Source organism: Mytilus galloprovincialis, chromosome 4, assembly GCF_965363235.1.
Source record: "Mytilus galloprovincialis chromosome 4, xbMytGall1.hap1.1, whole genome shotgun sequence".
NCBI lineage: Eukaryota > Metazoa > Mollusca > Bivalvia > Mytilida > Mytilidae > Mytilus > Mytilus galloprovincialis.
Genome location: NC_134841.1, coordinates 65174186 through 65246274, shown reverse-complemented (window position 1 = coordinate 65246274; position 72089 = coordinate 65174186). Strand labels below are relative to the sequence as shown.

General features: G+C 30.4%; 1 protein-coding gene across 4 annotated transcripts; it reads left to right on the top strand.

The window, feature by feature from the left end:
* Window positions 1-18207: 18207 nt before the first annotated feature.
* LOC143072709 (unconventional myosin-Ie-like) lies at window positions 18208-68416 on the top strand. 4 transcript variants are annotated; one of them, XM_076247790.1, is made up of 31 exons: window positions 18208-18366; window positions 23276-23401; window positions 30961-31050; window positions 32481-32575; window positions 37496-37583; window positions 40125-40214; window positions 40939-41016; window positions 42860-42944; window positions 43540-43643; window positions 44900-45032; window positions 46434-46630; window positions 47468-47635; window positions 48206-48379; window positions 49048-49128; window positions 49533-49618; window positions 50394-50475; window positions 51229-51335; window positions 53127-53225; window positions 53692-53836; window positions 54392-54506; window positions 55050-55219; window positions 55519-55578; window positions 55857-55942; window positions 56314-56463; window positions 56996-57150; window positions 57788-57928; window positions 58446-58460; window positions 60374-60512; window positions 62801-62833; window positions 64360-64529; window positions 65612-68416. In XM_076247790.1, the coding sequence occupies exons 1-31, from the start codon at window positions 18364-18366 to the stop codon at window positions 65686-65688; spliced, it is 3342 nt and encodes a 1113-aa protein (XP_076103905.1). In that variant the 5' UTR covers window positions 18208-18363; the 3' UTR covers window positions 65689-68416. The 4 variants fall into 4 exon arrangements, with proteins under 4 accessions (XP_076103905.1, XP_076103906.1, XP_076103907.1 ...); XM_076247791.1 differs by lacking the exon at window positions 58446-58460 and having other exon boundaries at window positions 18209-18366; XM_076247792.1 differs by lacking the exon at window positions 62801-62833 and having other exon boundaries at window positions 18209-18366.
* Window positions 68417-72089: the final 3673 nt, after the last annotated feature.

Here is a 72089-nt window from a genome sequence, read left to right as displayed (position 1 = left end):
CCGACATCAAATCAGTACATATAGCTTTGGATCCATACTATCATTTTATGATAGAATATCAATAGGGAAAAACAGCATAAAAATGTCCAACACTAACACTTTACAGCAACTATAGAATATACATGCCCCACGCCAGGAACCATTTTAAATGTGCATTTTCCAATTATTTTATGTTTTTACAGCCAAAAAAGGTCCCAAAAAAAAAAAATTCGCCTCCCTCCGTTTGGCAATCTTTAAAAACTTCGCCCCCCTTTCCAAATTCCTGGATCCGCCCCTGATTAATGTCGCTTCCATGATAATCTTGAAAATAAACTTAATATAGAATAAACAATACTGCTAATCCTATAGTGTTTGGCTCAGATTAGCTGTCAAGCAACACAGTTTACTACAGAACCCAATGGGAAAAAGACAGAGGTCCTTATGTCAGAAAACGTTGTCAAACATTCAACTATACTATCCACACTGATCTGTGTCCACACTTGTATTGAAGACAACAAACAATCGTATATTTTCTCGAGGCAGAATTTCAGCAAAAGGAAAATGTTTAATAAAGATATAGAAATTGTCAAAGACTACAAGTATCTTGGTGTATCTTTTGCTAGGAGTGGATCATTTTAAGAAGAAAATATTTACGACACCAGGTATAAGCAATGTATAGTTTATTAAAACAAATGTCGAAGACATCATTTATTAATTGAACATCAATTAGATATGTTTGACAAAGCAATTTTTCCAGTGTAACTATACAATTCATGGGTCTGGTGTTTTAAAAATTTAGATGTTTTAGAAAAAGTACACTTGCGGTTTTGCAAGATGGTATTAAATCTAAAGCAAACAACCCCAAATAGCCTTATTTATAGAGTACTGGGACGATTTCCGATCTCGCTCACAATTAAAATGCGAATGATTTTGGTATAATTAGTAAATGGCGAAATGGACAAAATCTCTTCAATCCTTTCAACAGATCGCTGTTTGTATATTTGGAGAATTATGGCTTTGAAAACAAATGGTTGAAAATTGTTAGAAGCATTTTTGATAATTGTGGTCATATGTATGGAGATTCCAATCTCATTTTTTCACAGAATGTATAGAAAACTGTGTAGAACTTAGACTTAAAGACTAATTTGAGCAATAATGGTCGTCTGACATTTTTAATTCAAGTAAAACAATTTGTTATAGAATATTTAAGAATGAATTCTGTTTTGAGCGTTATTTGTTGTTACTACCCTCATATATTGTGATTTTTAATGTAAATTTAGATGTGGCTAATATAGCCAGTAAATGCCGTTCCGGCTATATGTAAAAACCACAAACTCCAAACTAAATGTAATGTCACATACAAACAATAACAATATACAAGCACAAACAATTAAAGGATTAAGCAGATTAACAGATGCCAAATAGAAATAACAATAGATTAAAAGAGTAATTAGTGTCCGGCACGTATCTGTAAATTATAATAGTATAAACTGTCACAGAGAATAAATAATGAGATAAATAGAGTAAATGTAGTTAAGACCTTTGTCCAAGAATAGGACACAAAATCTGTGTAAAACACTTATGCCTACATTTTTGACAAAGTCATGAAAGTTCTATAAAATAAATGCAAAACCTAAATATACAGTAAAGCAATAGAATTACTAAAATGTTGTTTAAAAACAATAAAGGGGGGTTCCAACTATATGCCCCTATTCAAATGCATCAATCGGCCAAAAAAAGGGGGGTTCCTACCCCTGGAACCCCCCTTCCCTCTGGATCCGCCAGTGGTATAACTTTGTTTATGGAAATAAAGTATTCGTATTCGCTTTCTATGAATACCACTCTTTTCAAAGTTTAAACAAAAATGAGAATAGTTATTAATGATTATACAAGGCGGAAACCTAGTTGAAATAAAACAAAAGAAATTGCTTACATCAGTTTTAATGGACTTTAAAAGTTTTAACATTTTTTTTTATTTATGCATCTTACATAATGTTTTACTCGAGTATAATATGGAGCTTGAGATTTTTGTAAAGTTTTCATTATAGACCCCCCCCCCCCATTATAGACAAATTTTCACAAAACAGTCTATTTTGCCAAGTTCGAAAAGATCTTTTATTTTTGTGACTTAAGCATACATTCCGTCGAAAAAAATCCACAGAAAGATAATAGATCGTTCTTTTGAAAGCATCAATTTGCTAAACTGACTCCGGCGATAGGTTTTTTTTGGGGAACAAATTACAAAATAGGTAATAATTAAAGAAAAGAGAAAAGTCGAGTGCACCTTTTCTATTTCAGGCGTGTTTGAATGAATCCGTCTTGAAAACTTATAAAGCAAAAATATTTGATCATCATCTCGTTTCAGAATCAATTATTTTCATTTATGTAGGTTACAGGATGTATTGATAATATAAAAAAATACAGTCCTAAAACATAAAATATATGGTTCAAGTGAAAATACCTTTCTTATGGGTCATAAAAACAGTGTACATATGCATGTTCGAATAACAAATTTTCACGTAATGTACTACACGACGAACTTTTCAGATATTGAGTCTGCCCTTCAACGAAATACATAACTATAATATTTTTTGAACTTTGACTTTCGAAAACTCCACCTGACGACCGGTTAGACAATCGTTTTAAGATGACTGAATGCAGAAAAGGACATTAAATGGTCACATATCTTGAAATACAACTGGCACATACAGATAGTTATAGTGCTATTTGGATAAATTTATCAATTCCGAAACCTCGATTAAATACAATAAATGCGAGCAACAACCATGCCCGTGACGTCATACGGATTTACGATGCATCAAATAAAGATCTACTTGTTTCTTATATTTAGTGTAAAAATAGCTAAGAAAAAACAAACAGAAATGAAAAAAATGCATTAGACCTTTTCTAAATTAAGATATGTCAACATAACATTAATACATATCAGGGGCGAATCCAGCCTTGGACAAAAAAGGGGGCGTCCAACTATACTGTCCTCATTCAAATGCATTAATCCTCCAAAAAAGGGAATCCAACCCCGGTTCCCTCCCCCTGGATCCACTAGTCTACTGCATATACAAGTTACTTTTAAATTAGTTTTCGTGGGTTATAAACTCTCTTTATACTGAGCAATATATTGATTGTTTTGGCTACCGTCACCAGGTATTTTCCAAATATTTACCCAGTCATTCCCAAAAAATGGGTACAATTCGAATGTAGACACTGTTAAAAAATAAATTTCAACTGAGCAGAGAGAGAGTGTTGTTTTCTTCTGTGTCTATATCTAGTCTGTCATTTTTAAAATTTTTACTTACACCATTTTAGTTGTTTTCTAGTTTTAGCATTTTTTGTAAGACAAGGTAAGTATGAACGTATCGGAGGTTAGTGTTGTATAAAGTCGTCTTAAAAATTGCATTAGAGAAAAACACAAGATTTAAATCCAGGCTCATGTGAAATGGGTTACATTTACCACCATAGCAAACTGATTTATACGTATTATTCTGTATATATAGAAAGCAAATACCAATTTTAAGGTCTGAATTAATATAGTGTTTAAAAAATAATTCAAATAAGTAGTTTTTACAACTTATTTAGTAATAAATTTAAACTAATGAAATGTTATACTGTATAATATTTTAGTTTCATAATACAGCTTTCCAGGAAAAACCCTATTATTTATGTTTTGAATCACGTGTATGTATTTTTTATGCTTGTATTAATCCACACCCCATCTTTGTTACGGAGGTTGCTATCAAACCAGTATCTGAATGCTGATACATAGTAACACTTAACTCTTTAATGCTAGCTTTTCTAAACAATGTATTGACATTACAAACTTAATCAAAGAGCTGATAACTCTGAAGTGGAAGAAGGTGAATAAAAGGTAACTTGAATAACCATAAAAGCAGCCCCACTTACCCAGGCTGCTTTGTTCTATTATCTTTAAAATGTATTTTTTTTTCTTCAAACAAGAAAAGGTCATAAGTACATGGATTTCCCATCCGTACAATCATTTTCTATGTTCAGTTGACTATGAAAATTAGGTAAAATCTTTAATTTGGCAGTAATTAAGAAGGAACACATGTGTACTAAGTTTCAAGTTGATTGGATTTCAACTTCATCAAAAACTACCTCGACCATAAACTTTATAACCAGAAGCAGGACGGACGGACAGACTAGAAAACATAATGCCCATAAATGGAGCATTAAAATAGCAAGACTTGTTACATACCTGCCAACTTTTGAAAGTTCCCATATGGGTTTTTACTGCACAACAACAATTTTAAAGGTTACAATTTTTAGCGACGTATTTTGCAAGATCTGGATTGTCTAGAAAAAGTGTCATATTTGTATGATGAACTTACATGCCTTTTCCTTAAGTCTGGTTGCATGATTCTAGTTATATATTAAATCGGAAGAAAAAATATACATGAAGCTAGCAGACAAGGGTTTATTTTCCAAATTAAGAATATTAGATGCTTGTTGAAATTTCCAATTTTGAATTATGCAGATGGACCTTTAACAGGTTGGGAACAACACTCCAAATGAGGGTAACCTAACTGGAAGATCATCACAACCCACTGTAAAAAATGAGCCCAAAAAAAGTCATTTATATTCATATTATTTGATGAAACTTTTCCCCAAGAACTATGCATCTATTAAGTACTGAATGGTCAAAACATCATGTTTTTTTATTGACATAAATTTTGTCGTAAATGTAACCAAATGATGTAGAAATTGTGTTTTTTCTTCAAATTTCCATCAAATTGTAATGTTTATAGTTCCCTTATTGCCTCTCTATAAAATAATAAGAAGAATCTGTTTCTTGTTTTGTTTTGTTTTGTTTTTGACAAATGATTGTTCACTGCTTGCAAATGAATCATTATATTTATATATCTTATCTGTATATATTTTTGTTCATGTCTCCATCTCCTTATCATTTGTAAATGTATAGACAAATAAGAAGGAAATAAGCTCCACATGTATATTTGCAACATCGTAAATTAATTAAAAAAATAGCATACACTAACACTAGTACTGCATGGATTTTAAGCATTATGAAAGTCATATTTGTAGAAAGCTTATTAAAAAAAGACTTAAAAACAGTGTAAAATGTCTTGCTATTTCTTAGCTTACACAATAAAATCTAATATGTACTAACATTTACAAATTTAAATTTCAAGATTTTACTAGGAATTAATCTAACTACTAGACCTTTTATTAGTCTAGTTGCACATATTGTATGTTAACTTCTACTCAGTTGTCAACAAATTTATGATATAAACTTCAATTTAATCCTTGAAAGGAGGTCTAGATTGCTAAAAAAATTTATAAATTTTAATTTTTTTATTTGTCCAAAATCATTTAAATTCATTTAATCAACATCCTTTTATGATTATTTGATTAAAATATTAATCATTTATAGTCTTAATACAATTTACATTTTTAAAAGCAAAATAACTGAAAACAGGATAAAACAAAGGGAAGTAACAAAAAAGTATTTCAATATTCCCAATACACATCGTTTTGATAACACAACGGCAGTTAGCCGGAGGTAAACATCGTTGATTACCAGTATGTTTGACACCCAAGCTGTCAAGTGAAGCCATATAATTATACATCTTCTTTGATGTTCAGGTAAAATTTAACACAGGTGTCAATACACCCGTACAGTAGTAAGAAATGATCAAATATGGCGTCTGAAAAATTTCATACACGGGAGTTTTTTCTCCTTAACGGAAGGTTCACATGTATGTTACGAAGGGCATCTAATTCACATGACAAAGGAAAACCATGAATAATGACAACACTTTATATATCCTTTTATTTATATAAAAACAAAATCTTCTTGTATGCAGGATTGCAAATTCGTAACTTCAAGGGCGAACTTCTTAACAGGGCGAGTTGTCCCGATACCAAATTCACGCATGCGTAATACAAATATCTACAGTTAAAACATCCTGTTACAAGTAAACAAATAACGTTCATGTGGATGAGATGAAATCTAATAATTTACATAAATAAAAGGGTCATATTTACGATAGTGATTGTTTTACAATCATAATTTACAAATTAAATGATTCAGATGCCTAATCATGTGTAAAAATCGGTGTCAGGAATCTAAGTTGTTTTGAAATTGTAATACACGAAATGAATGCGGCATACGGAGACTCAATGCAAATGGTCGGCCCCTTAAGTCTTCAGAAGACTTGACGTCTTCTTCCACTAAAAACTGTTTTCTATCAAGTTATATGTTTCTTTTAGTCAAATTGACTTGTTCGTGTCAAAATCTCCGTAACGATTCATTAACTTTCACTCAAAAATATGTTTTACCTAAACCGAATACTGTTCAACTTAATTTTATTAGCTCTATACAGATAATGTCATCTTCCTTCACACCATAATGTATGTATTATACTCAACTATGAAGTTTTGGAGTCAAAATAGTTTCATTTCGAAAATTTCTATCCTCCGTAACGACATTTAAAACCTCCATAACGGACAATTCCAGTTCTTACCAACAGCAAACATATAAATGAATGTAAATATTGGAATTAAATGACAAACAAGACAACAGAATTAAACATTTTTCTTAGTAAATCGTTATCTAAAAAGAGAAAAGTCCTGTTAGAGAAAAAAAACTTTTTTTCCTTAAATTTCTATCCTCCGTAACGTAAATCAATGATGTCGTCTATGATTGACATCACCTTTTGATTTTTATTAGTGATAATTGATGAACTGATTTGGTATCTATAACAATGTACAAGAATTTCAATTGGTATGATCGTGTTTACATGTATCTTTAGATTTTTTTTATTTGCATAACCTCCGTTACATTGATGAGTCCTAAATAATCTTGAAATGTTTGCCATAAACCGCTGTTAAAGTTATGATTGTCGTCGTAATTATACAAGTTGTGTTGTAGACTATTTTAAATCTAAGAAAATGGCTGATATAACGTTTATTAAACGTTATAATGTTGCTCACATAATAGGAAAAAAACAAGTTAACCTACCTTTCTCAAAACAATATTTTTTTTCTCAAAATCTGTATTTTGTTTGTCTGTTTTCTTTATAATAAATGATATCTGCTACAAAAATGACTTTCGGCAGTGTCGGCAGCCACTGATACTGATAAAAATAGTCTGACCACTTAACTGTAAATAATTGCGTCACGGAGGTTATTTAAACGGAGGTTAGTTTTATTTACATTATACATGGAAATATGTAACAATATTGTTGAGGTGCTTTCTCAAAACTGATTATTGAGAAGCTTTATGGGTGCTTTCAATGAAATAATCATCATTTTGATTTGTTCTTGGTTAGTGCGTTCCAAAATACGCGTTACGTAGGTTGGATTCTTATATGCGACAATCGAAAAAAAGAGAAAGAGAATTTTTTTTTTTTATTTTTCGTTTCATTGCAATAAAAGTTGATGTATCAACTTTGCTTAAAGTCACTTTGGGCATGATTTCCAATCATATAAATATGTTTTGACTGTACCTAAACATACGTTACGGTAGGTTATACGTTTATCGGCGACATTGGTTTAATGGGTAAATCAAAGTGTATATTATAACTTTTGATTCTAACATATTTTTGTGGATAAAAATCAATATAGTGTCAAATAAAAAAAGCAAATCTAATCATGATTTAGATGAAATAAAGTATTTTAATTCACACCGATATTTGGAGTTTTTCTTGGCGACATTCGGAATTCGTGTGATTTCCGTATATTGAATAGAAAATCACACAAATATATTTACGATATACATCACAGAAGAATATAATTTTATTTTAGTATACATATTAATCACTTAGAACACGAAAAAGATTATCTGTGACATATGTTCAGCTTGCATTTTGTGGTTATTTGCCGGCGACACTGAAATTTTGTAATTGTACCCATTTTTTGGGAATGACTGTACCATATCATTGAGCAAGTGCTCTCTGATATTTATTCTGTAAACACATATACAAAAAAATCATTGCTACTTATAAATAGAATAAATAAATTATTATTTCCCTATTTCACTTTCATTTATGATTGAACCAACAAAAAAAACCCCACATTTTTCATTTTTTTTAGATATCTCTTAGCTAGTGTTCCTTTTACGAAACACCACAACCGAATATAAAAACTAAGAAATAGAAGAAAACATGTGAAATTTTGATTTTATAATGAACTTTGATGATGCCCAAGTTAATGTTAGCCAACACATTGCATCTAATATTTAAACGTAGGAAGATAAATCTGTAAATTTTTATCTTTATACTGATTGTATAAATATAGATTCTTACATTGATACCAGTGTATTATCGGATTTCTCCAATTGAGATAGTTAAATTATCAATTTTAAAGTCCGAGCCGAGATTGGATAATTTCGATTATCCACGAGCGAGTAACAAAGTAAGAATCTGTTTCTCTAATGATTAAAAAATAAATTCTTTGTTTAACGAAAGTCCCTTTCGAGTTCCTTTCACATGTACCATTTTTAATAGTCTCTCATAACTCTTTTTAGAGTGGCTCTTGTTTTATATTGGAAATTTTAATATTATGTAAATGTTTATAAGAGGTGAGACTCAAATAAAATATTGTCTTGTCTTCCACGAAGTTGTCAATTTCATTAACACCTGTTTGCATACTTTGATTCATCCAGCTAGCTAAAAAGGTTATGACCCTTAAACTCATCCAATGATCTTTTGAGATCACCGGCAACCACACAATTTTTTTTATACAATTGCTTCGAAAAGGGATACATTTCCATAGAATTAGAGAAATGCATTTTAAAGAGTTTTTAGTATCATGACAAGTTTATTATTTTAATATTCATTTTACATTATCATATTGCATATATGTAGGAATCTAAAGTCGCAAACAAAAATATGTAGTTATTTCAATTGAAATGAGATATGCCAATGATTATACAACTGCATACCAAATATCATTTACTGGTCACTAGAAGTTCCACATAAACAGACCTAATCAGAAACTAGTACATGAAAATTAAGCAAAACTTCCAATAGACGATGGCTGAGGGGGTGGGGCCAAATAATCTCCATAGTAATGTGATGTGCCAATACTTATACAACTGCATACCAAATATCTTAGACTTACCATTCGTGGTTCACCATAAACTAGACCTAATCACAAACTAATACATTGCTGACGCCATCGCCGACGCCGGAAACTGCATATCTATGTTTCGCTTTTCGACGTAAGCGAGACAAAAATGTTTTCGAGGACACAACTCGGATATGGGTCAAATTGATCAATCTGAAATTTTCGGCACAAGTCCATTTTGTCATGATGAACCTTCGACAGATATGTAACGGTTTTCGAGATATTGTAAAAAAAAAAACATATTGTGCACCCATTATATCATAGTTTTCAAGTTAGTATAAGCGGCTGTGCTTTTAAGGTGTCATAAATCGACGCACGCCTTTTGTAAAGGAAACATCAATTTGGAAATTCAACTAACTTTCAAAGAATTTTGCACAGTAGTTTCAAATGAGATTTAAAAAAACACTTACGACAGACGACAACGGACAACAAGCGATAGCAATGACTCGCATACTACTTCGGGTACCAGACACAACTTCCTTAGGTGATAGACGAAGGTCAGGGGATCCATTGTGCTCGAGTATTAGAGGTCCAAAGTTTAACTTAGGCTCCAATGGGGAAACAAATTGAAAATCTTCTCTATATAAGAACTATCAGGCCTCATTGAATGGATGATCCTTATAAAATGAGGATCAAATATTTATAAAAAAAAAAAAAAAAAAAAAGACGTTGTGATATGATTGCCAACTAGACAACTCTCCACAAGAAACCAAATGACAAAGAAATTAACGATTATAGGTCACCGTATGGCCTTCAACAAGGATCACAGTCCATACCGCATAGTCAGCTTTAAAAGGCCCGCAATAACAAATGTAATACAATTCAAACGAGAAAAACTAACGGCCTATTTTATGTACAAAAATAAAGAAAGCAAATATGTAACACATCAACAAACGACAACCACTGAATTAAAGACTTGGGACAGACACATATATACATACAGAATGTGGCGGGGTTATACATGTTAGCGGGATCCCAACCCTCCCCTTAGTTTGTAGAAATAATTGTCCAGGGGAACAGTGGTTAACAGAAATTGGGTTGCAATGTTTTACTAGGCTTCGATGAGGAGGACGCTGTAAGAATCTCATTAGAACCAACAGTAGCATCTGCAGTTATAATATTTGCATCAAGCCTCAATAAGGACATTAAGATTCAATTGTGTACAAGTGAAGGTACAGAGGTCAATCGATCTGAGCACTTGGAGTCAAAAGTTTAACAGTCTTTATTGGGAAAAGCTGAAATTCATCTTATTCAGAACCTGAAATGGAAATGCAGGACTTCATAATTTACACAAATATGCATGCCAAGCATAATTAGAGGCTCCAAGAAGCTTGAATTGTCCCCCTAGGCTATTCAACTGGTTCTCATTTGACTTGATTATAAAATAAAGTTCTAGTATGTGAAATTAAATAACTAAAATTGAGCTTAATTGCATATAGTGTGAAGATGAATTTGTTTACGCTAGAAACTTTGCCTTTACTGACGACCATTTTGAATTTTCTATCGACTCAAAAAGTGAAAAGTTAAACTCTAAGGCTGTCGTTATTATTACATAGCGGTCAGGAATCTGTAATTCAGTGGTTGTCGTATGTTACTGTGTTAAATGTTTGTTTTTCTTTCATTGTTTGTATACACAACCGTTTTCAGTTTTTTCGTTTGAATTAAATTGTTAAATACTATTATCTGGCATTTCGGAGTCTTTTATAGCCGACTATATGATGGAGACATAAGCTTTCAATCAGTTTAATTGAGGTCTGGAGCTGGCATGTAAGTTAACTGCTAGTAGTGACAGTAGTCTGTTCTTACTTATGTATTATTGTCATTTTATTTATTTTCTTTTGTTACATCTTCTGACATCGTACTCAGACTTTTCTTGAACGGAATTTCAATGTGCGTATTGTTATGCGTTTACTTTTCTACATTGGCTAGAGGTATAGGGGGAGGGTTTAGATCTCACAAACAAGTTTAACCCCGCCGCAATTTTGCGCCTGTCCCAAGTCAGGAGCCTCTGGCTTTTGTGTATAATTCGGAGTTAGTATATATGGCGTCCATTATCACTGTACTAGTATACATATTTTAAGGGGCCAGCTAAAGGACGCCTACAGGTGCGGGAGTTTCTAGCTACATTGAAGACCCATTGGTGGCCTTCGGCTGTTTTCTGCTCTATGGTCGAGTTGTTATCGCTTTGACACATTCCCCATTTCCATTCTCAATTTTATTAGTGAGGCATACCATCGCAATTTAGCCTGTTATCTGATCGCACTTAAAAAGCAAACAACCATCGCACTTTAGCGTCTCATCATCGCAAATTAGCACCAGCGTAGACTATAATGTTTTACTTAGCGTGACCATCGCACCTGAGAGTCCTGCATATATTTTTAATTTGAAAAGGATGAAAGTGTTTCATATGTCCTAAAGGCCTAGAGATTTAATATGGTTTTAAATATTTATACATTGTTTGGGTCATTATAAAAAAAAATGCAAAACTATGTTATTGGCGGCACGAGACGTTTGTGCTTTTTCATAGGACATTTGCGCTTTTATTTTTGGAAACTTGCGCTGCAAAATTGAATCATAGGACATTTACGCTTTTTAAAAAAGTACATTTGCGCTTTTGCAATATTTGATTTTTTTATTAATATCATATTTTATTTGGGCTTGGGACTGGCAGGTTTGACATGGCAGAGTTCAAAATTTAAAAATCATTGCATAGCACATTGATATATGTTTAAAAGTTTACATACAGCTAAAACTAGTAAAAGAAAACATTTTGTTTTCGCTTGATATCTGAAGCCCAAGTACTGAAACAAAAATAGCTCTTGTTATCTGTTCTTTATACTGGTATTTCGCCTTTATTTCAAATCAATAATCATGTTTCTCAATTCTGGGGTGCATGTTCATTAATATAATAAATGTTAATGTAATTCACTGACTGTTGTTAAAAGATAGCTGAATGAGTGAGTAAAACTGTTCATTGAAGTGGGCATGGAAGGATTCTGCAAAATTTGTCTTAATAATAACAAATTTAAGTTATTCATCTACGTACTATTACTTCTTTAAAACTACAGGTTTACATCAATAGGTAAAAAGCGCAGATGTCCGGTCAATTTAATACAGGTGAATCCAAATTTAAAGCGCAAATATCCATAGTATTTGAAGCGCAAAAGTCCTATCGTTTTACAGGTAAAAAAGCGCAAACGTCCTGCATGTGCCCGTTATTACGGTCTTTTTAAGTCACAGACATGAAAATATATCAAAATAACACTTGCATATGCAAGATATGAATGTTTTTTGAAACACACTATACAGTTTACAGTATGAAATGTTATAAAAACATCTTTAATGTTTTCTTAAACCTTTGGAGATAGCCAGAATTAATTGTTTTTTTTACTAGAAATCCTTTCACTTGCAATAGGACTATTATTGAAACCATTTGTTATTATGATTTATCACTTTTTATTGCATTTTGATGCATACAAACAATTCTTAATGATTTAGGAGGTGTATGTTGGTTTTATAATAAAAAATTTCCCCAAAAGGAAATGTTACGTTTTTTAAGTCAGTGATGTAACCAAAGGACAAATTAGTAGGATAAGTATTTTTCGCAAGATTTGGGCATTTATAACTTTCTCCCTTAGCAATGTTACCTGTAAGCCTTTTTTATATAGATTAGACCGTTGGTTTTCCCGTTTGAATGGTTTTACACTAGTAATTTTGGGGCCCTTTATAGCTTGTTCTGTGTGAGTCAAGGCTCCGTGTTGAAGGTCGTACATTGACCTATAATGGTTTAATTTTATGAATTGTTATTTGGATGGAGAGTTGTCTCGTTGGCACTCACACCACATCTTCATTTGTATGCAAAAGAAAACAAACAATTGTGTTGAAAATTTAGTGAAAAAATCGTAAAAGTAAGTAAAAGCTATATATCATAAATGAAAATAGTGTCCATGGTGTACCCTTGTAAAAATCATTTTTTGAAAACATTTCCTTAACTTTAAATTATGAAATATATTGATTATAGAAACATGCACCAGTAACAACATATAGCATAGGGAAATGGATCGAGCACTTATCTTAAAATACACCTTAAATGATTGGTGTTACTGTCAATGGTGAGACCATTTTGATAAAATAACACCATTGACCAGTTTAGTAACACCACTGAATATATCTGTATATCACTGACAATGAGCAATGTTTTGTGTTTCTTTCATGTTTAACAAGCGAATCATCATATTAGTTACGAAAAACATTAATTATTTAACAATGTTTTAACAATCAGTATCATGAATTACATATACAAAGTTTTCACAAACTGATGTATGCTGCAGTGGTGGATCCAAAAGGGGGGGGGGGGTTCCGGGGGTTGGAACCCCCCTTTTTTGGCCGATCAATGCATTTAAATGGGAGCATATAGTTAGAACCCCCCCCTTTTTTTACTCCGTGTTGGGACCCCCCCCTTTTTTTAAATGGCTGGATCCGCCACTGTGCTGGTAACACTATTGACACTATTTAGTAACCCTATTGACATGTTTAGTGATGGATGTTGAGATTGTTTAGCCTAAGAAGTATTTTTTCATCTTTTTCTTTTGCTCGGTGTTCTTGACTTTGTGTTCAGTACTTAAAAAAAGTAAAATTTGAAATGAGATGTCAATGGTGATACTTTTGTGTCATTGGAGTTACTGACGGGTCAGTGGTGTTACTATATAAAAATGCGACATTTTTAAAGTTTTATTCATAAATGAAAATGTTTTATGTTCGTATACGAAGGATTATATATATTATTATCATGTAATCTTGTACATATATTCAGTTTAAGTGTATTTTTTAGTATTTACAACGATCATAATTAGAACACTGCACAGCCAACTGTTTTACGACAATGTATTCTGAAGTTTACGTTTGAATAGAATGCACAGCTATATGAATAATGTCAATAATTCGTAATTTAAACCTGAACAACAAATTGGAACAGTTGTTTGATGTTTAACAATAATATTTAGTACCTAAATGTATGTTTTAAATTGGTAACACCATTGACACGATTATATCAAAGGATGACCTAAAATTGTTAAAAAATTGAAGGAACTCTTCATTTTCCCCATTGCATACTTCTGAATATCGTTGCTACCATACTACAGAATAGAGGGCCACATTCAAATACTTCTTCAAACAATGACATCATTTTTCAAAATATTACCTCGTCGAAATTTGCACTTTTTTTTATAATGGCCCGTATATGGTGATGTATATTAGATTGTGACACTATAATAAACTATCTATTTACTAACTTACCTTTCTGTAAATATATATAATATGGCGCAACACATCCAACGCCTGAATACAAATATACAGGTATGGAAATATATTACAGGTAAGCAGGGATTGTTTGGCGGTAACAAAAAAGCATGCACGTAAAAAGGTGTGCTTGATTTATAATTTGTCATGCGTCAAGCATCAGTGTGATATGATGATGAATATGACATATGAAATATGATATTATGAATACGTGTATTACATAGAAAAACATGAATAACATATATATGACCAATGTACTATTTTTATTATAACATCCAGAGAGACATTGTTCTCAAGAAGTGATTTTTTTTTTTATAAAGATCATTTGTTTCTGAAAAAAAAATTCAGATCCCTATTTTGATGAGAGAAAAAAAATCTGGCAAGCAGATAACAAAAACAAAATTCTGAATTCAAATTCCCCCATACATTATATAGTGCTAAATTCTGAAGAAGAAAAATCAGTAATCTGATTGATTGCATTGAAATACTAAATGAATTGGGGCGACACATATAGTAACAGTGGTTAAGCTTAAACCTTATCATTTCGAATTGCAGCACGTAACCGTTATAATAAATGAATTGGTAACATCATGTGCATCATTTAAGTACAGCTCTTTGACAGAACCAGACGGAGTGCGATATATGAGGGTTTCAGATTGTTTCTATAAATTGCCTGGTAGAAGCATTACTGTTCAAAAATTATTTTTTTTAAAACAATTTACACATTAGTGATCTAAGTTAGAACTAGACATTGGTTGGGGTAGAAAAATAAAGAAATTTGAACAAATATAGTCAAAATATATTGCAAAACGGACGTCTCAATCTGTTCAGTCTCTCTACTGAAGCTATCATATATATTATCAGATTATTACATGGCATTTTTCATATCGCATGTATTATCAGCCCTAGGTTCAATATCAGCCCAAGAGCCGCATGGCTCGAGGGCTGATATTGACCGAGGGCTGATAATTCATGCGATATGAAAAATGACATGTTATGATCTTTTTATCATATGCTTCAACAATGGAGAAAAATAACAAATTCATATATTGATCCTTTTACGTGGTTCTCAAATAGAATTTCAAAGATTGAAAAGTTCAAGGACGTCGGACCCAAATTTAGTACATTCGATATCAAATCTTTCTACCATATGCCTCAGCAGAGCAGAACACGTTTTTAATATGGACGACTCGACCAAAAAAAAACCCAACAATATACATAATGAACACTGTTTGGAAAAGTCAACCTTTTCAAAGTAACTTTCTAAATTATGTTTGAAACTTATAAAGAATGCATTTATTTAATAATTTGTTTGTTTTTTTATTATTTTTTTTTTAATTAATTTACACAATATACTTTTCAGTATCAGACTTAGTAAATAATTGTTTTGTACACTATTTCGTAATGTTTTTCACTGAAAACGTAGCATTTGGGTGTATTTTCCGGAATTTGCCGAGTATCACCGGAATGCCATGTGATAACGTTACGGAAAGGGATGTGATAACAATCGAAGCATGTGATAAACTTTTCATATCAGCCCGCTAAGCACCAATTCGAAAAATATGGAATTTACGTTAATTTAATGCTATTATCATACAGTAAAAATCATATGTTATTTAGTCTAAGTATATGATAAATATATATATATAGAGAGAGAGAGAGAGAGAGAGTGACTTTCAAACACGTTATCTCAGACTTTTAGCAACCATAATGAATCTCGGTTATGAACAAAAGAACGTGGGTGGTTCTTCAATGGCGACATTGGTACTGGCGAGTGGTGAAGAATGACTATGTATTCACTAACACTTCCCAAAATCTTCCGTATGAGGTTGTCTTGACCTCGGGAACCGACAACAACCAGACTGGCTCCGAGTTCTTCGATTTTGTTCATTATGGTGTGACCGGGATCTCCTCTTTCCAATTGCATCACCTTTTCGCCAACCTAAAGCAGTACGCTTAAATAATTCTTGGCTAAAAAAAAGAGCCCACGCCATATATATATACGAGAATGTTGATGGCAAAAATTATAAAGAATAGAGAATAATTGGAAAAAAGTAAAAAGAATAGACAAAACTGCCTCAACAATTTAAGAATCCAACCTCATACATGGGAATTTAGACTAGTCAACTATTTAACAGTAACTCCCTTTGAAAATGTATACACGTCATTGGGAGATTCAGGATTTCCAACTTGTGACAGGACAAAGACGGTTCAACTAAAAGAAATTAACTAAGGGGACATAGAGGTTTTTGGGTCTGCTGTTTGAGTTTTTTTTAAAGAAAGACTGTATGTTCAATTTGAACCTCTGTAATGCACAGATACAATATCCAAGTTAAAACTTTCAGTTTAATCCGGATGATCCAAATATGTATTTCTCCCAACCAGACCAGTTTGCTAGCCTATTGGCATTTGTGAATGGTTATTCTGAATTGGTAACAAATTTTTGAGCAAACAAATATCAACATTACTTTGAAGATTCTACACAAAAGCGCTTTGGAGAGTTATACAATTTACCACTATACGCTATCAGGTTTCTCAGTGTTGATTACCGTACGGTGACCTATAATTATAGATTATCGTTGATCATCTCAACGAGATTGATATTCTCGCTTGAGCCGGGACGGCGAAAGCGAGAAAGGCAATGGAGTTGAGATGATCAATGATGATCTGTTTATCGCTATTTTACCTATGACGACGTTGTCAATTTCATGTCAATTTCTTTAGCAACGCCACGTACCTGCTTAGTTTCTAGCGATAATTTTCCATCTCAAGCGAGTAGAATGATATGAAAAATTATCACAAAAAAAAAATCAAAGGAAAAATGAACAAAATAGCGATAATTGATCATATCAACTTATTTGAGCTCTGGTAGTTCTATATATACACAATAGAAGTACTGAACATCGGATGACCGCAGGTTCTCAGTTTCGAAATTTTGATAGTCACTGCATGTGGTCACTCAATGTGTTCTTTGATATGTATATGACCTTTGTCGACAGCACTCCAAGCTATTCTCCGGCATGCAATTTGATGGGTGCTTATAATTAATATACATGTACTAAATTGAAGCCATTTACATTTCAATTTTAGACTTCTCGTGTGACCATGATGTATTGTATTTAAGAAGTAATTCCTTCATGTCATGCTCTATGCTCATTTTAACATGGGTAGGCATTATATTTGGCGATATATTCATTATGGAACGCAGTTTTAAACACTGGATATGGATTGAGTTAACTTAAACAAATAAAGTGCACTTCTATTATTCTATATAATCAGTAAATATCCTAGAAAACGGCGTTTCGTTGGAAAGCTCTTGAGGAGAATATGCCCTTATCTACGAATGATTTGGCTATTAAAATATGCTTGACAAATGGAAATAATATCCACTGAAAAGGCCGAAAAAGACTTCTCCAAGGACGCAATCAAACATTTTTTTTGACAGCCATGTGTTGAATAAACAGAGACATATATACATGTGTATATATGTCTCTGGTATAAATTTATTTGATCAAATATCAAAATACACAATACCCATACATATCTATATAATGATAATATACATATACCTGTAAGTATACATATCCAGACCCTGTAATAAGTATTGGACCCAGCTGTTTCATATCTAGTAAAAAGCTTAAGGCAATTTTGTCCATATAATGAAATGTCTAAATGTATAAAGGCAAATACATTCAATGTTCATTCTTCATTTATATTACCCGCTATAGAACTTTTTGATTGATTAGCGAGAGAAGAGGTGTAACCCTAAGAATCCAGTCGAGTTAAAGAAGAGCAGGCGCAAGCACCTGTTGTCATAAACTTCCGGTTTACGAAAAGATGCACTGAGAGATCAAACATTTATATTTTAAGTCTTTTCAGTCTAATGTATCCCGAAAATATAATGTGACCTCCAACGAAAGAGTTGCCTGTAAAGTTTTCTGCGGTTGATAACAGATTTTTAAAATGGTAAGGACAGGAAAAATGAATATAACGTTCAATATTTACTAGTTTGTTTTCACAAAAGTCTCATTTCCGGGATAATTTTTCAATTTAATACACGAATAAATGACTATCGAAGTTTATGAGAGTCATGAACGTGTTAATACACATACTTAAAGTTTATGCAGTTTATGGGACACATATTTTAACATAGACTGAGACCACTCACACAAAAGTGGTGTACATGTATATATAGATCACCCTATTGAATCATAGTAAAAATATCTTTATATTAAATTTCATTTTTAATATATGAGATATTATGGAAATTTATGTGTACAGATAAAAACTAACAAGTTGTAATTGATGACTTTACTCAACGGATCAAAAGATCAAATCTATCGTGAACCACTAGGCAGTGTTCTCCCCATGCAGGCTCTTAAAGGGAAGCAAGTTAACTCGTACCAACGGAAACTCGTACCATGTTAACTCGTACCAACGGAAACTCGTACCATGTTAACTCGTACCAAAAAAGTTAACTCGTACCACTGGGAAGTCGTACCACTTCAAACTCGTACCATCAAAAAAATATTAAAAACTACGAATATTTTATGGTATTCTTTTGTAAACTTAATAAAACTAATGTTGAATTACTTGAATTTTATACTGGATTTTAATAGACAAAAAATACGAAAGTTTTTCAAAAAGCTTTATTTTTTAAGCTGAACTTTCAAAGCAATTATCTGATTATAATCCAGAAGAAAGTAAAAAAATTTGCTTAACTGTACCTTAAGTTGAATATCTATATCCAAATCAAATTAATTTAATGCTGGTAATCCATGATCACAAATCGAATGCTATGTTTACAATTGTTGAAAGCCATGTGCTTTTTGGCGGGAAAATTCGGGAACAGGAAACAGTTACATTTCATTGTAACTTGTTATTTATAAAAAGTAAGAATTTCATTTTGGAAATCATTTTGATTAACTGCTAGGATTTTATCATGAAAAATTGATTTGGAATGATTAAAAATTAAATTAAATAGTTATCAGTAAAAGTTTAAAAAGAGTCTATTCAAAGGAGACATCAAAGCAAATCTGCCACCGTATTTTTGATCGAATAGACAGGTAACATTAGCTACAAATTGGTCATCGTACTATAAATTATATACATTTTACAGGCTTGAGAGGTATTGAGGGAAAGTAAATTATATACATCATTAAACACCATTTAAATGCATTTAAATAAGTTGGTACGAGTTAGCAGTGGTACGAGTTTGCATTGGTACGAGTTTTTGTAAAGTGGTACGAGTTGACGTTGGTACGAGTTTACAATGGTACGGGATAACTATAATTCTCTTAAAGCACCACATACCTGCAGTCTTGCATGTATAAATACCAAAGCATGGTCCTATATTTTTGTTCTGTGATGCTATAATTTAAGAAATCGTTAATTTTTAATCAGAAAATCTTATCTGTGGTACAAAAACACAGGTGATACATGTATTTGATTTTCTGTGTTTTAAGTTTCATCCAAATAATATCTTCGTACATTTTGTAAATTGGTCCAGTTTGACAAATACACAATATATTAATTTCTTTAGTGAGCATTTCAATTGTTTGTTTTACTGTACTTAAGAATATTAAAATTGAAAAATGTTCCATAACTTATGATGTCTACAAGGTATACATACCTGTCAACTGTCACTATTTGCGGGGGATTTCCCCCATGGAGGCTCCCAAATTGATATTTTAAAAGAGCAATTTTGTCCACAATTTAAACAAACCAATTAATATTGCAATGACTTTAGGCTTATAAAAGTATGAAGAAGCCAAGAAACAACATTAAATTGATTTGAAGGCCCCCTTGAAGCTTTTTTAGGACTATGACAGCCATCTTGCATGCAAAACCCCCATGGGCATTTTGAAAAGTTGGCAGGTATGGACCGTATATGTCATCAAAAGAACAGACCAACAACCCCCAAAAATACATTTAAAATATAAATGCATACATGTATAATTCATCATGATAATGGGAAATATTGTATATTTAACATTTTATTTTTATTAGTCGAAGGTAAGTTTAAATTAATATTTGTAAGAGGCAGAATCAAGTATTGTTATCTTTGGTACAAATCTGGTATTTATCTAATAAGTAAATAGATAATGTTTACATTTGTCAATTTGAAAAGGAAATATTTTGTAAAGAAAGTTCAAACAATTCACTTCCTTCCACACCGTTTTGAAATTTTCGGAGATATTAATGATTTTTATCTTTTTTAATTAATTAAATGTGATAATATCATTGCTAACAATAAGGCCTGGTGTGCTTTATAAAAAAGATGGATTTTCAAGCATTATCTCAATATTAAAATGTTTTGGTATATTATAGAATTTGTAAATACCAAATAGATGACAGTACTTGAATGCATTGCAATACTTTTATCTCGCATTTCTGTTTCCATACGATCTTCCAAATTATATGTACATTTACTGGTAAACTATTCTATTTTAAAAACGATCTTCCAAATGATATATACAATTACTGGTAAACTATTCTGTTTCAAATAAGATCTTCCAATGAAATGTACATTTACTGGTAAACTATTCTGTTTCAAATAAGATCTTCCAATGATATGTACATTTACTGGTAAACTATTCTGTTTCAAATACGATCTTCCAAATGATATGTACATTTACTGGTAAACTATTCTGTTTCAAATAAGATCTTCCAAATGATATGTACATTTACTGGTAAACTATTCTGTTTCAAATACGATCTTCCAAATGATATATACATTTACTGGTAAACTATTCTGTTTCAAATAAGATCTTCCAATGATATGTACATTTACTGGTAAACTATTCTGTTTTAAATACGATCTTCCAAATGATATGTACATTTACTGGTAAACTATTCTGTTTCAAATAAGATCTTCCAAATGATATGTACATTTACTGATAAACTATTCAGTTTCAAATACGATCTTCCAAATGATATGTACATTTACTGGTAAACTATTCTGTTTTAAATACGATCTTCCAAATGATATGTACATTTACTGATAAACTATTCAGTTTCAAATACGATCTTCCAAATGATATGTATATTTACTGGTAAACTATTCTGTTTCAAATAAGATCTTCCAATGATATGTACATTTACTGGTAAACTATTCTGTTTCAAATATGATCTTCCAAATGATATGTACAATTACTGATGAACTATTCTGTTTCAAATAAGATCTTCCAAATGATATGTACATTTACTGATAAACTATTCAGTTTCAAATACGATCTTCCAAATGATATGTACATTTACTGGTAAACTATTCTGTTTCAAATAAGATCTTCCAATGATATGTACATTTACTGGTAAACTATTCAGTTTCAAATACGATCTTCCAAATGATATGTACATTTACTGGTAAACTATTCTGTTTCTAATAAGATCTTCCAAATGATATGTACATTTACTGGTAAACTATTCTGTTTCAAATACGATCTTCCAAATGATATGTACATTTACTGGTAAACTATTCTGTTTCAAATAAGATCTTCCAAATGATATGTACATTTACTGGTAAACTATTCTGTTTCAAATAAGATCTTCCAAATGATATGTACATTTACTGGTAAACTATTCTGTTTCAAATACGATCTTCCAAATGATATGTACATTTACTGGTAAACTATTCTGTTTCAAATAAGATCTTCCAAATGATAGGTACATTTACTGATAAACTATTCAGTTTCAAATACGATCTTCCAAATGATAGGTACATTTACTGATAAACTTTTCTGTTTCAAATACCATCTTCCAAATGATATGTACATTTACTGGTAAACTTTTCTGTTTCAAAAAAGATCTTCCAAATGATATGTACATTTACTGGTAAACTTTTCTGTTTCAAACAAGATCTTCCAAATTGTAGTATGATAGGAAAAATAGGTAAATTGAATAGATGTCAATTTGATCATTCTTGTTATGTTTAATTGTTCTAAAATCATTTATCAAATAAATCAAAATATAGGTACAAATGTATTTATAGCAATCTTTTAAAAAAAACACTGAAATTGGCACATCTGTACAGCTTACATGCAACTACTTATTTTGTGATTTGATCAATTATGGGCTATTCATGTTGAGTTTAATGAACTTAAATACAAGCATCAATTTGGAAATTTTAGTTAAAAAAATATAAAAAAAAAAATACTTTAATTTAGCCACATTTGGATTTATTTTTTACGCCTGTCCTTAAATGTTTCGCTCCTGTCATAAAACATTATAATGAATGCTACTGCATGAACTTCCAGATTATTGCAGGAGTCACATTCTTAAGTTATGCTCTTACATAATCTGTCTTCTTTTAAAACAAATTCCAGAAGGAATAAATTATACAATATTCTATATCATGTACATGTATGTTGTGTGCATAAATGTGTATTTTAGGTCAAGTTCACATAAGAACACTTTTTAACATGCCATAAGGTACCTGCATGTACATTTTGTAATGTTATCTTAGAAAATAGATAAATTTTATTTTCATCAGAGATTTTGATAAATTTTTTTATAATGAAAAAAAAACCTGGACATACATGTACCCTTCATTTAGCAAAACGCAACAAATTTTACCATATATGAATTTAAAAGATAGTAAATACTTTGAATTTTTAAAGTGGCAGCTAGGTTTAAATTTACAATACCAAATTACTTCAAAAATCAGGGCTCCAGCATTGACTTATGCCAAGTGATGTTCCTGAATATGAATAGATATCAAATTAAAGATACATGCATTTTACAATACGCTTTGAATTACATACATTTACATTTCTGTAATTATTTTAAAATCATGTTCACATTAAAATTTTTTAAATTTTTTGTTCAAACTAATTAAAACTGCTATTCCATCGGTTTGTTTATGTTTTGTTTTCAGCCATACCATTGGCAGAGTCACAATGTCAAGACCAGTGGTGTCGATGACATGGTTCTGCTACAGAAGATATCAGAACCAGCCATTGTGGAAAATCTCAAAAAGAGGTTTATGGAAGATGTCATTTATGTATCCTTTGAACAATAGAAAAAAAAAAAAAACTAATAAGGCTACATTTAAGAAATGATCAGTTAAGGTCAGATTTGTTTGCAATTTAATGATGTTCATAATCATATGGAATTTTCCAGTATAGAGGATCATAGGGTCATGAGATTATTAGCTTACATTTATATGGCTGACACCAAAATGTCTGAAAAGATTTAGGTATAACGGTGTGAATTTGAATAATAAAACATAAATAAAAGAACTAATCAATTGTGCAGCCAACAAGTTTGACTGGTAAATTAGCACATCTTTAAAAAAAGTAGAAAATACAAGAGTTAATTCCCTTCAACTCTTTATATCTTGGTTTGTGTTACTATCCTGTGAATGCAACTCCTTATGTCAAGTTGGTTTTCAGGGGGCGGATCCAGCCATTTTAAAAAGGGGGGGGGGGGTGTTCCAACCACATGTCCCCATTCAAATGCATTGATCGTCCAAAATAAAGGGGGTATTCTGGATCCGCCAATGGTTTTCATATGATTTGGCATAGGGAAATGATGTGCACTTGTTGCATTGGGTGTGTTGAATATATTTGTCTTTATAAAAAATTGCACAATAAATTGACATTAAAAAGAACTGCACATTTTCTTTTTCTTGGACATAAGATCTTCTGTCTAATGGTTATAATTTAATTGTTTTTCATCTTAACATTGACTATGTCAGAGGGTTCAACAATAAATACTGTAAATATTGAATGTCAAGCTACATTTTATTTCTTGTAAATACATGTACTTATTGTACTATTAAAGGGATAATTCGCGATTTTTCACTTTTCATCTTATTATGTTCATAATACCATAAAAAACATATTCACCAAGTTTTATTTTGATATGAAATCTAATAAAGAAGAAAATTGTGAATTATTAATTTTATTTCTTGAAGCTTCCTGACTTATGTGACGTAGTTTAAGTCTTTGATGCATGCCGGGAGTGAAAATATCTCATTTAAGTCTTGTTCGTTAACAATCTAATTACGCGATTTAAAGCGCATCGACGACTTTTGGTGTAGCTATTAACCAACGAAAAATAAGTGATAGCCATGCAACTTTTAAAATTAGATCGTGTGGATATTTTAAAACGAATTTTAATAATAAAATTAATTCATACATAGAACATTTTTATGATTTGTTTTGTACAAATACTTTAAACAAACATATGAAATTGACATGATCAATAGTGTATTAAAAATACATGTTTGTATTCTGACGTTTTTGCTTCATTACAGCAAACATTTTCACTTGCTTGTACGGTGGAAATAAAATGTGTATTGTTTTGTGACACCTAAAGAATGTTGAATGCGTAGGTTAACTCAAGGTAATTAAAAGATTAGCATTATGTAATTCTAATCCTTTGATCCTCATTCAGTGAAATCTAGGCGTCACGGTTCACTGGCATTCAGGTGTGAACAACATAATTGTAAACGGGACTCCGACAAAATTTCAGACACATTAATGTAAAAAAAAAAATTAAAATTAATTAACGGGAATAATAAGATCGCACAATAACTGGATAGCTGTTGTATATTTTTATATTTTGCATAAGATCACTTTTTAATGAATTATGACTTTTGATTACTTTAGTAACGATAAAACACTGAATTATTTTAATTGAAGAATTTATAAATAAAAATAGCCTTCTAAACACGAGTTTATGAACTAAAAATTGTACTATTTCAAATAAGGATCGGCAGCCTTAAATATTGTAAACAGATCATTAACAATTGCAATTATATATTTTAGTCCATCCAAAGTGATCTTTAATAACCTATTTAGAAATTAATGTGCTCATCAAAATATTTTAAATCTGACAACACATGAAGACTTCAGATATTTAAAAAGAAAAATGTTTAAAAAAATTGACAAGAAATTAAAGGATCTTATTGGAATGGAATCGACAAATTACGAACAGATATGCTTTTCAAGTGTGAAAAACATCGACAAAATTTATACATAATCGGGAATATGTCCTTCTTAAAATACTCTTCGTCTCACACCGTAACTATATATAATACTTTAGCTATTTGACCAACGATGTATAAAAAAAGACAACGAATTTAATGTCATCCTTCCCTATTTTTTAATGTAATTATAAGTCTGTTTCAACTGGCAAGAATACCACTAAAGCGGACAAGCAGTTTCTTTAAATTGCTGTCATTGAATATCTAGAGAGAAAATAAATCCCGAAATTGATTTGAAACTTTGATACTCTATAGTTTTCCCGGAAAATATTCACATCCCTCGGTATAAGTGTACTTCCAGTGGCGTATATATTACATGCATTTTGGAACAATTGTGACGAAGACGAATTTCGTCCTTTTTTCGAGAACAATCTAATTGAATTATAAATGTCCATAACTTCGATGAGCCAAATAAAGTTATATATCGACCTGTGTTTAAATCTCTTCTTCTTCTCCTTCTTCGTTTGGTATATAATACAATAATCTATCGACATTTGATGATTACTTACTGTTGGCATACGTGGACTTTTCATTTTACAAAACTTTTACCCCAATTTACGCAAAATATATTATTCTTTCTTATGTTCTATGTATAAATGTATATATTTTAATTTGCGCTATAGTTCCGTAACTTATAATCCAGGCGTATATACGAATGGTCGACAAGTGCGTACCTTTTTTTAAATCAATATATTTCTGGTATGTTCCAATCTGTCCTTCACCATTGACAACGAGTATATATTACATTTTACCAAATTTACTCTTGGATTTTTTTTTTATTTCATCAGATCTGTTGTTTTTTTTGGTATTATTTATATTTTTATAAATAATTTTCTTTTAACCAGAAATGTTATTCATAAACAAGCGTATATGTTTAGTAATGACTATATATTATATCACTTTCGGACACGCAAGATAGAGATGTATATTATACACCTAATAGTTCAAAATGGAAAGTTATAAGTTATCGGCCGTGTACACTTATCAATACACTAAGAAGTGAAACGATGCATGAATTTGCAAACTCGACAGGAAATCGCTTGAATACCTGGACGTGTCACCTCACACCCCCTACAATACCTTTGGGAGTAATACCTTTAGCCATGCGGGTGATCAGTGGAGCGAAGATCCTAATTTATTTGAATAAAGTTTATTACATAAAAGAATTATGAACTAATTAGATTGCCGAAAACAATTCAAGTTTCACGGAAGACTTATTTATGATTTGAAATTTTGACTTTTTCACTAATTCCTATATTATCAGTCTTAAAATAACAGATCATGGTTATTAAAAAAAAAAAGAAAATTTTCCGTATCAAGTTAACTAGTCGGATAAAACAACCGTACGATTGACGAGATATCGACACGCAATTACGACTACATCGGGTTACTGTAGTTCTGGTCCTTAGACATATCGCGACTGCAAATCGGACAAGGTGACAAAATGGCCGACCGGAGATAATTGATACTCTAAATTTAAAATCGATGGTGATCTCTTATCTAGCAGAATAAAACTTTAATACCTATGAATTTGAGCATTTTTATATAGAATAAACATAATATCAATTTTTGATTTTTTTGCGAAGTTTCCCTTTAAGGTTTATCAGTAATAAAATGTTATAAATATAAATAAATTAAAATACCGGTATGATGCACTTAAATTGCATTTATAAATAGAAGAAAGTGTAGATAAATTCTTGGTAAAAAAATGAATAAATTAAAATATGATGCAATATTATAGATAGAAGTATACATAAATAAATTCCCATAAAAATCCTAAATCCTTTAAGGGTCTTGTAGTTTATTATATATTTTATTTAGGTACTTATTTGTTTCATGTTTAGTAATACCCTTACAAGAAACATGTAAATCAACAATGTGTTAAGTCCTGTAACCTATGATAGATAGAGGATGATTCACATAACAGGATGTCTGCATTTAAATTCAATTATCTATCAGTTTTATTAAAAACACTTGTAGCCCATTAAAAATATCAGGTTTTCGATCTTATTTTCATCTGATATAAGTGTATATAGTTGTGAAAAAGATGACAGCCTCAAACACTCTACTTATACCTTTGTAATTTGGTTAAAGATATTATAATATATAGGAAAAATATGTCATATATCGGCTTAAATAAGATCTATAAATAAAAAGATGTGGTATGATGAGTGTCAATGAGACAACTCTCTTTCCAAGTCACAATGTATAAAATTTAAAAAAAAGTTCAAATTTTGTAATTTAATAACATTTCATGACTGTCGATTATAGAAATTGCATATATATACAAAACAATAGGTTGTAAAATGTAAAAAACTGATGAGGAATAAAATAAAAAGTTTCCTTGTGAAAAAAATAAAAAAATATTTTGCATCTAGACGAGTAAATGAGTAATTAATGGTATACTGATATTCTTAAAACCTTACTTGTTATGTCTGCTTGTGTTCTGTAAATCAGGTCTTGATAAGATCACATTGTTCTCTTGTAGCTACTCTAAGTTTTATTGTTTTTTTTGTACATTGTATGTGTCTGTAAAACAAATGAAAAACCAAGGAAATGCACTATTTACATTTAATGAGGGATACAAATGACTTATTTTGGTAGAGGTGCACTTATATTCTAGTTAAATTACCAATTTTCAATGACAGTAAGTTTGAAATCGTAGGGGTTTTTTGCTCTGTGTTGAAGGCCTTAATGTGACTTTTAAATGAAGAACAGCAATAAAAGCGTTGTTCCTTTTCTTTTTGTGTTTTTTGCTGTGCATGTATTGATTTTGTGTCGTGAGTAGATAATTCAATCAATGATGGATAACCTATATCGTTTCTTTTCTGTAACAATTTCTGTATGTATTGCTCCAATAATTTTGACTCCCTATTGACGAGGAGGGTTTTTTTGGGGGGGGGGATGGGGTAAAAATTTCCACAAATGTCAAATAGGACCATATACATGTATAAAATACCCTGATTTCTTCTTTTAACTAGAGGAATAGATGACTACATAATGGTCTGTAGTTCTGTAATGCAATGACATTAATTTGAAATAAAAATGTTCATTAGTTTCATCAGGTTTAAGGAAGTAAATAGTTTCTTTAGGTAGTTTTAAAGTACAATTTGTACTTGACAACAATAACTTGTGATATGCTTCAATTTACTTTCAATTGGGTACTTGAATACACAGCATGATTATGCAATTGAGATTTGCATTGATAAATAATTTGTGAAAGGTGTTGCCAGAAGTTTTATACAAATGAGGAAATAATGGAATTTAGGTTTTTTTTAAATTCCTGTTTGCAAAAAATCATATTTTTCACATTATTGTTTTTCTATTTATGGGTATTGATTTTAAACCAGATGGATCATAAGATTATGGGGGTCATTATGAATCATAATGGGTACATCACATTTCAACATATAGACATAATAATAGTTATGTGTTAAAAAATTATCAGTGCTAAAAGAAAATTTTATCTTTAGTAAATAAATATGCAAAGTCATGTCCAAATATAAAAGAATATAATGATAATTATGAATAGAAGCATCTGTTGAGTTCATTAGGGCGTATTGTATTTATAGGAGGAAATACACTAAATTTTAGAAATGAGTTCCTGTTTACAAAAATCCTATTGTTCATTTCAATGTTGTTGTTTCTAAATATGTATATTTAAACAAGGATGGTATCCAATGAAGCATAAAATAAATTAGTTTCTATGCACAATAAGTGCATGGTATATTTATATAATAATATACATGTATAGTAATGAGTTATGTATAAAGGTTTATATTTGTTTAAAATATTGACATGTAGATTTTAAATTGAGAGTACATGTATGTCTCTTTACGGAAATTGAAAATAAAAAGAAGTCAAGTTGAGCCCAAGTATAAAAAAAAGGTATGCTAGTAATAAAAAGAATTAGCTTTCAATTTCATACATGCTTTTGTAAATTGTTATTTTTTAAATCAAGCACCAACTTTGGGAATTTGAATATTTACATGAAATTATTAATTCTCTAAAAGACTATTCACAATTGAAGGTAAAGATTTATGACAATTTTGTAATAAGGTTACACCTTTCTTGACAAAGTTATAATCAGAGTGATTGCCCCTGGCACATTTGTCAGATAATTGTACATGTAAACACGTTAATATATAATCAAAACGCTTATTATTTCTTGAAGGTACAAATTTACTACATTTAGATTTAAGGAAATGATCAATTCCTTGCACCTGCACATTCTTAAAAATTCTTGAAAAGGTAAAGCAGTGCAGAATGATGATATACATATTGGAACACCTGAACTGACATGTACATAATATTTTGTATGATATCCATCTAGACTTGGATGGAGAGTTGTCTCATTGGCACTCAAACCACATCTTCTTATGTCTATTATTTATTACAGTTTTACAATGAAATTGTAAAAAGGGGATACAATAATACTAATAAATTATGTTAGTGAAAATTTGAAATCTCTTTCAATTTCAACAGAACTATGTATATCATTCTGTTTAGTTTTAAACCTGCCAGCTTGAAAAATCTTCATTTGAAGTGATGCTTATAGGTTGCATTTCTGTAAATATTGACAATGCAATTTCCCATAGGAACTCCTTTTACGGCTAAAACTGTACCACTTTTACTATGAAGTTTTGAAAAAAATCTTATCCTAGAATTGAATGTTCATATGCACCACAATTTTTTTCAAAGGTCAAAATATAGGGCTGTGCGGCATATTTTCAACGTTTATATGCCCTTAACTTCTCAGAGTTTAAACTAACACTAATTTTCTTTTCTACCCCTACCTCGAATGAAAGGTTACCACAGATTTCAATGTAAACAATATGCAGATGTTTATTTACTGGTAACATTGCCAAGTTATGTCTCTGTGAGATGCAACACAGAGAGAATTACTGGGAACTAGTATGTAAAAATTAATTTTCTATGAATATTCAAGTTCTCCCTAAAAGAGTGTTTTTAGAAACAAAGTGCAACCTGTAATGGCTGTAAATAGTTATCAAAGGGACCAGGATTATAATTTAGTATGCCAGACGCGCGTTTCGTCTACATAAGACTCATCGTTTTTTTGCATAATTTTGCATGAAAGAAAATTTCTTTAAATATTTTTTTAGGGGGTTAATATTCAACAGCATAGTGTATTGCACAAAAGCAAAAAAATTGATATAAATTCAAATCATATAACCAATTTTAAGTTCTTTGACTACAGTTATTCTGTGTTTAAAACCTATTATGTGTCAAAAGTTCAATTAGAATCCAAATTCAGACCTATATCAAGCGTGAATATTGTGACCATTTTGGCCCCAACTTTTCAGGGTTGGACTTCTGTGGTCGTATCCAACTGCATTCGGCGAAGCAATTTATTTTGATTTGAGTGCAGCTCATAAGTCTTCAGTAAACCAATACCAATTTGGCATATTTAATTGTAAGCTTGGTATCTTGAATGGCTTGTATATAATATTTATGATTTTACCAGCACATTTTCTCGAAGATGGGAACGTTTTATGGACAATCTTGATCCTATAGCAGCAAACAATGTTTTATCCTTAACCTTATACCAGACATATATAGGACCAGTGTTAGTCTCCGTAAATCCATTCAAACATATCAACATATTTACAGATAGAGAAGTTGAGCTTTACCAAGGAGCAGTAAGTATAGTAGAACATGTATTCCTATAGTGGTTTCTTTTTAAAAATTGCGGCTTTGATGAAGAGTTGTCTCATTGGTACTCATACCACATCTTCTTATATCTATAAAATAAATCAAATGGAGAAAGTTGTACATTTTATAAGTGGAATCTTAAATGCTGTGAACATGCATTGAAAAAAAAACCTCATACTGTCATGGCTGTTCTTCATTTCAATGTAAAATCTGCACCAATTTTATGTAAAGTTAAAGACTCCTTCTCACAGGTTTCAGTGCATTTTTTTAAAAGCCGTTCTGATGGCAATGTTTTTATCATGAGCATATCATACTATAGATATCATAATTGTTATAATTTGAAGAAACCTATGCAGAAACAGTTTAAAGTTGAAAATTATCAATAAATATACATTCATTATATTGTTTATTGTAAACAATTAAACTACTACATATCATGAGAAAATTACGTAATACTTCCATGTTCATAAATATAAATTTTTCAATTATATAATAATTGACCTTATATTCATTTACAGGGGTGATTAAACTGTTGTGTCATATATAGATACTGAATTATTGAAACAAATCACTTCAAATAAATTGTAAACCCTTTAATCTTTTTTTGTCAATATAACTTGGTATCATATATTGTGGGTTTTTTTTTAATTCTTTTGTTTATTGTCTAAGTGGATGAATATGGCGATGTCATTGTATTTTATCCTATTTTACAAGGTTCTTTTTAACTTATACACCAATCAACCATGACAGATGTAACAATGAATTTCGTAATGGCAAATTTTTATCAATATAAAGTGCCAAAATTTAACCTCTTATTTTGGGTAAAAACCAACAATAACTTTTGTACACTTACATATCCCAATTTATGGAATTTACCTACAAGTAAATTAAAATTTCAATTTGAAAATAAGTATGACTCTCTGACTGATGTCATATTTTTTCACATTTTAATCTACAACAATATAATTGTGTTTTTCTATTTTATCAATGTGCAAATAGAATAAATATCTTCTCTTTTGAAATAGTCAACACCTTAAAAACTACAAAATACATTTTGTAAGTCAAAATATTTTGATTTCTGCAGGACATAATGTAAACCTTCTTAAAAACATTTGGCAATATTGCTTTCAACAAATAACAAAATTCTTCAAAAAAAACCCGATCCTTCATCAGTTTGAAATGCACTTAACACCCTCCATATTCTTGTGGTAGTGAGCCTACCATGAGTAGGATATATCGTTGACCCAGTCCCCTGCTGGTTCTTTATTTTAATATATCTCTACTTTTACATAGTATTGGCTTCTTCTTTGCCAAGCATGTTTTATTTAGGAGTAGGAGTAAGGATTTTTCAGTTGTGAGTTACGGTAGAATAAATTATCATATGGATTGAAAAATTACTGAAATTTATTTTTTATAGGCTCAATATGAAAACCCTCCACACGTGTATGCCTTGGCAGATAACATGTACAGAAACATGCTTATTGATATGGAAAACCAGTGTGTCATCATCAGGTAAGCTATGGTACTTTATGACAAACCAGTGTGTTATCACCAGGTGAGCTGTTGAGCTAAATGGAGCAATTGTGTTGTCATATTTTATCTATTTTTATGATGCTGCTGCTAGGCGAAAAGGGGTTTAAAATGTTACCCTTGTCCATCTGGACATTCCAAAATTATTTTTTGTTCTCTTACTTAAGTTTGCTTAAACCAAATGATATGAAACTTAAACACAATGCTTATTACCATAAAACAAGACCAAGTTCAACTGAGAGTCATGGGCAAGAAAAAAATCGTTCAACTAAGCCACCTCTGTGCATATGTAGAAAAATTGTGTCTTCTCTTTTACTTACAAACAGAAGATATTTACATACTTCAGGACCCTGTGTGGTGGCTTCCATCAATTTGCCCATAAAATAGAAATGATTTTTAAAATAGTCATTGTTAATTGTTCAAAGTAATTTTAAAGGGAAAATATGCATACAAGTTTTAAATGTTACCATCAACAAAATAACAAGTCCATAATAACTTTGTCTATATTTGATTTGAAAGGTGGTAGAGCTGCAATGTAAGTGAAGATTTTTCATATACGACAAAAAGTTGATGTATTGGTTCATGATTGTTGTAAGATTTATATACACAGAAGTTTTACATGTGTAAATTGTAATGCAAGTTATATCATGTGCTTCATCAGATAGAAATTGACCTTTGGCAAATAAATTTGTGCAATTATCAATGCATCTGTTAGTTTGTTTTTGGTTGAAAAATTCTTTATTCAAAGTCTGTTATTGTTTAGAAATTGAGTTGATATAAGAACTCTAAAAAACAGACCACAGTTCATCTTTTAAACCGTTTTTGAATTTTCCAAAACCAATTAAAGTCTTATACATGTACATAAATACGTCCACTAAAAACTACGAACCCTAAAAAACAGACCACAGTTCTCTTATATTGTATTTGAATTTTCCAAAACCAATAAAAGTCTTATACATGTACATGTATACATCCACTTGCATAAGGTTGATATCTATTCGAAGTACCTCATATGTTCAGTGTTAGTCAAATTTTGTATACATAGGTTTTACATGTATGATATATATAACACATGAAATTAGGGTATATGTTCGGTGTTAATCAGATTTTGTATGTATACCAAGAAATATTATATAATATCTAACTCAGAGCTACCAGTTTATGTTCAATTTTGTCAGATTTTTTATATACAAATGTATCACTTATATGCATCATATTTTCATGTATGTTAAGTTTAAGGCACACATAAAAGTATTAATATTTTGTATACACATAGAAATGTTACAATTATGTTTACACATAGAATTAATACAGTTTTGTATACACAGAAGTATTACAATTTTTATCAAGCCTGCGACTTTTGTCGCAGAAAGCTCAACATAGGGATAATGATTTGGCGGTGGAGCTAGCTAACTTCTTAAAAGCTTTATATTTTAGAAGGTGGAAGACCTGGATGCTTCATACCTTGTATATAGATGCCTCATGTTACAAAGTTTCTGTCAGTCACATGCCCAATGTCCTTGACCTCATTTTCATGATTCAGTGACTACTTGAAAAAAAAGTTAAGATTTTTGTTATGTTTAATTCTCTCTTATTATAAGTAACAGAATAACTATATTTGGTATGTGCATACCTTGCAAGGTCCTCATGCCCGTCAGACAGATTTCACTTGACCTAGACCTCATTTCATGGATCAGTGAACAAGGTTAAGTTTTGGTGGTCAAGTCCATATCTCAGATACTATAAACAATAGGTCTAGTATATTCGGTGTATGAAAGGACTGTAAGGTGTACATGTACAACTGGCAGGTGTCATCTGACCTTAACCTCATTTTCATGGTTCAGTTGTCAAAGTTAAGTTTTTATACGACCGCAAAAATTTTAATTTTTTGGTCGTATATTGCTATCACGTTGCCGTCGTCGTCCTGCGTCGTCGTCGTGGTCGTCATCGTCGTCGTCGTCCGAATACTTTTAGTTTTCGCACTCTAACTTTAGTAAAAGTGAATAGAAATCAATGAAATTTTAACACAAGGTTTATGACCACAAAAGGAAGGTTGGGATTGATTTTGGGAGTTTTGGTCCCAACATTTTAGGAATTAGGGGCCAAAAAGGGCCCAAATAAGCATTTTCTTGGTTTTCGCACTATAACTTTAGTTTAAGTGAATAGAAATCTATGAAATTTTGACACAAGGTTTATGACCACAAAAGGACGGTTGGGATTGATTTTGGGAGTTTTGGTTCCAACAGTTTAGGAATTAAGGGCCAAAAAAGGGCCCAAATAAGCATTATTCTTGGTTTTCGCACAATAACTTTAGTATAAGTAAATAGAAATCAATGAAATTTAAACACAAGGTTAGGACCACAAAAGGAAGGTTGGGATTGATTTTTGGAGTTGAGGTCACAACAGTTTATGAATTAGGGGCCAAAAAGGGGCCCAAATAAGCAATATGTTTGGTTTTTGCACCATAACTTTAGTATAAGTAAATAGAAATCTATGAAATTTAAACACAAGGTTTATGACCATAAAAGGAAGGTTGGGTTTGATTTTGGGAGTTTTGGTCCCAACAGTTTAGGAATAAGGGGCGCAAAGGGTCCAAAATTGAACTTTGTGTGATTTCATCAAAAATTGAATAATTGGGGTTCTTTGATATGCCGAATCTAACTATGTATGTAGATTCTTAATTTTTGGTCCCGTTTTCAAATTGGTCTACATTAAGGTCCAAAGGGTCCAAAATTAAACTTAGTTTGATTTTAACAAAAATTGAATCCTTGGGGTTCTTTGATATGCTGAATTTAAAAATGTACTTAGATTTTTAATTATTGGCCTAGTTTTCAAGTTGGTCCAAAATTAAACTTTGTTTGATTTCATCAAAAATTGAATAAATGGGTTTTTTGATATGCCAAATCTAACTGTGTATGTAGATTCTTAATTTTTGGTCCAGTTTTCAAATTGGTCTACATTAAGGTCCAAAGGGTCCAAAATTAAACTAAGTTTGATTTTAACAAAAATTAAATTCTTGGGCTTATTTGATATGCTTTATCTAAACATGTACTTTGATTTTTGATTATGGGCCCAGTTTTCAAGTTGGTCCAAATCAGGATTCCATATCAAGTATTGTGCAATAGCAAGAAATTTTCAATTGCACAGTATTGCACAATAGCAAGAAATATCTAATTGCACAATATTGTGCAATAGCAATTAATTTTCAATTGGAGTTATTTTTCTTTGTATAGAATAGTAGTTGATAATATATGTTGGAAATTTGCCAGACATGACTATGATGTCATTTTCTATTTTTATTTGCCAATAACTTTATGTAAATAACTTCATTGGAAATTTGCCAATATAAAATGTTGCTGATGAAGCTTTTTTTCCTTATCTTATCTAAAATGTTTTTAGATAATGTATGTTGGACATTTGCCAGACATGACTATGATGTCATTTTCTATTTTCATTTGCCAATAACTTTATGTAAATAACTTCATTGGAAATTTGCCAATATAAAATGTTGCTGATGAAGTTTTTTTTATTGTTTTATACAATAAACAATGTATATTCACTTTTACTACCAACCAATCTTTACCATTCAGTGATAACAAGCACTTTATTTTACATTTTAATATTTTATGATGTATTTAAAAGAGTAGTTATTGTTGCAAACTCCATTAGAAATTTGAATTGATATCAGTTTTGGAAAAAGGGAAACGGGGATGTGAAAAAAAGGGGGGGGGTAAATTTTTCTCATTTCAGATTTCATGAATAAAAAGAAAATTTCTTCAAACATTTTTTTGAGAGGATTAATATTCAACAGCATAGTGAATTGCTCAAAGGCAAAAAAAATATTTTAAGTTCATTAGACCACATTTATTCTGTGTCAGAAACCTATGCTGTGTCAACTATTTAATTTTAGATTTAAATAAGTTTGAAGAAGAAATCTTTAATTGATTTGTAAAATCTTGACATTTGTTTTGTGTAAAAAAAAACCCTGTAATGTCAAAAATTTGATCACAATCCAAATTCAGAGCTGTATCACGCTTGAATGTTTTGTCCATACTTGCCCCAACTGTTCAGGGTTTGACCTCTGCGGTCGTATAAAGCTGCGCCCTGCGGAGCACCTGGTTTTAGTTATGGTCTTTTTTTCTAATACTATATGCAATCTAGAGGGCAACTATGTTTGGTGTATGGAAATAGTTTATAATGTACATGTCAGTCGAAAAGGTTTTATTTGTCCTTGACCTCATTTTCATGGTTCATTGCTCAGTGTTATTTTTTGTGCGTTTTGGTCTGTTTTTCCTAAACTATATATAAAAAGCAATAGGTAATCTATATTTGTTGAACGAAAGAATTGTTAGCTGTATATATCAGCCTTGCATGGGTTATCTGACCTTGACCTCATTTTCATGGTTCATTGGTCAACGTTTAGTTTTTCTCGGTTAATGTGAAGTTTATGTGACAGTTGTAATAAAGCTTTATATTTAGGACTATCAATATAATATCAATGATTATTAAAGAAGGTGAGACATTGCACTCTTGTGTATACACAGAAGTATTAAAATTTTTGTATACATGAAGCAGTAATATATTTTCATTCACAGAAAAGTATTACAACTTTTGTACACTCAGAGAAATATAAAAGTTTTGTATGCACATTGAAGTGTACAATTTTGTGTACACACAGAATTATATTAATTTTTATACATACAGAAACATTAGATAAGCACTTATGCAGTATTACCCAGATTTATTTTAGATAGAAATATTTCATTATTCATTGTATGATATATGTTAATCAAATTTTATATGATAAAATGGTCATTTGTTATTGCTGCATGTTATGTAGTAGTGAAGAGAAAAATAAAAATCATTAATTTTACATTTATTTTTGTACTTTGTTTGTTAAAGTGGAGAAAGTGGAGCAGGAAAGACAGTGGCTGCCAAGTTTATTATGGGCTTCATCACAAAAGTCTCTGGTGGAGGAACTAAAGTACAGGTTGGTAAAATGACCCAAGAATACATGCTGTAAATTATTCTGAAACTAGTAAATAAAGTCTTGACTACAGTAGATGCCAAAAACCACAGAAAACATGCTGTAAATCATTCTGAAACTAGTAAATAAAGTCTTGACTACAGTAGATTCCAAAAACCACAGAAAACATGCTGTAAATCATTCTGAAACTAGTAAATAAAGTCTTGACTACAGTAGATTCCAAAAACCACAGAAAACAGGCTGTAAAATGTTTTGAAATTGGTAAATAAAGTCTTGACTATATTAATGCCATAAAGCTAAAAAATGTTCTGGAATTAGTACATAAAGCCTTGGCTATGGTAGATGCCAAAACCACAGAAAGCTGTAAAATGTTTTGAAATTAGTAAATAGCAATTCTTGACAAAATCAGTGCCATCAACCAGAAAACATTCTCAAAAAAATTACTAAAATTATAGCAATACCAAAAAATAGACAATGTGCAAGTTTTTATTTTTACATTTTAGTTTTAGAAAGTGAATGAATACTACTTAGATTCACTGTATCATTGTTTTTAAAATGCAGTTAGAAAAATACACTTGTACAGACACTTAAAAACCAACTTGAGGAAACAATTGAGATGAAATTCAAGTTGTGATAGTCAAGTTGTATTGCTGTGTGATATTTAGATTAAAAACATACAGGATAATTAAATAAGTGTCTAGACGTTATATTATTAATGTCGAAAACAGTAGTATACTTTGAGAGATTTATTCTTAAAAGAATAATGGTACATGTAATATAAAACAAAAATTACTTTAATAGCGAATAATTGTGATATTTAAAAAATTGTCATTGGTATAAAATGCATTTATACGTAAATCAGTTGGTGTTGGATAAACAAGATATTTTTTAATATAGTGACAGAAGAAAAATATTGGACATTCTAAATTAGTTTAAAATGATGTAATTCTTATAAGTTTTATATTGATTAGACTTGGTTTCCTGTTTGAATTGTTTAACACTAGTCATTTTGGTGCCCTTTAATGCTTGCTGTTTAGTTTGAGCCAAGGCTCTGTGTAGGAGGCTGCACTTTGACCTATAATTATTAACCTTTTATACATTGTGACTTGGATGGAGAGTTGTCTCATTGGAACTCAAACCACATCTTCTTATTCCTGATAAAAAAAAACCTGGCCCAATATACTGTATTTTATTTACAAACACAATGAATTGAATGTAATTTACACTACATGTTTTATGTAACTAACAATTACTTATTAAATATTTTATTTGAATGTAGGCAATGGTGAGCTTTATAATAGTAAAAATATATATCTTGATAGTAAAACCTTGTCTTACTTATATGAAATGAAGTTTATTAATCTTCATTTGAATTATATTGATTTTCTTACATTTGAATGGGATAGTCTATTGATATAAAGGCTGTTTCAAACAGTAGCAATAAAGACAAGACATGTTTTTTTTCTGTTATAGCCAATTTCAATGAGTGTGTAGGCAAAGGTAATATCTTTGGATAGCTTGCTTGCTAGCTGAACCGTAAAGTCAATTTTAGGTTATTCAAACTACTCTCCTGTAATAGTATACTAGTCCAACATATAGTCAATTTATCTGTCCGTAGAACTAGGCTACTTCAAAAGGAGGGTAGTATACCTTACCTAACAATGACTTCACAGTTTAGCTAGCAAGCAAACTAACCAAGGATATTACCTTTATCTACACACTCGTTGAAATCAGGTGTAACATTATTAGAATGGTTAACATTTATATGATTTTGATTATGATTTGTCACACATATGCCAGTTTATTATCACAAGCTCACAGACAATTTATGAGCAAACAGATTATAGACCAAAATGTAGCATGTATATGTACCAATATTTCTTTTCCTTAAAGGGTTAAACCTTATTAGGAAGAAGTGTTTCTATTTTAAGTTGTAGGGACTTAATTTGTATTTTAAAGTCTTCCTGAAATGTAACAATCACTTAAAGTCTGCATTTAAATATATCTCTGAAAAAAATACAATGATGTTTATCTGTCTGGTCTTATCTACAACATAGTTACTGCATTTATCATATATCTGTGAAAATTAATTGATGAGTTTACTTAAATTCATATCTGTTATTTTTGTCCAACTCACATGGTGAGGCAACTTACATCTCAGCTGTAAAAATATCATCAACATTCATTTGTCTTTTAATGTCTCAAAGAACCTTAAAGGTAGCCAAGGAGAAATTTTGTTTTCTCTTTGAAAAGTTTCATTAGATAGTCTGCATCCTGTGTTTCTAAGATTTCTTAGTATTTTGCACTGTTGAGCGCAAGACATATTCATATTTTTAGTTCATGACAGTGAATGTTCTTTATATAACAATACATCTGAAAGTATGCAAATATCTATGAATTTTTCCACCATAGATTTTAATCCCTTGATTTACTTATAAGCTTTGTAATTCAAAATTTTAAATTTATCAATCTTTCTGCATTAACAAATTGATATGTATGCATTAATTTTATTTATATTGTTTCATTATAACATTTACATTGTAGAAAATAAAAGATGTAATTTTAGAATCAAATCCACTCTTGGAAGCCTTTGGAAATGCCAAAACTGTTAGAAACAATAATTCTAGTCGTTTTGTAAGTATTACATAGGCACCATTATATCTTCACCATATTATGTGTAAATTTCAATTTCATTTTATCGTTATCAATTTTTAAGCTTCATTGGCCTATTTTTGGGGCAACAAATTAATTTTTAGATTTCAGCCCTGTGATAAGTTTCTTTTTATGGCCCCGCAACAAAGTTGTTGGTGCCATATAGTTTACCCTTGACAGAAATTCCAAAATTCTGTAATTCCGTAATTCCGTCATTCCTCAACAAACCATTATACAGAGTTTTTTTCTAAACGCCTTCAGGTATAGGACTTTGAGAAATTGTTGAAAATCACAGTTATTCTGACTCTTTTTCTAAATGACTTCAGATATTGGGCTTATTTTTGGTATGTGATTTAACCATGATGAGTTACAGATCAAGTTATAGTCTCGTTCTGCTCCCCTAATTTTTTTTTTCTATACGCCTCCAGATTTCGACCTGATTTTTTATATGTGTGTCCACATTTGTTTATATTGAAATTGCAGATTTTTCAACTTTTTGGGATGGGGACATTCATGTCGCTTTGACACATCTAGTTTTTTATGTCCTTATCAAAACTAAAATAGGAACAATGGGATTTTTAATGCTCGTTGTAGTGTTTTAAATTATCGCCCTTGAAACATAAGTTAGGTTTTACTCCTATGGAACTAAGTTTTTAGTAATTCAAAAATGATTTTGTTCGTTTAATATAATATTTATATTCTACAGGGTAAATATGTAGAAATGCAGTTCAGTAGAGGTGGCGAGCCTGATGGTGGTAAAATCTCAAACTTTCTTTTAGAAAAGGTAAGTGTTATCTATACACCTTTATGAAATCATATTTTAGTTGTGTAACTCACTTGGCCTAATGCAGGTCATTTTTTATTTAAGATGAAAGTTTGAAGGTTTGTCAAACAAACTACAACACATACAACATAACTTATGAAACTGAAGCACAAATGATAGGGCTTGAATTTAATAGTGTGGTATATTCAACTTTTACTGGTTGGAAGTGAATGTAAATTAAGCAAAAATTGGATGCATTTTGATGCAATGACAATAGCAGCAACCAGGGTTTCCCCTGGGTCAATTATTTTTTTCGCCACTTCTTTCGCCAAAACAATATATTTTTTGCCACTTTATGATTAAGATAAACATATTTTTTGTTTAAAATTTTCCTTTTTTCCACCCCCACCTTAAGTAAGACGAGTTTGCCCCATTGTTGTCTATGATTTTTCTATAAGTCCTGGAATATAACAAAATTCTTAGACCATGTAGACATGTTTTGACCATCTAATACCAGAAAGATGAGTTCTTTTGGAAAGTTTCTTCAAAATAAAAATGTGTGCCCTTTCGTACTAAGAAGTGGTTTTACAACAAAACAAAAGTTTTTATCACTTGAAATTGATCCCTCATGTAAGGTGTAGTCATTACATTGAAGGGTTACTCTCATTCGAGGGGTTGTTCCCAACCTTTTGAATAGATTTCTTCATAACAACAGTTTTCTTTTCTAGACCATCATAAATGAAAAAGTTGAGAAGTAAAACTACGCTTGAAACACGTGTGTCACTGAAACGACTTTAAAGTACCCACTCAAATCAATTATATATGTCAAAGTTAAAGGATAAAGTTTTTAATTTGAGACTTTTCTTGCTTTTGAACATTTTTCGTCATAACAACTGTCAGTTTTATTTTCTGGACTATTAAAGTATCATTAAAAGAAGGACAGGAGACATCAAAATTTTGCTTCAAACATGTGCGTCGCAAAGTGTTAATAAAATCCTTTATATGACATTTGTCAGACGCCATTTAACCACATCATTTTGCCAGACAATAAAATCAACACCTTTATTAATTAGTCCTTTGTTGTGGATAGCAATAAAAGGCAATCAGCTGGTTATTGATTTTCTGTCAAAATCTTAACAAGTTCAAGGTGAATTCCGAGTATTGTCAGATCAGGCAAAGTCCGAGAAACCCGAAAAAAAGTAAATAAACAAGATGGATGAAAATAAATCGTTATATATATATTTCTGTCACCAAATTCTTTCGCCAATGACGAATTTTAATCGCCACAATTATTATTTTTTCACAAATTGCGAAAATGGCAACTGCCAGCGAAAACCCTGGCAGCTGGCAGCAACAATTTGAATGCATGAGATGCACATTTTGACAATTAATGTCTCTTCAGTGATGCTGGAGACTACAATATTTGAAATTGAAAAAAAAGTTTTCATTCGAATTTTTAATATGCAATTTATTACAAATAGGCATCTAAGAGCTTCTCATTGCCAATGTATATTGGTTCCTGGTTACAGAATTTCTACTGGAATATATGTATTTTTTCCTCTTGGAACAAATATTCTAAACCCTTGATTTTGTAAGGAACAAATTCTGCAATATTTTTCCAGTACAAATTAAATCCAAAATGTTTCTTTCATTTCCATCTATGGTCACTATTCATTTTCTCTTAGCTTCTAAAAGAAATACAATTTGACACTAATACCCTATTTCAATGAAGCAAAGATCTTATGGTGTATATCTAATGGAAAAGCCTTGTTTAACAAACTTTGATAAAAAAAAAATATGAAGATTATTTGCTTTATATCAACTTCACAGTCTTATTTAACAAATTTTTATTTTTCACTTTCAGTCAAGAGTGGTCAGTCAGAATTCAAATGAAAGAAACTTCCATATATTTTATCAATTGTTATTTGGAGCAGACGATCAAACAAAACGTAAGTAATAACTGATATGTGTATGACTTGTCAATTTGTCATATGGTTGAATTTACATTTATACCATATACTGATGAATTAGCTTCTGCAGAGATCAGTTTTTGTCGGTTGAGGAAATTTTTTTGTTGTTGTGGAAACTGGACATTGTGATTGAAACAAAATTCTACATGTATTAAAGACTATAAGAAGATTATATTTTGTTGAACAATAAAAAAATATCTTGATTCTTCTTAACCTATAAAATCAAAGATTCTCAAATTCTCAACTATAATTATGAATCAACACTATAATGTTGAATATTTTAATAGCCTATTGTATCTTTAACCTGTTGACTTTACAGTGCAGTGCCTGTTGAGCATATATAATGTTAGGAAAGATTTTGTAATTATCAAGAATAGGTATTTAAAAGTCAGAACACAGAAAAAAAGCTTGTTTGATGTTCAATAGAAAAAAATTGTATCATCAGCCTACAAACTGCAAAATTGGCAAGTGGTTTTGCTTCTTGCTCAGTAAAATCTGAGTAATGAAATGGCATGTGTTTTGACTTTTTGACTTACAAATGAAATCTGATTAAATTATTACCTATACTTTTCAGAGAATCTTGGTTTAACAACCCCAGACTATTACAACTATTTAAATCAGACTGGTACCTATAAAGTGGATGGCACAGATGATGTCCAAGAATTCAAAGACACTATGGTATGATAACATGAGCTCAATACATCCTCTTTAAACTTCCAATGTTTTTTCCCTATAATAATGAATGTGAGTCTTCATCATAACATTCTTATCTTGTCGAAAAAGCTCTGCAGCTTTAATCAGTCATTGTTTGAGCTGCATGCTTTTGTCAGTTGTTATAATGACAAATGATAGGGTCCCCTGCATGTATCAATTAAAATAGTGTCTTGGCAAAGATATCTATGGGCACTAGCAAAATACTGAGAAAAAGTTCTATGTTTTGAAAAAAGTTGGTCACTTACTTAAAGTAAATGCAGTAACTAAATTTGAAAGTTAGAATTATAAAATTGAAAAGTATGATGAGAAATTAAACCTCATCAAATAGCATACTTACTGCAATTATACAGCTGTCATTTATTATATTATTTTTTTTCAATATTGTGTTAAGCAATTAATCAGTGATTTGAAATTTAAGTTAAGAATGTGTCTGAATGATTGTAAGTTGCATTGAACAGTTTGAAATATAACGAATAAAATTGAGAATGGGAATGGTGAATATGTCAAAGAGACCACAACCAGACCAAAGAGCAGACAAACAGAGTCTTCAATGCAGCGAGAAAATCCTGCACTCAGAGGTGGTCCTCAGCTGGCCCCTGAATAAAATTGTGTACTAGTTCAGTGAAAATGGACATCGCACTTAACTCCAAAACTGTAAATGTACTAAAATAAAAAATAAAACATACAAAACTAACAAGGGCTAGAGACTCCTGTCTTGGGACAGGTACCAAAATGCGGCAGGGTTAAACATATTTTGTGAGATCTCAACACTCTCCCTTTACTCTAGCCAATGTAGAATAAAGAAACACATAGCAAAATGCTCAGTAACACTCAGTTTAAAAGACTATGTCAGAATAGGTAACAAAAGAAACTAAGCAAAATGACAATGATACATAAATGAATGAAGGACTACTAGCAGTTACTGACATGCCAGCTCCAGACCTCAACTAAACAGATTGAAAGATTTATGTATTGATTATATGAAAATCAAGTACAATCCCTCCCGTTAGGGGTTTAGTATTATACCATCATAAAATATATAAGAAGACTGTAACCAGTTCATGTAAGTATGCATGTTTCAGTATCTTAAATTAAAAAAAACAACATTTGCTGATGATTATCTTGTTTGACTTTTGACTCTCAAGATGACAAAAGACTGAACTTGCAATTTTAAGTTCAATGTAAAGAGTTGTTTGTCAAAACAATGTTTGTTATTTTAGAATGCCATGAAAGTTGTTGGCATACCACACGAAACCCATGACGAAATCCAGTCTTTGATAGCAGCTGTACTCCACATAGGAAACATACAATTTGCAGAGGATGGAAATTATGCAAAAGTTCATAACAGTGACTGTAAGTTGTACATTATACTGAATACTGTAAATTCAAAAAATGATCTGCATCCGGAAGAAATCCATCTTATGCAAATAAATACTGTAAATTCATCAAATATTGGGTGCATTTATTATTGTGATTTTGTCATTTTAGACTAAAATGCGATTTTCATGTTTGCGATATTGAGAAAAATTCTGTATAAATTCATATAAAAAAATTTCAAAATGCAAGTTTAAATTATTGTGATTTAACCCTGTCACATTTTTTCCAATAATAAAAACATCACAATAATTTCTGAATTTATAGTATATAATTCAACTTTGTCAGAATTGTCTCCCCTTACACATTCACATAATTTCAATCTTGTAAATGGAAACCATTGAAGAGGTGACACTGTGTCTAATTAGCAAATACCCAATTACAATCCAAATTCAGAGCCAGTTTAAGCTTAAATGTAGCGTCCATACTTGCTGAACTGTTCGGGGCTCAACCTCTGCAGAAAAATCTGGTTTTCTTTCACTCTGACAGCCTCTTGTCTGTTTATTAGATGATTTTAATAGAATAAGCAAGATATTCTTAATATAGTCAATATTATTACCCCTGAAAGACAGTATACTTCTATTACACTTTTTAACATAAAAAAGCTAAATGTATTTCACACTACATGTTGTTATATGTAACTAACAATTACTTATCAGGCAAATGTTTTATTTCAATGTAGGCAATGGTGAGCTTTATATTTAACATATATATTGCTAGTTAAACTTTGTCTTGCATTTATGATTATTGAAAATGATCATGAAATTTATCAACTTTTTTTGTATTGAAATTTATCATGAAATTTATTAAACTTCTTTGCATTGAAATTTATCATCATAAGATTTATTAAACTCTATTGTATATATATATATTCGTTATCTTCCATTTGGGGGATCAATTCTATAGATGAAGCTATTTTTGGACAGGTAGTGGCAAAGACAAGACATGGTTTTACTTTAAACATTATTTGATTGGTTTACATTTAAATGATTTTAATTATGATTTGTCACACATATGCCAGTTTATTATCATAAGATTACGGAAATATATGAACAAATGTAATACAGACCAAAATGTAGCATGTACAAATATTTCTCTTCCTTTAATTGTTAAACTTAATTAGATCTTTGGTGTGTCTCTGTTTTAAGTTGTTGAGACTTATTAAAGTAAGTTCATTATTTTGTAATACTGAAAATTCAAAAAAAAAATCTGCATCCGATAGAAATCCATCTTATGCAAATGAATATATAATTTAACTTTGTCAGAGTTGTCTCCCATTGCACATTCACATAAATGGAAACCATTGAAGGGATGACACCGTCTCGATTTAGTATTTGAAAACAGATTAATTTATTTATATATTTTTATTCAATTTTATAGTTTTAGAATATCCATCATATCTGTTAGGAATTGATCAGGAATTTCTAAATAAGAAAATCACTAGTCGAACAATGGACAGTAAGTGGGGAGGAAAGTCGGAAAAGACTGAGGTTACATTTAATGTGGAACAAGCTGAATTTGCTCGAGATGCTTTGTCAAAAGCTTTATATTCCAGATTATTTGACTATTTAGTGGATGTAAGTTGCTGACATTATAAGTTTGATATAACTGAATTTAGAGAAAAAATAACAATATCGATGATGCCGAAATGAAAATATTTTTCAGACAGCAACCAAATAATACATTTTTTATCATTGCCTTTCCCTTCTGACACTAAAGTTTATGGAAAATATTTAAGATATTGTGACAAACTTATATTCCTAAGGTACTCTATGGCTAAATGGTCATGATAAGAAGCTATCGGAAATCTATGATTCTATTGCCAAATACAATGTATTTGATACAATCATGGACAGGACCAGACACAGGATGGTCCTGATACTTAAAAACATATTTTATCTTATGGAAATGATGTAAAGTAGTAGTTAAGCAATGTTAATCATTCATGTTGAACTGGGTCTATTAATCAATAAAATACACACAACTTCATTTACACAACCATACTTGTAAAAATAGTTTTACTTACTATTTTATTTTATTTCATAATGTCAACCCCTGAAAAACGTATTGTTATAAAAAGAAAAATTGTTGATAAGATAATTTTTTGAAACTGATGTTATTCCTGCTGATAAAGTCAGTATCAAAAAACGAAAATGTAGTTATTCTTTATTGTTCATAGTATGTGCAACTTATGTGTCAGGGGATTAAGTATTAGTTAAGTAATTTCAAATATTACAAGTTGCTCTCAATTTCTAAATATGTGATTGGTAGCTTACCATGCAGTATTTGACTCAAATATGAAAATTTAATTTCTTTTGACTTTTGCAGCAAAGGACAAGCAGTGTAAAAATGCTGTGAAAATATCTTATTAGAATGAAATGATCAGACATGTTTATTAATTCTTCCCTTTGTAGTCTGTGAATCGTGCTATGGTCAAAGATCATGATGAAATAAATATAGGAATCTTAGACATTTATGGTTTTGAAATATTTCAAAATAATGGATTTGAACAGTTTTGTATCAACTATGTGAATGAAAAACTACAGCAGATTTTTATAGAGTTGACTTTAAAGGCAGAGCAGGTATATTAAATTAACATTTTTATAACCTTTAATTTAAGCATGTTGGCAGTGTGTTTTGTGAAAAAATTCAATGTTTGCAATTAAGTGTGGGTATGAGGAACCACCAATGGAAAGTCAATGGTTTTTTGCTTGTCTTTTTATTAGCATTTAGATCTGCTTAAGGTTACATAACATGCTTCATTTTCGACTGCAGTGATACAAGTAATTCCGAACCCTGTATTGGCTTATCTTGACCCATCTTATTACCAGTTTAAAGCGTACCAACATGGTTAGTTTTATTTTTTATTAATTAAATTTTTACTGTTTTAAAAGAATGAATTGGAGTATCGTATTTGTAAACCAACCTGTATTTGCAGATCTGCAACAGCTCATGTTTATTTCCATGAGGTATTTTGTGGTATTAAGATATATCATTAATGAACTGATTATTTTCGTATTGAAACAGTTTACAAGAAACAATCTTGATTTTGACATTTTCTGAAGGACATACAGCAAAAACTTGTGTTAGAATATGTTCTGCCAGTCAGAATCAATGCATGTACTGAAATAAATCTTCTTTTATTTTTTCAGGAAGAATATGTGCAGGAAGGTATAAAATGGACACCTATAGATTACTTTAATAATAAAATTGTCTGTGATCTCATTGAATCAAAGAAAAATCCTACGGGTATCATGTGCATATTGGATGATGTGTGTGCAACCATGCATGCAGTGTCTACAGGTGCTGATCAAACATTACTGCAGGTTTGTTGAATAGTATATTTGACAGTGTGTGTGCAGTCATGCATGATGTTTATGTATGTTGTCTTTATGAAAACCATTCATATTAAGGTCCTGGTCTAACACTGTAGGTTTGTATTTTGTGTATTTTTGACAATATTTGCAGTTAAGTATGATTGCCAATGAACCAACTCTTCATAATACAAATGGTGTTGACTTGATATAGACAATTGTAGGTAGGTCACTGTTTGGCAACAACGAGAAAACCCCACACTTATCATACTTTAAACAGCCAAAAAATTAAAATGAGAAAACTAACTGTCTAATTTATAGCAATACAATATGTACAAAAAAATAAATATAACAGACATGAACCTACAATAACAAATGAATTGGATGCATTGGACAGGCTCTAACAGGATAAAAAGAAAGGGTTCAATATGTTTGCAAATGAATGCTTTGTTGTAAGATGCTGATGGAAAATTACTATTATTATTATTAATTAATGATAAAACTTACAATTTCTATAATCAGATTTAAAATTTTAGATAATGGTCAAAATCCTTAATCCAAAAATGAATGACCCTTAGAATATTGGGGGCAGGGGAGGGGTTTCAATATCCAACATCTGATCTAGGAATGCAATTTTATTAAATTACTTTTGTTAATGGAAGAATTTGTGTTTATTGTAGAAATTAAGTGCAGGAATAGGTGTCCATGACCACTACCAAGGAATTAGTGTTGGTTTTGTTATTCATCATTATGCTGGCAAGGTAAGGCATAAAATCCACACTTGATTTAGAGTTCTTACCATCTTTATTAAATCTAGATAAAATGTTCATATGAACGTGGAATTCATCCAAAAAAAATAGAAGGTGTTCTATATACAGTAAATATGCTATTTCACACCTTTCTGACATTCAACAATTTGACAAGCACCAGAGGTTAAAACTTATATGTGCCAGTCATTAAGACTGTAGATAAACATGGTGAGAAAAACCCTCACACATTTATTATCAAGTATAAGATTATGAAGTAATGTGCAAAAATTATTAAATATTTTTTCTGTGTATAATTGGTCTTTGAACACTTAGACAAAGTAATTGTATTACAATAATTGAGGTATGGTATTTTTTATTTTACTTGTTCTTTCATAAAATTTGATTTTTTTTTCTAGGTAACATATGAGGCTGATGGTTTTTGTGAGAGAAACAGAGATGTGTTATTCAATGATATAATACAGCTGATGCAATCCAGCCAGTCGTAAGTTTTCTATTACTTCAAAGTTTTGTAAATTATTTATTCTTCACTAAAAAAACAAACATTGCAGCATACAGTTTTTGTGTCATTAGATTTTCATGATTATGAAAGAAGAACATGTATATTGAATGTTCTTAGTGTTGTATGAAGCATAAAAAAAGGTCACAATAAGGGCGTTTTTGTGTGTTTGAAACGAGGGGAAATGACAAACAACAACAATCAATTATTTACACATATTTCCTGCTTTCTTTTAACATTTAAGAAATTGATTCACTGAAAACTACAACAATTTATAAATAGATAAACAAAGTCAATTGTTATTTACTAAGATCACTGTTTAGCAATTTATGTTTATTTTTAACTAATACATGAACTGAATACAGTAATCATCTTACAGCTAATTTCCTAATGCATGTAAAGTAAAACTTTAGTTGGCTTGCTTGCTTTGTTTGTATTGTTGTTAATACAAGCTTTGTAAATAAGATTGACATCTTTAAACAATTTATATAGGCATGGTTTAACCTGTTTATATAATATTTGAATTTAATTGGGTGTTTTCCTAATGATTGTACAAATAAAAACAAAGCAAGCATGCTAACTTAAGTCTTGCTCTACATGCTTTAGGAAATTAGCTGTAAGTTTGAAAAAAAAAATGTTTTTGCATGTATTTCTTAATTTGTTTTTATGACTTTTTTAAATGAATTTATTCATATTTATAAACAAAATAATAAATTATTCCTTTTATGAATTATAACCTAATTACTTGATATGGTTTCAGAGACTTTTTAAGATCCTTATTCCCTGAAGATGTATCAGGACAGACCAAAGGGAGACCATCCACAGCATCAGTCAAAATCAAAGTAAATATAAGTTGAAACAATATTTATTCTGGTAAATCAACTTTAAACAATATTGTAATTTGAACAAGTGAACGAACACCTGAAGTGGTGATTGTGTGGTAGGGTAAAAACAAGTTGATACTGCTAGGTATTCACAGTTGTCTGAAAATAAATAAGAATATGTCGCCACAAAAGACCAAAACACTCAAATTTTCACCACATAATATTGGTTTATTAGGTTGACATGTTTCTCCAGCAAGCGTGGCGTTTTCAGGACAAATATATAGTTGAAATAAAACAGTGAAGTACTCATTTCGCATTTATTGTGGTATTAAAACAATATTATACAAATGAAATAAGTATTAAGGATTCAGAAACAAGAAAATTTGCTTTAAAATAAATAAATAAATAACTATTGTTATCTTCCCTCCACATTGAATTTTGTTTGAGTAGATTAATAAAATATGAATAAAATATCATAATTGGTAAATAGATTATTAAATATAAAAAGTAAGGAATTCTTAAACTATTTGTGTTCATATAATAGTAAGCTCACAAAGTTCTTATCACTGTAATGGATATGTCTTCTGAAATAATAAGCGATGAAAAAATATTTATGAAAGAAAGAGTATTAATCATTCCAATTAAGAGCCGTCGATGTGCAGAATGAAGTAAAATATTAGTGTGAATGTGTGTGTTTTTTTATTAATTCATCCAATAGTAAAAAAATCAACCTTTTTAGTGCTATAACCAATATATTGTATGCTATTGCAGACTCAGGCAAACAGACTTGTGGACACACTAATGAAGAGTACACCACATTACATTAGATGTATTAAACCCAATGAGACAAAGAAGGCCCATGATTTTGAAGAAAGCCGGTAAGAATATGAATTGTGATACTTTATTTACTGAAGGATGTACTTAGATAAGGGTTTGTAAAATTCAAAAAATTAAAAATTGATGCTATAAGTCAGAAGAGCAATACTTAAGGAACAAAATAAGCTAAAGATAAGGAGTCTGAACCAATGGTCGGGAAACGGTCATATTTGCCATTCTTGTCCTAAACTGAAACTATTTTGTCCTAAACATGTAATTGGGATTGAGGTCAAATTCTATTTTTCAACACAAATAATTTCGGTCATTTCGTTGAGATTGAGTTTCAAAACCACAATTTTGAACACATTTTTGTTTTCTTATCAATTTTGTGTAATTAAACTGCCACTCCTGTAAGTGGTATAATCCTGAGGGCCCTCCTAATAACCATATTAATACCTCAGGAGCTATTTGCTAATGATCGCTAATCTCTTTACCTGTGTTTTTAATTCACACCTGGCTATTAATCACAAGCTCCAAACTAATATTATAAAGAAATAAAAATTCCAAACCAACTGTCTTCATTATTTAATTACTTTTCAGCTAAGACAATTGTCAATTATGATTTAAAATTAAATTAAAACTTGCTTTAATTTACGTAGAAAAAAAATATTTTTTACTTCTAACACATGTGCTTTGTTTACTATGTAATATGCATGCTTGAAATTCTCTTCTGCAGATATGACACTAAATTGTAAATTTAAAATGATTTCATGCTAAATAAAGCAAGTGCAACTATTTTCATTAATATTCTTACACTGTTAAAGGTAAAATATTAAAAAGCTGATGCTTTTCTGTGAATTTGATAAACAAAACTAATCCCAGAAATGAGTCCGGTACTGTTCTATTTAGTATTGTCGCATTACATCCGGTTTGAATTTTGACTTCAGAATCCTAAGAAACATTAACAATGACTGAGAATATTATCGTTTAGAGTCATTAAAATAATTTTATTTTAAACTGTTGCCTTCCCCCTAATTGCTCTTGATCTATTTAAGGAAAATGGTAGGATAAATCATGAAGCAAATGCGATGCAACAGTGAAGCAAGTTTGTTGATGCTACAAGTATGAGCATACTCATGCAGTAATGGGATTTTGACAATCTTTTTTTTTAAAAGGGGCACAAAATTTTAAGTTATATGGAAATGACTGAAATTCGGTGAAAAAATTTCCAGATCCTTGGTCTGAATATTTGACACAAATTCCAAAATCTCACCTAAGTTAATACTTAACTCACAAGACATGTAAATTCATGATGGTTAATTTGACACAATATGTTGTCAATTGATACAATAATTTGTCAATTAGTCAAGGGAGATACTATAAACTTATATAGTTAACATAATATAATAAAATAATTAGTCAATGGAGATAATCTATAAAATTATGATAACTCAAATTGGATGTGAAATGTCCTTCAAAGTTTTCAATTTTGCTTCTGTGTTGATAGAAATTTTGTTTTTTTATCCTTTTGCAGTATATTTATTTTTCTATTTGAAAAAACCCTTCATATTTATGATGATCTGTTGAAAAAGATTTCAGGCAAACAATCAATGACTATTTGCATAATATTCAGTGGCAAATATAACATGCATATTCACTACAATTTAGGAAAATGAACTGATAATGTCACTGCACTTATTAAGTATGAACAAGTTTGTGACCTATTTAAGATATCATTATGTTATTTATATGTAAATACATTTTTATATGCTATAAAAATAGATGAAACTAGGAATTTTAGATGGTTCTGAAAATTAAATATTTTGAAAATGATGTGCTTTTCTTTTATACAGAGTGAAGCATCAAGTAGAATATTTAGGTTTAAAAGAGAACATTAGAGTTAGAAGAGCTGGCTATGCATTTAGAAGAGAGTTTGAAAAGTTCCTTAGAAGGTAAATCTGATATTTCATATTTTAGTCATTATTTTACAAATTGTAAGTTATACGCATTCAATGTCTGTTTGGACATTTGTCAAATCATCTTGACCTTATTTTATAGAAATTAATTCACGATAAAGTTTAATGGTTAGGAAATTGTAATGCTATAAGAGATAGGTATAATCTGTTTGGTCATTTATTAAAAGGTACATATGACTGTTTGGTATATGTAACCTAACTTAAGACAATTTTCTTACTTTAGTTATTCAATAAGACAATGCCATGTGAAGTTACTGCCATTGATAAGTTAATGTGTCATGCATATTTTTGCTTTGACATCAAAGTCAGCCATAAAGTCATTATGAAGATGTGTTTTCATACATTCCTGATAAAATAAGTATTTCTATCTAGTATATTATTCCATAAAAGGTTATCTTAAATCGTTTGTACTTCTTTTAAAGCAATTGATATTTTATTGTAGGTATGCAATTTTAACCCCTGAAACATGGCCTAATTGGAGAGGTGATCCTAAACAAGGTATTAAACATTTGATGAATACTGTCAATATGGAGAATGACCAGTGGCAGCTAGGAAAAACCAAAGTCTTTGTTAAAAACCCAGAATCTGTAAGTATAAGTAAACAAGGCATTAAAACGTTTAATCCCGTTGCAAATATTTGCACCTGTCCTAAGTCAGGAATATGATGTATAGTAGTTGACATCTGTTTATGTAGTTCATACGGATTTCTTGTTTCTTGTTTTTATTTAGATTAGATCGTTGGTTTTCCAGTTTGAATGGTTTTACATTAGTAACATTGGATGCAAGGCAGCCAGCTATCATGTGAATTATTGTTATTTTTACCCCAAAAAACACTATTGGAGATTCATTAATATTTGTTAGGTACCAAGTTTATGGGTATAGATGAACCATCCATTTAAATATTCAACGAAGTACAGATTTCCTTTAGGCTTGTATGCATACGTGTCAAAAACCACATAATCAGATATTATTTTTTTCAACCAGAAATAGGTTACATTCACAAAAGTACAATGTTTTTTCAAACTACATAAATTGATACACAGGAAAAAAAATGAAACAGTATTTAGTTTTACTGCACAGCTAATATTAAATAAAATCTTAGAATCTAACATGATAGTGACTTTTTTCTGTCTCTGTTTTAGCTTTTCTTGCTAGAAGAAATGAGAGAAAGGAAGTTTGATAGCCATGCCAGAGTTATTCAAAAATTCTGGAGAAAATACTTTGCCAGGAAACAGTATTTCAAACAAAGAGAAGAAGGTTTGTACTTTTACAAAGAAAGTACAGTTAAAAAAATTGGACCCTTTCATAAAATTAAAACATAAAAAACTTTAAGAAGCTCATTACAGAGTTCAAAGAATGATCAGAGATTATTAACTTCATTTAAATTTTTAAAATGCCTAGAAATTAAAAGCCATGACAGAAAATTTTATGATATTTTTGGCATTGTGTACAAATATAGATGAGGGTCAATAAATATTGAATGTAAAATGGATCAAGATGGTATGAAAGAGAAACTAATGGCTGTTTATCAGTTTTTATCAAGAATCTTAAAGAATATCAACAGACATTTTTATGAACCCCTGTGTTCTAGCTACAATCCAAGGGCAGATGAGCTCAGAAGTCCAATAAAAAAGCACTTTTATAAGATAAGAATTTCCACAATGCTTTTAATACATTGTCAGATATAACTAGGCCTGTTAATCTGTATTCCATACCAAAGCGTAACTATTTATTATATACAAATTATGTTAATTTTGATAGAATTTGTTTTTTTAACATACCATATTTTTTATATTTCAGCATCAGACATTCTTCTCAATAGAAAAGAGAGGAGGAGGTTCAGTTTGAACAGGAACTTTGTAGGAGATTACATTGGATTGGATGATCATCCAGCATTACGAGCTCTAGTGGGCAAACGAGAAAGGATAGATTTTGCTGAAACAGTATTGAAATATGATAGAAGATTTAAGGTAATTTGTTGTTATAATATGTCAAGAAAATATGAAAGTGATTTAGTAAAAAAATCATTTATATGGCCACAAAATTTTTAAAGAAATGAAATTATAGAAGATGTCTTTGAAATTAATGTTTATTTTTGTTCAAGTCTTGCTCTATTCCTTTTCAACAAGTCATTTGTAGAAATTCTTTTTTTTAACTGTTTGTTTTTCCAGTCTTTTACTTTTTAATATAATTTTATTTACTGATTCCAAAAAAAATATAAATTCTATATTTTCTAATCATCTATTTATATACATGCATTTTTCAACAGGTTGCCAAGAGGGATCTGTTGTTGACACCCAAGTACATGTATTTAATAGGCAGGGAAGTGGTATGTATTATATTTAGGCTTGGATTAGCAATCACAGTATAATTTAATTTCTCAACTTATGCAAGAAAGTGGAGTTGCTGAATTTCTCAAACCATGTAAGGAAACTTGCAACAATAACATTTCCTTGATTTTCTAATCTATGTTTTTTTTTTAATATGATACAATATCTAAAGAAAAACTTTGTATAAATGAGGTATTAGATTAAGGCAAAAATACATGTATGTATGGTGTAAAATTTTAGTTTTGAGATTTATTTGCAACAACCCATGTTTTTACAGATAAAAAAGGGACCTGATAAAGGAAGGATGATTGAAGTGGTTAAACGAAAGATTGCAATTGGTGATATCAAACAGGTTTGCTTAAGGTAAGACTTTAAGGATGTTTTTTTTATCAACAAGTTCTATTTTTCTATTGAACTTCAAATTCTCTTGTTTTATGGCATTCCTGACAATCTAATTTCCTGATTCATAAAATTACTTATGAAAAGTAAAAAAGAAATCATATTATTGTAATTATTTGGAAGACTGAATGACGAAAACATTAGAGAAACCAGAACTTTGTTTTTAGGTAAGATCTTATAAACAATGATCACAGCAGTATTATCAAGTCTATGTTCAAAACAAAATTTTATCTTTTTTCAGTCCGTTCCAAGATGATATGATTGTTGTACATATAAACAATGATTACAGTAGTATGTTAGAATGTTTAAAACATCATTTTATCTTTTTTTTTCAGTCCGCTCCAAGATGATATGATGGTTCTGCATATAAACAATGAATACAGTAGTATGTTAGAATCCATGTTCAAAACTGAATTCTTAGCAACATTGAAGAAACGTTTGAAAGAACTTGAGAACCGAGAAATCAGCATTATGTTTAATGATGCGTAAGTATGTCTGTAGAATTAAGCATTGTGTATATCATGAGTAAGTATGTCTGTAGAATTAAGCATTGTGTATATCATGAGTAAGTTTGTCTGTAGATTGCAAGATAAATATATCTGTTTTCACCTCAACAGGTAAAAGGACAATATATATTTATTATACCCCTCTTTGGGAGTTTGGGCAGTGTTTCAATCACCATGTCTTTCTATTCGTCTGTTCATTCATTCATCCAAAAAATATTTATTTGGTCACACTTATTCCAGGTACTACTGAACAGAATGACTTCAAATTTGGTCAAGAGAATTTCATAAATCAATACAATGGCCAATAATCAGAAGTTGGTTTTGTTCCCCACCCTGTCGCATTGCAACAAAGTGGACATAACAGTAGTCTTGATCACAACTTTTAAAATATTTTGTGAAGATTGTTGCTTTGAGACAGATTTGTTTTTGGAGCAAGTGTCTATAAAGGAGCAAGTTTGAACTGGCTGACATTTGTTGATATCAAATATATTTCTGTTTTTATTTCTTACAGAATTGAGTTTCCTGTGAAGAAGGAAGGTTGGGGAGGAGGTGGCAACAGAGTTTTAAAGTTTGTTAAACTTAACAATGTCCAGGATGTAGCTACACTTAAACCTTCAGGGAAAACATTGACAGTCAGCATTGGTCCTGGATTACCTAAAGATTCAAGTAGGCTATCATTTGTGTTGTAGTCCATATAAGAATCATGCAAATTTTGGGATATACCTTATAAAAGGGATATACCTTATAAAAGGCTTTATAAGTATTTTGTCAATCAGTTCAATGTGGATGAATTGAATGAAGAATATTTTACATTTATTGCCTTACCTGGACAGCTAATTAGCATATGAATCAGGTTAGAAAAAGAACCAAGTTCAAATTATTATATTCTGTCAACATGTTTTAGTCCTGATATTAACTTAATAATTGCCACTACATAATTAAGAACTCATCCATCCATGGTATCATCATTTATGGATGTGGAGAAAACAACTTTATTATTGATGCATTTCTGATGCTTAATTTGATTCCATAGACCTGTAAATTATCTAGGCATTCTTTGTAAAAATGTTATGGTTAGTATAAATGTGGGGTATATGAGGTAATGAAACAGCAACCTAGTAATACAAAAAACACACTGAATTGTTGAATAGTAAGAATGGGATGTTCTTGTCTTATTTGCATGAACTTTAAGGACATTGTATAAAATGCAGAATAAATCATAACTGAACAATATTTAGGTAACTTGTGTGTGTTGAAAGTTTGGATTGTATATATTTTAATTAGTATTTTTTCATCATCATAGGACCAGGCATGAAGAAAATGATATCTAATGGTTCAACAATGAATCGTAGAAACCGTATGTCCCAGAGAGGACCTCCATCCCGTCCAGCTCCTACTGGTCCTCCACCTTCACATGGTGCACCACCCATACCTACATCAAGCAGTAAGTATAGCAAAGATATGATTCAGCGGGTATTTTTAGATCAATTAAAGTTTTTGTTATATCATCATTCAAAATATATAGATAAAGCTAAGTACTCATCTAAGTGCAAAAGAATGTCTGTATAAGATAAGTTTTTTGAGGCCTTATTTAAAATTCTGAACCGTCTTCAAAGATCATATTTACATGAGTGGACAATTTTGAGATATTTTTATATTGATATCAGCATCAATAAATTTCTCACAAAAATGTCCTAATTTTTAGTCAATAGAATAGGGATTTTTCAAAAAGCTCTGTTCTAGAACAGATTTTAAAGAAAGATCAGAATTATAGATAAAGCCTTTAGTACGGTTAGGCCCTAGAAATTATGAAATTTCAACTCCATAAAAAAGTGCTAGACAGTATATCTTATTTTTTTTAAACGCTAGTCTTCTATTGCTTCATTGGTGCAAGAAAACCAAGTTGATGTTATTTAAACGGTTCTATTCCAAATGTTTTAATATCTAATTTTATTTGTTAGGACCAACAGGACGAGGTAAACAAAAATTGTTGTTTTGTTGCTTTAAATACATTTGATATATTAAAGCTGTTATGTATAGATTGCTTTGAATGTGGAATTTTTTTTTTAAATATATGATTTGATTATCTCTGTTTTAGCTAAGTTTGTTCAAAAGATGGGGTTCTTTGAACATTTTGAAACTATAATGTCATTTTGAAATATGACATGGAAAAGAATTCTTTTTTTGGCAAATATTGTATCTAAATTATCATGTACTAAAAATTTTTGTTATTTTTTTTCTTTTTAAATGAAATGTGAAAACTATGTATGGTATTTCTGTCATCCTTAATTATCTTGACTTAAGTTGAATAAAAAAAAGCCTAAGGATAATTTCTCAATGTTTTGATTTTAGCTTAGTTTTGTGATGCATGTTACCACACTGTTAGTTAGCATCAAACACATTGCAATTAACATTTAGAAATTGTGAATAGTGCAATTGAAATAGCCTGTTAGTTAGTGCTTGCTTTATTGATACCAAACTTGTATGTTACACTGAAGTAAATTTCAGGGGCAGATTTGTAGGATTTAAATTTTTAATTTATCGCTAATTTTAAAATATAAACTGCTGTATGGGGTACAGTACAAGAATCTATTCAGAAGCTGGGGATTAAAAAAAAATGACAAAGCCAACTTTTTCAGAAAGAGGCTGTGCTACTTTGAATAACATGGTAAAGCTGTATTGGCTTCAATAATCTAATTAGGCTGAATGTGCTTGATAGGTGAAGTTTGACATGCTGAAACCATATCTTACACAAGTGCATCAAAATTAATTAGCAATATTTGCTGCTTGCTTTAATTTTACAATGTACTAAGTACATACTGTGATATTATTATTGTATAACTTAGCTCCAGATAAGTTGGCACTTCACGTTATTCATGATATTTCTCTGACAAACAAAGCTTTTTGGGTTATATGGTCTATCCGACCTGGCTGGCTGGATATTGATGAAACTATACATTAGTGTAAAACAATACCTTAAGATGTGCATATAGGCAGATAATCTTAAGATTTAGTAGTCTTGAAGCAGGCTTTTTATGTTAATTCCTCATTTTGATCTTGGCTAGGATTCTCCATTTTGATTTATATTAAATATAATGATTTACATGGCCAACGGTTATAAGATGATGTTTGTATAAATATAGAAATAGGTGTGTTATAATTGCCAATGAGACAACACTCCATAAGAGACTAAAATAACATAGAAGTTAACAGCTATAATCACAAAATGGCCTTCAACAATGAGCAAAACTCATACTGCATAGTCAGATATAAAAGGCCCCAAAATGAAAAATGTGAAACCATTCAATTGAGACAAAATAAACAGCTTGATTTATGTAGAAACAAGAGTTACATTACATGTTTATTTCATTATGGTACATTATTTTGATTGGCTAATAGCAATCTCATATCAATATGAAATCAGCCTTCATTTTAAAATGAAATATAACATTCGTGATGATACACAAGCTTCCTTAATAAAGTGCACAGGCATTAATATAAAATTTTCAAAAAACTTGATAGAAATCAGGTGTCCATGATTCTAACAAAAAAATGTAATTATAAGTACATGTATTGATTGCTTCTTTTAGTAAATTTATAGGGGTTGGGAATTTTTCATGGATATCTTCTGAAACAGAAGTTTTAAAAGTAGTTTCCATATTGCTAGATTGCACTTTTATCATGCTGCATTTATTATAAATGTTTATCAATATTAAATTTTCAGGTATAATGGTTGTTGCTGAAACCTTAAAATATCCTGAAAGTTAAAAGAAAAATACTTGGATAAATCATAGTAATTATAATTTGCTGACAAAATTTTGTATTAAAACTTTGAAGAACAGCAAATTTCTTTTGCATAGCCTTATAAAATTGCTATTTTCAATTACAGGTGGACAGATGAAATCAAGAAGACTAAGTGAAAATGCCCCATCACATCCAATACCAAAGTTAGGCAATGTTGGTCGTAAGAATAGCAAGACTAATGTCAGCACAGACTTCCTAAAAACACCAGAGTCAGGCATGGCTGGGTATGTAATAATGCTGATTTTTATATGTATATATATCTTATACTTGCATTGCTGTCAAATGCATCTTGTGTTATGTCTCTTTTTAGCTCACATGGCCCGAAGGGCCAAGTGAGCTTATGCCATCACTTGGCGTCCGTCGTTGTCCGTCGTCTGTCGTCGTCCGTCGTCGTCTGTCGTCGTAAACTATTTCAAGAATCTTCTCCTCTGAAACTACTAGGCCAAATACTTCCAAACTTTAACTGAATGTTCCTTAGGGTATCTAGTTTATAAATTGTATCCGAAGTTTTGATCTATGAACAAACATGGTCGCCATTGCTAAAAATAGAACATAGGGGTCAAATGCAGTTTTTGGCTTATAACTCAAAAACCGAAGCATTTAGAGCAAATCTGACATGGGGGTAAAATTGATTATCAGGCCAAGATCTATCTGCCCTGAAATTTTCAGATGAATCGGACAACCCGTTGTTGGGTTGCTGCCCCTGAATTGGAAATTTTAAGGAAATTTTGCTGTTTTTGGTTATTATCATGAATATTATTATAGGTAGAGATAAACTGTAAACAGCAAAAATGTTCAACAAAGTAAGACCTAAAAATAAGTCAACATGACTGAAATGGTCAGTTGACCCCTTTAGGAGTTATTGCCCTTTATAGTCAATTTTTAACCATTTTTCATAAATCTTAGTTATCTTTTACAAAAATCTTCTCCTCTGAAACTACTGGGCCAAATTGAACTAAACTTGGCCACAACCATCATTGGGGTATCTAGTTTGAAAATTGTGTCCGGTGACCTGGCCAACCAACCAAAATGGCCGCCGTTACTTAAAATAGAACATAGGGGTCAAATGCAGTTTTTGGCTTATATCTCAAAAACTAAAGCATTTAAAGCAAATCTGACATGGGGTAAAAATGTTCATTAGGTCAAGATCTATCAGCCCTGAAATTTTCAGATGAATCAAACAACCCATTGTTGGGTTGCTGCCACTAAATTGGTAATTTTAAGCAAATTTTGCAGTTTTTGGTCATTATCTTGAATATTATTATAGATAAAGATAAACTGTAAACAGCAAAAATGATCAGCAAAGTAAGATCTACAAATAAGTTAATATGACCAAAATTGTCAATTGACCCCTTAAGGGGTTATTGTCCTTTAATGACAATTTTTCACAATTTGTTCATCATATTTGCTAACTTTAAAAAATCTTCTCCTCTAAAACCACTCAACCAAATTCAACCAAACTTCATTTGAATGATCAGTAGGGTGTATAAAATAAAGTTTGTGTTTTATTTTCTATTTCGTCAAAAAACATGGCCGAAGGCATTGTTTACCAGGTGAGCGATTCAGGCCCTTGAGAGCCTCTTGTTATATTTTGTACTTTTACCACTGATTTCAATTTGATTTCTGATTTTAATTTGCTCAGAGCCAGATTTTTTTTACTGGTGTGCAGTCTGTTTAAATATTGATATGTAAAAAAAAAATATGACTGACTGACTGAAATCAAATTCTTTCAATGACTTTTAATTATAGATTGTGTATGTATGCTCTTTTATAACTTTTTTTTTTTTTAGTAAAATTGTCTGCACTTTTTAAAATATGCATCCTTAAAATACCCTTTCAGAAAGAGGATATATTGGAGTTTGGTGATTTTGATATTTAATTTTTTATTAAGAAACATGTTTAAAATTAAAATAAATATGTTATAAATTTTTATTATACTATTGGATCACTTAATTAGGCTTAACTTTGATATAGTTGAATTTCACTCCAAGTGACAAAAAAATATTTTGACATTTCCTAGTGTTTTTCAGGCAAGAAGTTTAAATGCATAGATACAATTAAAGAAATTACAAAAATACTGTTGCTATATTTGTCAAATTTAATATTAATCACAATCAAAATTGACTTCCCAGAATTTTTCTCTCAACTATCAGAAAATTGTTAATGAGTTATTTGGTCAGATTGCTCTTACATCTGGATGCCTATTGGGGTAATGCCTATGCCCATTTGAAGCAGTTTTCGACTGTTTTGAGCCAAATTAAAAATCTCAAATGAAATATTTCTTTTGAATTTTTAATAAGAACAACTCTTCTTCACCTGTTTTGTAACTTAGTCAACTAGGGTGGGAATTGATTTTCAAATAAAGCTTGCGAAATTCTTTAAATTAACTCTTACAGAGATCTTTGCTAAATGTCTATGCTATTCATCATTCTAGGTCTCTTCGTTTACTCAACCATTTTCTACTTTTATTTTTGAAATTTTTTTGTTTATAACCCAATATATTTTCTACAAGGCTGCGACGTGTTGACGAGGAGCGTATGAATAAGTAAGTTTGCTGTTTTCTCCTGTTTGTTCTGATCTACACAGAAAGGTCCATGTGCTAGAATATTGTATTAAATGTTTTACTAAAATGTTTTATGTGGTTGGTCTTCTATTGTCTTCTGCTTTAAGAATTAATTCAGTACATAGATCTTTCGTCAGTAGTTGACTCTCATTTGAAACTAGATTTCTAATAACAGATTTGAATAATAATTTTTACTGACCGGTTTTGATCAATTTGGCTTTCAGTATAAATTTCAATTTAAATGTTAACATATTATTTAATATATATGTATGTTTTATTATTGACACAGAAAATGCAATGGGTGTGTATTTTTTTCCTTCAAAACTATATTTTTTATTTGTTTTTATATATTTCAATAAAATATATTATTAATACTATGGGAGATTTTATTTATTTCACCCCCATTTGTTGAAATGTCCTCATGTTTGCTTTGGTAATCCTAAGAATAATTATTTTTTAATGTGATCATTAGCGGTGAAATGTGTTGTTGGATTGCTGTACATGTGAATGTCTCACAGATTGCTTGATGTGGCCTAGCCTGAATGAAAATGGAAATAATGTGGCGCTGCTTGATAGTCTTTATCTGCTAAAGATGTTTTAGTTAAATGCAAATTCTTAAAAATGTGGTTTCAGATTATGAAGAATTGAAATAAGACTTTAAGAAGTTTGACAATATATCTGTTTTTGTATATTTTTGTGCGAGACCAAAATTATTCTTTTTATAGATGTGTAGAAGAAAAACATTATTTTAAAATCTAGTAATGAAATGAAAAAAAAATTTGATGGAAGTATTTATTTCATAATTTCAGTTCACATTAACCCACTAGTTTTGTGTTTGCATGCATTGCACCCTATACCTTGAACAAATGCAATTAAAAAACATTGAATTTGTTCATGGTAGAAAATCAAGTTTTAAATTGGTGAGGATTAAGTTGGCAACTGCGAGACAGAACATAACCTAATATATTTCTACAATATACTGATAGTTTATACAAATTATTGTGAACACCCTGGATTCATTTACTTTCTTTGGAATTACTTTTGTGTTTGTAGAAAAAAATGCTATTTTTAGGTTACTTTATTTTTGGTTTTATCATTTGTTTCTAAGAAAGTTTCTAAAAAAAATTGCATTTCTTTGAGTATTTAAATTTGTGCATTGTTTATCTCCTTGTTTTCAAAATTCCAATAGGGAACATATTGTTTATCTACCAAGGAAATCCATGCACATTGGGTACAGGTATCCTACTCAAATTAATGTATTCCCAGTAAGTTCAATTTTTCATTACATGGTCATGGAAGGAGTGGATAGCAAAACATCTTTGTAGGTTGTCTTTCTGTCTTATGAATTTTTAATGCGATTTTATTATAAATTTTTGTTTTAATTTTAGCATATAAAACAGAGGACTACTGGTAATGATATGTTTCTTGCTATAAAATAATTGAAATATTATTCCATGGGTTAAATGTTATGATCTATTATACTAACAACTCTAAAATTTGATTTCCAGTGTACAAAGAAATTCAAGGAAGCCACCCCCAGGAGCAGGAAGACCTAAGCCCCCACCAGCACCTAAACCGAAAGCATTTCCACAATGTCGCTGTCTCTATGCTTATGATGCTCAGGACACTGATGAGCTTAGTTTTAATGAAGGAGATGTTATTGAAATTGTTAAAGAAGGTGAGAACTTTGAACCCTAGTATGTCAAGCTGACCATTTTAATGTTACACAAGTCATTGTATATGATGTACAATTGTGTTATGAATACATACATATCTGCCTGAAAAAAAATTTCGTCTCATAAAAATGTTGTGTTTTTTATTATACACTTTATGTATGCAGAAATTTTTAATATATTAGGTCAATTCGTGCAATTCTTATCAATGGGACAGTATGGATAACAATATTCTATATATCTGGATTTAGGGCTGCTAATTATGATTAGTATTGACCTATCGTCGCTGGGCTTCTAAAATGTTGTATATGGCTTTTTTGGCTAAAAAATACTTTTTGACACCAATGGTCTGGGCGGGAGGAAATCTTTGGTATTACAAAATAGCATACAGTTAGACCAATCAAAATGTGTGAAATAAGACATATTACAAAATTGACAATGTCAATTGTTTGTAAAGTTTGCTTCCAAAATGTTGTATGAAAACTTAAAAATCGTTGTTGAATGGCTTTGGAAAAAAATAATTGTACATTTCTTTATTTCTGTGAAAATAATTTAAGTTCTTTGGAAGCATGCATTTTGCCAAAATTTTCAAAACCTGTTTGTGAGATATTTTTTTCTTGAAAAATTTGTAATTTACAACCTATTTAGAAGCCCAGCAACGATATGTAATTGTGGTATAATTGCAAATGAGACAGCTTTTTACTTTAGACAATAGGATGAAAAGGCACTGCACAGCCTTCTACAATTATCAAAAATTAAAAGCAATGAAAGTCGTGCAAAATTGAAAACAAGTCAAAAAAGAAAACACCAACAGCCTGATTTATGGTAAAACAACAAACAAAAAACAAGGTAATACATCAATCTTTTACAAGGTTACTGGTCGTATTTGCCCATGATGGAGGCACTAATTCAATTGTAGTCAAATGAATTTAAACTAAATTTAGTACTTGCATCATTAATTAATTCATTATGGATTATGGTCAACTCAGATTTAGCTTTATAAAAGAGAAAAATGAAGTAGCTTGAAAAAATTTTCATGTATTTGATGTTTTAAAGAAGTACTGATAATCACTTTTGTCTTATTTAGATCCAGCTGGCTGGTGGACAGGGAAAAGACATGGAAAACAAGGACTATTTCCTGCAAACTATGTAGAGAAACTATAAGAGTGACTTTAGAGCTAACATTCTATCCAAAATCTTTATTGACTGGGTTAAACTATCTAGACCATAGTCTTTCCTTGTTAAAACATTTATATTTTATTACTTGTTACCATGGTTACCATTATGACTTACAACTTGTAAAGTGCTGATATGATATCTGACATAAATTTTTTGAATTATTTATTTTTGAAAACTTAAGTTGAGGAGAAGAAAAGACTGTAAATTAGTCCCTTTTCAGAGTTTTTAAAGGATCTAGTCTAGAGGCTAATGTCAATACTTCCCAATTTTCTGCATTGCAATACCAGTATCTTACATAGTAAACATTTAAAATAGCAATATTTAGACTCTAAAGTAGTCTTTGTGAAAGTTTTTACTTCATTGATAACATACCCGGTATCTGTTATTGGTGCAGTATGTTTGTTGCTGATTATGTACAAATCTCCACATCTGTATAACATGTCTCTGATCAATGCGAATTTTATAAGTTTGTGTCTGATTAAGTATAAATCTCTGATTCTGTATAAAATATCACCTCATTAGCTACATAGATATGATCTGATGATATTCTGGCTGCTTGTTTTCATATTTTGGTTGTTAAATCATGCTTATAGAATCTGTTTTCTTGAACATTTTTACTATTGGCAGAGGCGGATATAGAGGGGGTAGGCCCTTTTCAGAAAAATTTAGATGATTATATAGGGAATCACTGAAGCATGACCTGAGCGAGCCCTCTCTTAAGCAGTCAGTGGGCCCCCACTTATGAAAATTTCTGTATCCCCCACTGCTTGGTATAGTTACTTAAAGGGTAAGGAGTATGAAAGTCTTACAGGCAAGCAGATTTACTGTTCCATGACACCAAGAGCTTTTATAGACACAGTTGATAATGTAAGAGAAAATAGTTTATCCAGGTTTTTTTTAATTCATGCAAGATTAAGTTATTTTTTACATAAAAAAAAACTGCTGTGTTTAGAGTTACTGCCCCTTGTTTTATTTCATAAGTCATTGGGTTATGGTTCCTTTTGCGTAGACAATTCTAGTCTTATCAGGTAGGAATTGTTATAGGTACATTCCAGTATACTTTAGTTATTTATTAGTTATATCTTGTAATACTAGTTTTAATTATATTGTATATTTATTTTTAATTTATTCATTAAATAGATATCAATACTGCTTTTTTTTGTTTACCAAAAGTTCCATAGAAAATTTGTTTATTCTTCCATAAAAGGTAGGAAAATACAAAATAGTGGAATTAGCTGCAAAATCATGTGTCCTCTGGTCCTTTATAATATTTTTGGGTAAGTGTTGAACATTACTCTGTAGTCTGCACACATCAAAAATCATTTAATATGATAAGAATTTCCGTTTTTATCAATTCATTGTAAGTTCTATAATCATATTAGACATAATCAATGTGGGCTGACAAATCAATGTTGATTTTGAAGAGTTGGTAATCAGAAAATCATAAATATGTAGGTAAAATTTATATTGTTTAAGATAACAGCTTTAGAGATCTGAAAGTACTGATATTTATAGACTTTGAATTTTTGTGAACTTTATAGCAATATTTAATTGATCTATTAAAAAAAAATGATTTATTTTGATGAAAAGTTTCTGCTTTCACTATGTGAACTAGTTATAATGTCACTTAAATTATATTTGGTGCATTAATGAGTAAACACATCTAAGAAAAGTCAAAATTGTGTAGAACTATGAAATTATTAAACAGAAAAATCTTTTTTTAGTTCAAATTCAAATGTCCTTATGTTACTTGACCAATTATTGCATTTATTTCTTCAATTTTGAAGTCATTAAAATATTTTAAAAGAATTTCTTAAACATAAATATTTCATAGCTGTATTGTGAAATAATAATCTGAATGTATTTTCTGCATGGGAACAATCATTTCTTTGTGGGATTTATTCATTGCTTTGATATCATTAATTGTTTAACACCCTATGTATCATTGAAATCATCGAATTCATTCATCAGATTTATACATATTAAAAAAACATAATAAAAAAAATGAAAATTCATTAATAACACAACTAGGGCTAGACATACCGATATTTTAATCAAATAAAAACATTTAAGTTTATTTACTCATCTTAAGAAAAAAAAATGTTCTTTTATATATGAACTTATTGTTTATTTCATGAATAGCATGGAAATAAAGTACTCATAAATTGCATGAAAATTAAGTGAAATATTCACGAGTTATGTTTTTTTCTAAAATAGTTTTCAACTAAATTTTAAGTTAAGGTCATATTTGAAAAACGTATATTACTTCCCCTTACACAATTTTTTTTTAAGGTTAGGAGGATTTAATTGTGGATAAATTTTTTTTTAATTCTGATCAAGAAAAAAAATAATCTTTTCCCTCTCATGTCAAACATTCCAGTATATATCCTTAAATTTATACATGTATGGTCTTATTTTGACATGATATTTTCTGTAAATACAATTAAAATGTGTCTTGAAAACAGTTAAGAATATGCAGCATTTTTTAATTATATTATGTGATGTCCAATCAACCATGACTGTTACATGATATTGTTATTGTTTTTATCTCTGTTAATTTGTAATATAAGTTGAATTATATTTCTCAGTCTGAATCTGCAGATATATAGATATATATATATATATATATTTGATTTTTAAATATGCTTGTTATGATATTTTATAAACATTTTATTGTATAAAATATTCATTGATTAAAAATATTTAAGCATAATCTTTTATTTTTATCTTTAAATCAGGGCATACAATCTGTACTATTGTATAAGGATTATTTTCATCTATTTGCTAATAGATGACTTAACTATGTTCATTTTCCTGTACATTTCTAACTCAATGGTTACGTTATAATGTCTCAGTAAGAGCCAATCGTTCAATGACTCAGTGACTTATATACGCATATTGACCTTATATGGTCAACAGATGTAACTCATTCATAAAAAAACAACTCAATGTTGGTCTATATAGTTTTCTAAGATGCAGACATATCCACATTAATTTCTGTACCAAAAAAACAGTCTACAATTCTTATTCTACTAATCTTGTCTGAAATGTATTACAATGTCTTGATTTGTATCACAAGAACTAGAAATCTGTGAGAAAAGTCTATGCATTTGAAGTGAAGTGTTGATTCTTGGAGACTGTAAATATGTGAACAATTTTTCACTTTTTAGATTTAAGATTCCTTTATTTTTCAAAATAGCAATAACAAATTAAAATCTTCTTTCTATGACAGCTAATATGTTCATACATCATCATGATTTTTGTTGCCTTAAGCTACTTATCATTTCAACTTTATTTAGAATAAAGATTATCAAGTATTTATAAAAAAGATGTGGTATGATTGCCAATGAGACAACTATCCACAAAAGACCAAAATGACAGAGACATTAACTAACAACTATAGGTCACCGTACGGCCTTCAAAAATGAGCAAAGCCCATACTGCATAGTCAGCTATAAAAGGCCCCGATAAGACAATGTAAAACAATTCAAACGAGAAAACTAACAGCCTTATTTATGTAAAAAAATGAACGCAAAACAAATATGTAACACATAAACAAACGACAACCACTGAATTACAGGCTCCTGACTTGGGACAGGCACATACATAAATAATGTGGTGGGGTAAAACATGTTAGCGGGATCCCAACCCTCCCCCTAACCTAGGACAGTGGTATAACAGTACAACATAAGAACGAACTATAAAAATCAGTTGAAAAAGGCTTTACTCATCAGATGGACAAAAATACAAGTGGATGTGGCCCGGTACTTAAAACATCCCGACACAAAAAGACACAATGAACAGATCTGAGAGTACTCGCAGTTATCTGACAGCTAGTTCAAAGCCACTAACAACTAATAAAAAAATCATGCAACTAAGACTAAATTATCAATTACACATCCAACATCCCATGGATTTAGTGTAAAGACGTCATAAACAGCCAGAGAAAAACATGACCTTGTGCAATGCCAAGTTACAGGTATCGACAGATTGTAGATCCATGAATATGTATATGCATATAACATACTAGTAATATTTAGTTAGCTTTTAATTTACTGATAACAAAATCAATATTTATACCAATAAAAACAATATTCAATGATCTAATTACAGTGTTGAATAGGTAACCTTTTAGAATAAGTTTATTTAAAGGAGCGACAAGTTTACATGGATCATTTCTAAATTTCTGAGCACGGTTAACAACATTTCTGTAAAAATGAGGATGTGCTATCCTGTTTGAAATAAGTTTTCTACAGGTACAACCAAACTTCTAAACCAAATCTTTATATCTATGGAAAAATTTAGTAAAGGTTTTAAGTAATTTATGGTAACGATATCCCTGGTTTAATAATTTACCAGTAATACATAGGTTGGGTTAGAATCGTTAAAATCAAAAACGTCACAACAGACACGGGCATAGCGAACAAGTTGTGAAATATAAACACCGTAAGATGGTGCCAAAGGAACATCACCATCTAAAAATGGAAAATTAACAATAGGGAACGAAAAATCGTCTCTTTTGTCGTAAATTTTAGTGTGGAGTTTCCCGTTTAAAACCAATATATCTAAATCCAGAGGAATTAAGATGGCTGCCGAGCTGATGACACACTAATTTTCAGCTCCTACAATTTTTGCAAAAGTTAATGTTATTTAGATGTGGATTTACATATTTTTGTGAGAAATTGATACATATAAGAATGGACTATACTTTGTGAAATTTTCATGTATGAAAATTTTGGAATTTATTCATTATTATTTATTCATTATTTGACCTAAAAGTTTTGTGATATCCTCAATATAACAACTAGATAAAGAATTGAACAGAGCTCACAACTGAGGTAAAGTAAAAGTATATTGACAATATGCCTGGAGGAAATAGTATTTCACATAGACCTTCTGGTCAGACAAAGCCAGTAAAAAGTGTTCAAACCCTGCTGCAAGCTAAAAAGGATGTTAATAAAGAGAGTAAAGTTAGTAGAGAACCTTCAGCAAAAAGAACTCACTCAGAAGTTTCAAATGAATCCAACAGTAGTTTTGATATCAATGGTTTAATCAACTTTCAAAAAGACCTTGATGAAATTAAATTCTCATTGAGAGATGTAACAACCAAAGATGACCTTAACGAGGTAACAAAAGATCTGGTCAAGACCTCTGAATTAGAAAACATTGTAAGTGGTATTGTAAAGAAATTATTCAGCAAATTTGAATCATCTTTAGAAAAGAAAATGAATGATAAAATTTCCAAAATACAAAATGATATGGAAGAAAAAGTTGAATCATTGTCCATTGAAAATGAAGATTTGAAAAAAAAACTTGAAATAAGTTCAAAACAATTTTCAGCAATGAAAACTGACTTAGTTGAAACGGTGAAAGTTGCTAAACAATCAAACATCAGTAGTAACTATAATGAACAGTATTCTAGAAAAAACAATATTAAAGTTTTCAACTTCCCAAGACGAGAAAAACAGAACCTCCGTCAGGACTTCATTAACATGGTAAAAACTGATCTGAAGATAACTTTGGAGGAAAGAGATGTAGTTGCCATACACCGACTACCAGCAGAACATGAACCAAGTCCTATGATTGTAAGACTTTACAACAGTGACACAAAGAGAAAGGTTATGCGTGTGAGAAAAGAACTATCAGGCAAAGTGAAATTTGTTGATGATGTTAGTCAAAGGAATATGGAACTTATACATAGACTAGAAAAAAGCCAACGTTTTGACCAGGTTTGGTATTTCAATTGTGGTGTTTATGGCAGAACTCCTAGTGGTTTACAGTTGAAAATTGGAATGTATGATGACATTAACTTCAGAATAAGACAGGGATATTAAACTTGCTGTACATTTGTCTATATTGTAATGCTATACACATATCTTACATTCAAATATACTCAAGATTACAGAAAATCTTTTAGGTCATTTTCACTTTATAGTTTGTAAAAAGAAAATCAGAATATGTATAAATGTATTTTTTTTGCAAAAATTGTACTTTGCACTTCTTTTCAAGGTAGGTGTATGCCTGTCTTCTTTAATCTTTACTTATATTTTTATTTAAGTTTTTTTTTCTTCTCTGACATTTTGCTTTCAAACTACTGTTTTATGAATAAGACTTATTTATTATGTCAAATCTTTGTTTGCCAGATGAATTTGTATTTGTCACACATTTCATTTGTGTACATACTGATGGGAAATTTTGCTTACTATAATGAATTCACTTAAAGTTTTGACATTTAATTGTCAGGGTTTAGGAAATACTAACAAGAGAAAAGACGTTTTTAATTTTTTGAAATCTAAAAATTATAATATTTATTGCATACAGGATACTCATTTTACCACAGACATCGAGAGAAGTATACGATCGATGTGGGGATATGAATGCTACTT

Coding starts and splice junctions, on each gene's coding strand:
- LOC143072709 (XM_076247790.1), top strand. Junction 31,051..32,480: donor TTGAGCTTTACCAAGGAGCA/GTAAGTATAGTA, acceptor TATTTTTTATAG/GCTCAATATGAAAACCCTCC. Junction 40,215..40,938: donor ACAATAATTCTAGTCGTTTT/GTAAGTATTACA, acceptor TATATTCTACAG/GGTAAATATGTAGAAATGCA.